A 71,736-nucleotide genomic window follows, 5' to 3' on the forward strand; every position below is an offset into this window, starting at 1 on the left:
CCCGCAATTGTGGCCGTGATAGGAAACAAGTACCTAAAAAAGTATTGGAGTAGGGAGCCTCTCTGCCAGATGATATAAGCATGTTGTAGCTGATGGGCTATATTTCACAAATTATCCAGAGAGGGATCAGGCATACACAACACAGAAGCAATCCTTTCATATTTTATTATTCAACAGTTTGGTCTATTAATGGGCCTTTTGCAATTGTAGAGTTGGACAATCTCACACATCGGGGCATATTTATCAATTACTGTATTTTAGACCGGATAACTCATTTTTCATCACCGCTGTTCGATGCAATAAGAAATGATCTACTGTCCAAAGGAATCAAAAGTCACACAAGGAGACAGTGGCATCAAAATAGTGATGGGCATCAGAAGCCCGTCATCAAATGATGGCTGGGCATCCACCATTGAATCGTTCGATGTGATGATAACTGACCGATGCATCAAAAGAATTTGATAGAAAAAAAATTCATATGATTTATGCATACCTCTGAACTTCTTTGGAGGCCAAGGTGGTACAGAGTGATGCGCGTCGAAAATTTCTGGGATGTGGCCTAAATAAAGTGGCCTATACTTGCAGCTCCCCGTGAGGCCACGCCCCGTTTTGACGCTATGGGGGCATGACCCAGAGGCTCTGTGAGCCTCTAGCCATGCCCCCTGGCTGCGGGAATAGATGCTGTGCGTGCGCAGCAGCCGACAGTGGGACTCCCAACAGCCCCCCTTCGCCGCGGGACACTGCCGGCCACAGGTGGGATGCAGGAACACTGCCGGCCACGGGAGGGACGCAGGAATGTCCCCCAAAAACCGGGACATTCGGGGGACAGGGGGTGCAGCTGCTAGGGGTGTGGTATAGGATGCCGACAGTCATTAGCCCGACGTCGGGAACCCGACTGGCCGAACTCAGACAGCATGGCGAGCGCAACAAAGCCCCTTCGGGCACTGTGGCTCGCTACGCTCACCACCTATTCTATTCTCCCTCTATGGGGGTCGTGGACCCCCACGAGGGGGCATAGCCGGTGGCCGTCGGGAACCCGTCTGTCTGTGTTTTAACATTCAGGATCCCGATGTCGGGTAAATGCTTGTCGGGATCCCGTCTGACACCCGTTGCTAGTTATATTGCAAATAGATCATCCCTGCCTGGTTCCAAAGAAGAGTAATAAATAAAGCATCATGCTGCTCTCTTTAAAATGTATCTGCTATTTCTATTTGTGTCCTATTTTTTACTGTCACGCCCTATGCAGAGTCAAGTCTCATAGAGATCACTGGAGGGCAAACTATGGTCATGTATTCAACAAGTAGTTACTAGTTACAGCAGTAAGCCCCAACCAACATGGCTGCGAAAAGCATCCATCAGGCAGTGACGTCATCGGTCTGCGCCAGCCCGGAAACTGCCAAGCAAGGCAGGGACGGAGTTCTCCACGTGAACTGAGCAGGAACGGGGTCTTGAGGTGAGCGCCGGGGTCCCCTATATGCTGGAATGGGAGCCGGCTCCGTTTGTCTGTATAGAGGGAGCAGGGACTGTGGCTGTACTATAGCGAGGTGCACTGACGGCACTCCTGGTGCCTGATCTGCAGCATGATGATGTAAAAAATAGGCTGACGTTTGCGTATAATCCTGAAGGGCTCCTATAGCTGTATAAATGCATTTAGCAATGTTTGTTTACACCACCCTGTTTTGTGCACATCGTGCTTTGTGTAGTCCCAAAAATTCAATTCCAATAAAAAATTCATGTCGACCAGATGTTGACCATAGCAATGTCGACCTTTTGACTGTCAGCCTAGACTGTGGGGTATATTCAATGTGGGTGGCAAACTATATGGCAAACAGTGCATATAGCTCGCCGTCAGAGTATTCAACGGGCTCACCATTGACTCCTTGCCTGTTCCCTAAGACGATCCTCGCCAAAAACGAGCCATACAAACCCCCTTACCGGTGGCATTGAACATACCCTATAATCAGCCATCTCATCTTAATACCAAGTTACATTACCTCTCTTGATTCAACAGCTCATAAACCCCAAGGACTGGTCACAAAACTGTATAAACCTTCAGCTCTTTCCCAGTGCCCATGTGTATTTTGTTTTCTGTCGGTATTGGTGCGGCACCAATTGAAGATATCAGTGGCTGGTGAACGATATTGATCATACACACTAAACAATATCATTCCGTGACATTACTGGGACCCCGCTTAACATACGGCCCATTGGCTACACACATATAGTGTGTGTGTGTATATATATATATATATATATATATATATATATATATATATATATATATATATATATATATATTATGTGGAAACCATCTGTTTTGGGGAGAAAAATGCTGGGTGTGCCGAGCTTGCTTAGGAGAGGGTTTGTGACTTCGGCTTTAGCCAGGATATTCATCACAGTGCCGAGTAATGGGCCCCATACATCAGGAAATTAATTGTGACAATCCTCCGTTCTGGAGATGATTGTCACAATTAATCTCTAATGTGTGAGCTGCCCCTTTTGGTGATCCCAATCAAAAATGAATAGGGATCGCCAATCGATTGCTGAATCAGGTTTTTACACATGTTTAAAAATCTGGTTTTATTGGAGTTTCATTTTTGTATGTGTGGGCATTCTAAGTCTCTGGCTACACAGCGCCTATGATGACTTGTGCCCTATGTAAAAATAATTTAATTGTGGGCCTGTTACAGGTTTTGGACATATCTGCACAGGTGTGAACAGATGTGCACCCGTGCACATGAATGCACAAGGCTGAATTTCACTGGAGTAGGTTGGTGGCATAACTGATGTCTGGCTGGCTGTGAGTTTGCAGCCAAGCAATCAGGTCTGAATTACCTCCCACAGTTCAGATCATACGCAGATCACCTGGCATCAGAGATGTATGTAACCCATAAGGTTTGTGTGCATCTCTGAATAAAGGCCCATACACAGTGGCGCAACTACAGAGGGTGCAGCTGCTATGGGGCACAAACCTTTGGGGGGCCCGAATGCCCAGCAGGCAGTCTCCTGCACCCTTTTTATTTGTTTTTCCATAGTGCGGTGCGGACAAAGGCTCCCGTGTCTCCCTTCATTGCTCACATGAGATTGGCGGCTGCCATAGCCGCTTGCAGTAGGCTTTAGCCCCTGAGCACAAGACACCCAGAGCGCATGAGATCAGTGGCTGCCTGAGCCGTTTGCAGGAGGCTGGAGCCCCTGGACTCAGGACACCTGACCCAGCACGCAGGAGATTGGTGGCTGCTTGCAGGAGGCTGGATCTCCAGCACACAGACAGTGACACGCAGCGTGCTGCACAGGAGGTCAGCAACTGCCTGTGCGTCTTGGAAGAGACTAAGGTTACCTATGTACAAAGAAGTACCACTGCCGTATTCCGTGAACGGTGAGCCCCAACTATCCATCCTCTCTACCTTCCCTCTTATCCCCTCTGCCTCGCCTCCCCCCTCTCTTTCTCCTCCTCACCTCACTTCCTCTTCACAGGAGCCCCTGCACACAGGAGACCCGGCACACCTCACCCCCAACACTCTCTTCTTTTTCTCCCCCACCCTGTCTCTTTCCATTTTTGCTCTCTTCCCTTTCTCTCTCCTTTTATCTCCCCTGCTCTCTTTCACCTGCTGTCTCTCTCTCTCTCCCCCCACCCCCTGCTCTTCTTTCTCTCAACTCTCTCTTACTCCCTCTCCGTCACCCCTCTCTCTCTTTATATCTCTATCTGCCTAGTCTCTTTTTCTTGTCTCTCTCCACCACTCCTCTCTTCCTTCACTTCCCCACTCTCTCTTTCCGCTCACTCTCTGACAGTCTCTTTCTCTACCTAAAACCTTCTCTCTCCCACTCCCTGTCTCTCTCCCTGTTTCCCTCTCTCCCTTTCTTGACAATGGAGGGGGGCCCTTACAAAAGTTTGCTATGGGGCCCACACAGTTGTAGTTACGCCCCTGCCCATACACCTTTTGAGCTGAAAGCAGATTGCTTTTACCGCCCAGTGTGTATAGCCCGAGGATGAGCGCTAATGCGTGCTCCTGCATCATCGCCGGCCACCGCTGCTCATCTGCTGGTACTACCAACAGAGGGGATGGCTTTTCATAGCGTCCTGCTATGGAAAACCATCCACACCTGCAAAAATCAACCAGTGTGTATGCACTGAGCGATTCTTCAGCCCAGCGATTTTCACCATCATCGCTGTGCATTCATGCTGTGCAAAAACACCCAGTGTGTATGCACCTTAAGGTCCAGTCACTGTGAAGCAATGCCCTGCTCTCCTACGGGCATCTCCAGGTTGGAATTCTACAGTTCACAGAATGTATATTCTACAAACGTGGTCATTTATTGGCATTAACTAGTTCTCACATGAAAGCAGTGCGTTGGGGATTTCATGTATGCTTACTCAGGGGTAAAGGATAATGCACTGTTGTCTCTACTGCTAACAATTACCTGTTGTGCATTCTAGGTACTGACATAGCGAAGACATCACCGACTTCAGTTTTCAACCATGGGTAAAAAAGGAAAAGTTGGGAAGAGCCGCAAGGATAAATTCTATCATCTGGCCAAAGAGACGGGTAAGCCAAGTATTTCCATAACGAATATAAATATTATATTGGTTGAGTATCCCTTATCCGAAACGCTCGGGACCACAAGTATTTTGGATAAGGGATTATCGGGGCTTTCAAAATATATATATTTTTTTCATACTTGCCTGGTCCCCTGGCGGTGCCTCTACGTCAACGGTATCCCCTGGTGTCCACAGCAGCCTTTGGATTCCTCCACATCCCCGGTCCCAAGGACACATTACACGGGTGTGCCAGTGACATCACCAGCACACCTGCATAGTGCAACCTTGGGAACGGGGATGCCAGACTGAAAACACAAATATTCTGAAAGTGTACGATTTTTGGATATGGGATATCCAGATAAGGGATGCTTAACCTGTACCAATATTACATTTTTCATACATTGATTTTCTTCCTCTATAACCAAAGGTGTTGATCACAAAAAATGATCTGACAGATGAATATTATGTAATTTTTAGATGTGCCAGGTGGAATTCTTCACTAGTTTGGCCCCTATATGGCGCAGTTGTCCTCTTGAATATGGCGTTTGCCTGCATATAGAGGAATCTGTTATATATACATACATACACTACTGGTCCGATGTTTTCCAGTGTTTATTGAATTGTACGCAAGATCATTTCTCTGGGTGATGTGGAATTAAAGCGTAGAAGTAATAAACAATTGGAGATAAACACAATGGGATTTATTTACTAAGACGGCAGTTTTGTTGAAGATGCGTTGTTGCCCATACCAACCAATCCGAATTTGGGAAGGTCCCGGGCAGCTCACGGGGGGTCGGGTATGACTTCTCCCCTCAGAGAAGTCGCATAGCGTATGGGGACATTAAGACTTACTTGATATTAGAATCCTTTGTTAGCACGCGGCTTTGCCTGTGCGTTTTATTTGACTTTATATCCAATTGATGTTCTCTATATTTGCAGGGTACCGCTCTCGTTCCGCTTTTAAGCTCATTCAACTTAACAGAAAATTTCAGTTCCTGCAGAGAGCTCGCGCACTGGTTGATCTCTGCGCTGCCCCTGGTGGGTGGTAAGTGGTTTGCATATTCTATAAATGGGTTATACCTCTGCCTATCTGGGGAGCGCTGCCAGGCTGTGGGGCTAAGAGGGGATTGCAAAGTGCAGGCCCTTAATGGCTAACAAACTAGAGCAGCCATAACATTAAGTCATAAGCTCTGTCATATTTGTATCTTCGTCCTGTACATTGTCCTTCAGCAGCACGCCTATGGGGGCAGGCAGCTCAAACGTCTTTAAGTAAAACAAAAATTTATATTCCAAGTTCATTATTAGGAAGCCATAATGAACATAACAGCCCATCTTACTTTGGGGGGGCCCCAGATATATCCATATATGGGGCCCCAAGACTTATGTTGCCAGCCCTGATTATAGTATCCCGTTTGCTGCCACGTGACTGGTAATGGACACTAATAGAAGAAGGAGGTGGTGGTGCTCCTGCTGGAGGAGAGAGTTCCCTCCCCTCATCTCCCTATTGGCTCCATCTCCCTGTGTTGGTGGTCCTGCTTTTACTGCTATAGATCTTCTGGTGTCCCGGAGGTAAAAACCAAGAGGGATTAGAGGAGACTTCCTGTCACTTCTGCCCTCATTGAAGCTGACGTGACATGATGTGAAAGCAGGTGGATTAGCGGCCATTTCGTCAATCCACCTGGATTTCGGCAGGTTGGAACATTTTGACCTGCCAAAAAAACCCAGCTTGAATAGATCGGAATACTTTCTGATCTATTCATGTCGAAAACTGATGTCTTTTCGGCAAGTCGGCAGTTTCGACATCAATTGAATATTTGCCTATGATTTGCATTGGATGCATTTGTGCAATTCTTCCACAGCAAAGTTTTCATAGATTTAATTACATATATAAAAAAATACGTTTGTATGCAAAGATCTTCCACAACTCTCAAGTTAAAGCTGTCTAATCTTCATTCTGTTGTATTGAAAAACGTAGCTATAAGACCACAAAATGACAAATACTAAAACCAAAATATTTTTGGTTGTGTATGATCTCGATGGGCGAGGAGCAATAAAGTAAAAAATCTAGTCCAAAATAGCGTAACACCGCCATGCGTGTTATGAGTAAAGAAGCCGGTAGCGCTGGAGAATTATCTAAATTCTAGAATGAATATTATTCCTGCGTTTTACATACTGACCTTTTTCCAAACCTTCCCACTTATAGAAGTCAGGACCCAGTATACAGCCCTCCATTACCTGGCTGTACCGAGCTTGACCAGAGCAAGTCAATTAATCTCTAGGATTTACCCAGAAGCCTCGTCAGACAAATAATAGCCACTTTTCTATGTAATAAAGATCATGATGCCATTGTTTATAGTATATGTGATTTCTTTACAACCATTACAGATCCCTGCTGTCTAAATCACAAGAGCTTGGCAACTGTAGGCAAGGGATTATCTACTATCTGGGTATTGTCACCTCAAATGTGACCGTGTCCGGATTTCTTTGATTCAGTCTAAACTGAAGTTACTGTGTCAGATAACTGGTCCGGGGGGTGCTGGGAGGTAATCTTCCAGCAGCCTCTGTGCTCAGCGCACCCAGTGTGTCCTTTGCTCATGAATCCAGAGGGGCCCAGCTTTGTATTACAGTGTTGTTAGGGTTAGGCTGGGTTAGTGCCTTGGTCATACGTGAAGTCTTCTCTCACATCTGCTTGGGAGGACAGAACACTGGGAAACTCCCCTATTCTCTTCTCTATTCCAGGCTCCAGGTCTCCTCCAAGTTTATGCCGGTCTCCAGTCTTATAATTGGTAAGTGGAAATATGGAGCAGATGTGTCCGTTGTGGTTTTTTTTTTTTTTTTTAGGTGATATTTCCTCCAGGGATCCAACAATGATTATTAGTGATATGATTGTATTGTCTTTCTCTCAGGGATTGATCTGGTGCCTATTAAACCCATTCCCAATGTCGTGACTATAGTGGAGGATATAACCAGCGATTCCTGCAAACAGGTGAGTACATGACACATTTTCAAGACCTAAAAAACACAGAGAATGTAAACACAAATCCCTATAGACCTCCTGCCACAGTGTGATGTCGTTTCTGTCAGTTTCACGTTTATTAACCCTTTTAATGCCAACATCTCTGTGAGAGATGCACAAAATATCTGCTAAAAATGCCGGCGTCGCTCACATTTGTCATATACATTCAAATAAAAAATGTTGTGTAAAAAAAGATTATATTTCCTATATAAGGTAAGATGAATACAAATGTTTGCTTTGACAATTTTCACACCTATTTTGACAAATTCACTTGGCACTCAAAGGGTTAATGGTGTTCCTGTTGTCACCTGTAAGCCATATTGTACTGTTATAGAAGTGTTCACAGTAAAATAGCTGCGGCTGTTAATGCAATCTGGCTGTCCCGTGATCTGTGCAAATCACATTAAAATGAACAAATACCACTTTGCGCTCTCCTACTGTGATGTAAGTGGTGTAAAGAATGAATGCGTATGCATAAGACAGTACCTTATGGCATCCTAGACAAAGGTCATTCACTGAGGAAACGCGATCCCTAGGAGAGTGGACATCTCATCCACTTCTGCAGCACGACGTCCGCTCTGGCACACTGAATTGAGCGCAGATACCTACATAAGTATCGGATCACATTAAAGACTTACAAACCTGAGGTGTAATATACGGTGGCTGCGTTCCCTGTGTTCTGTGCGAGGCCATGTTTTCCTATCTCCATTCATTTCCTTGTTATACCTCTTAATAGGCATTGAAGAGGCAGCTGCAGACCTGGAAGGCAGATGTGGTGTTGAATGACGGAGCCCCGAATGTGGGAGCCAACTGGTCGCATGATGCCTTCTCACAAGGTTGTACTCACGTCTAATATAAGCATTTGCTGTATTCCCATAACTGTTTTCTCTTGCAGCTGTATTTCTCTTGCAGCTGTATTTCTCTTGCAGCTGTATTTCTCTTGCAGCTGTATTTCTCTTGCAGCTGTATTTCTCTCGCAGCTGTATTTCTCTCGCAGCTGTATTTCTCTCGCAGCTGTGTTTCTCTCGCAGCTGTGTTTCTCTCGCAGCTGTGTTTCTCTCGCAGCTGTATTTCTCTCGCAGCTGTGTTTCTCTCGCAGCTGTGTTTCTAATACACTACATTGATTTTTATATCTTTTATGTTGCACGCCCTATGAAAAACTCCATATTATGGTGCATCTCTTTTTTTATTCTTCTTTCCCTGATCTATCTTTCTGTCCTTCTATTGGGTGTTCCACATGCCCCTATCCTGACCTTGTCTGTCTGTATTCCAGTGAGCCTGTCTCTTATGGCTCTCCGTCTGGCCTGTGACTGTCTCTCAAGAGGAGGTTGGTTCATTACAAAGATCTTCCGCTCTGCTGATTATCAATCCCTACTTTGGATCCTGAAGAACTTCTTTAAGAAAGTGAGCTCCACAAAGCCGCAGGCGTCTCGTAGCGAGAGTGCTGAGATCTTCGTGGTGTGTCAGGGTGAGTGGAGAATACGTTCAGTGTGTGTCATCTAGATTTCTCTGGGTAGTTACCTGGATTAGCACGAGTTAAACTGTTACTGACGTGATAATAAATGAATGCATCTTAACACTTGTTCCTTTATTAATAAAAATGTCACTTGTTCTGAGGAGACTGTTCACACCGCGCACAGGTGCAGTGTCTTCAATGCCGGCGCTTGAAGGTGACAACGTTTCCAAACGCTGGGAAATCTGCTTCAGGCTGAGGGCAAGGCCAGCACCCGAGAAAGCTGCTGAGCTCCCTCTGTCTGCATAGCAGGGCTACATGCACCCCCTCTCCCATCCTCTGGGTCTGGAGGTATGGGCTCACCCACATTGATGTAAACTGGTCCCACGTCAGACGACCGGGGTTACCCCGTTTTCCCTGCCCCGGAACACAGGTCTCCCCCATGTTCAACCGTAAATTTCCTTGGTTGGATTGGTGTCCACAATGCTGACTATTGTAGAACTGACACTTACATAACTCTCCACCTAGATATACATATTAGATCTGTTAAACACTCATTTATTTCTTTTTGCACTATTTTTGTAGGATATTTGGCTCCTGATAAGATAGACAGTCGGTTTTTCGATCCTAAATTTGCTTTCAAGAATGTAGATAGTCCTGTGCAAACCGTCTCCCAGCTAATATCGCATAAGAAGCCCAAGGTTGGTTACAAACGTTAATGCTTTCTCTTTAATTTGCCTTGTTCTGTATACGGGGATTGCTGGGATGCAGTCTCGGGATCCCCCGAATCATTTCTAGATTCGGATTAAGAGAGATGGGGCTTCTACTCTGTTTTCCCTGTTCTACCTAAATTACTTTTACCCATGCCTGCTGCCTCTCATCTGCTCTCCTGTGCTCGCTGCTGTCCCTCCCCTCGCTCTCCTCTGCTCTCGCTGCTGTCCCTCCCCTCGCCCTCCTCTGCTCATGCTGCTGTCCCTCCCCTCGACCTCCTCTGCTCTCGCTGCTGTCCCTCCCCTCGCTCTCCTCTGCTCTCGCTGCTGTCCCTCCCCTCGCTCTCCTCTGCTCTCGCTGCTGTCCCTCCCCTCGCCCTCCTCTGCTCTCGCTGCTGTCCCTCCCCTCGCTTCTCCTCTGCTCTCGCTGCTGTCCCTCCCCTCGCTTCTCCTGTGCTCTCGCTGCTGTCCCTCCCCTCGCCCTCCTCTGCTCTCGCTGCTGTCCCTCCCCTCGCCCTCCTCTGCTCTCGCTGCTGTCCCTCCCCTCGCCCTCCTCTGCTCTCGGTGCTGTCCCTCCCCTCGCTCTCCTCTGCTCTCGCTGCTGTCCCTCCTCTGCTCTCGCTGCTGTCCCTCCCCTCGCTTCTCCTGTGCTCTCGCTGCTGTCCCTCCCCTCGCTTCTCCTGTGCTCTCGCTGCTGTCCCTCCCCTCGCTTCTCTTGTGCTCTCGCTGCTGTCCCTCCCCTCGCTTCTCCTGTGCTCTCGCTGCTCTCCCTCCCCTCGCTCTCCTGTGCTCTTGCTGCTGTCCCTCCCCTCGCCCTCCTCTGCTCTCGCTGCTGTCCCTCCCCTCGCCCTCCTCTGCTCTAGCTGCTGTCCCTCCCCTCGCCCTCCTCTGCTCTCGGTGCTGTCCCTCCCCTCGCCCTCCTCTGCTCTCGGTGCTGTCCCTCCCCTCGCTCTCCTCTGCTCTCGCTGCTGTCCCTCCTCTGCTCTCGCTGCTGTCCCTCCCCTCGCTTCTCCTGTGCTCTCGCTGCTGTCCCTCCCCTCGCTTCTCCTGTGCTCTCGCTGCTGTCCCTCCCCTCGCCCTCCTCTGCTCTCGCTGCTGTCCCTCCCCTCGCTCTCCTCTGCTCTCGCTGCTGTCCCTCCTCTGCTCTCGCTGCTGTCCCTCCCCTCGCTTCTCCTCTGCTCTCGCTGCTGTCCCTCCCCTCGCTTCCCCTGTGCTCTCGCTGCTGTCCCTCACCTCGCTTCTCCTGTGCTCTCACTGCTGTCCCTCCCTTCTCCTGTGCTCTCGCTGCTCTCCCTCCCCTCGCTCTCCTGTGCTCTCGCTGCTGTCCCTCCCCTCGCTCTCCTGTGCTCTCGCTGCTGTCCCTCCCCTCGCTTCTCCTGTGCTCTCGCTGCTGTCCCTCCCCTCGCCCTCCTCTGCTCTCGCTGCTGTCCCTCCTCTGCTCTCGCTGCTGTCCCTCCCCTCGCTTCTCCTGTGCTCTCGCTGCTGTCCCTCCCCTCGCTTCTCCTGTGCTCTCGCTGCTGTCCCTCCCCTCGCCCTCCTCTGCTCTCGCTGCTGTCCCTCCCCTCGCTCTCCTCTGCTCTCGCTGCTGTCCCTCCTCTGCTCTCGCTGCTGTCCCTCCCCTCGCTTCTCCTCTGCTCTCGCTGCTGTCCCTCCCCTCGCTTCCCCTGTGCTCTCGCTGCTGTCCCTCCCCTCGCTTCTCCTGTGCTCTCGCTGCTGTCCCTCCCTTCTCCTGTGCTCTCGCTGCTCTCCCTCCCCTCGCTCTCCTGTGCTCTCGCTGCTGTCCCTCCCCTCGCTCTCCTGTGCTCTCGCTGCTGTCCCTCCCCTCGCTTCTCCTGTGCTCTCGCTGCTGTCCCTCCCCTCGCTTCTCCTGTGCTCTCGCTGCTGTCCCTCCTCTGCTCTCGCTGCTGTCCCTCCCCTCGCTTCTCCTGTGCTCTCGCTGCTGTCCCTCCCCTCGCTTCTCCTGTGCTCTCGCTGCTGTCCCTCCCCTTGCCCTCCTCTGCTCTCGCTGCTCTCCCTCCCCTCGCTCTCCTCTGCTCTCGCTGCTGTCCCTCCTCTGCTCTCGCTGCTGTCCCTCCCCTCGCTTCTCCTCTGCTCTCGCTGCTGTCCCTCCCCTCGCTTCCCCTGTGCTCTCGCTGCTGTCCCTCCCCTCGCTTCTCCTGTGCTCTCGCTGCTGTCCCTCCCTTCTCCTGTGCTCTCGCTGCTGTCCCTCCCCTCGCTCTCCTGTGCTCTCGCTGCTGTCCCTCCCCTCGCTTCTCCTGTGCTCTCGCTGCTGTCCCTCCCCTTGCCCTCCTCTGCTCTCGCTGCTGTCCCTCCCCTCGCTTCTCCTGTGCTCTCGCTGCTGTCCCTCCCCTCGCTTCTCCTGTGCTCTCGCTGCTGTCCCTCCCCTTGCCCTCCTCTGCTCTCGCTGCTCTCCCTCCCCTCGCTTCTCCTGTGCTCTCCTTCTATTGCAAAACATATTCAGGACTTCTTTTCCTAATTATTTCCTTGCCCTTCTTTGTATAAACTATCTTGCATACAGTTCTCCCTTGCAGTGATCTCCCCATATCCGCTCTCTTTCCTGTGACTACTGTTGCTTTTAATAGGAAACTAATTGTTTTGAATAAAGAACCTCTTTAACCGTTCTCCCTCAATATCACTGTCTCTTTCACAGGCGGAAGGATACACGGAGGGGTCTCTTTATCAGCGAGCCTCGGCGGTTGATTTCATAAAATCTCCAAACCCTGTGGACTTTCTCTCCAAGATCAGCGAGGTAGGAGAACGAGTTGTTAGTTGTAAATCCTGGCCACGGATACAGAGCATAGAATTACTGGCAGTGGACTGACATTGTCTTTGTTTTTGGGGGAGAATAACAATGGATTGCCTTTTAGCCCTGTCGTATGTTTCCAGATTGTCATAGATAATCCGGAATTTGAGAGACATTCAGCCACCACCGCTGATCTCAGAGAATGCTGCAAAGATATCAAGGTGTTGGGGCGTAAGGAGCTGAGGTACGTGTAGCCCGTTTCTCACCGTTGAGCGTACGGCCCTTTTAGCAACGGCTTCTGATAAACGCTCTTGCACATTGCAGGTCGCTCTTGAACTGGAGATCCAAATTACGGAGACATGTCGCGCGGAAACTGAAAGAAGAATCCAAAGCAACAGTGGGGGAGATAAAGTGAGGCCTTCCCGCCTTTTTCCTGTTTGTGTTCTTGTTACTGTATGGCTTGTCAGGCTCTGTCTCTTCAGTGGTGGCGGTCTTTTTTGAATATACTTGTGGCCATTGAAGGCTGTCACTTTTTAACCCGTCTGTCTGTTGTGTTTATTTCCAGCCTCAGCTCTGATGAAGAGAAGGAGGGTTCCGAGGCGGAAGAGCAGGCGGAGGAAGATGAGAATGAGACGCTGGACAGAAAGCTGACAGAAGTGAAGGCCGAAGAGCTGGCAACGCTCAAACGGTCAGCCAGGGATATAGAAGCATATTCCGTATGTTATAAGTAAAACCCGGCCTGGACTGGTCTCTGTCTAAACTACTAAATCTCACCGGCAGGAAGAAGAAGCAGTTGCTGAAAGCGCAGCGCAAACAGAGGTTAAGGATGGAGCTGAAGATGGATCTTCCAGGGGTTTCCATTGCTGATGACGGAGACACTGGCATGTTTTCCCTAAAAACAATTGGCAAAAATGATGTGAGCATTCCCTTCATGATTGTTCTCTGTTACCAGTGATCACCAGAGCAGAGCAACAGGTGTTCCCTGAGTAGATGCCATGCGCAGTGCAGGGAGCGAGCTAACAATTGGGAGGTATTGATTTAGGGGGCAATCTTGTAAAAAGCAAGTGTTGTACTTCTCAACCAATCAGATTCTCTCATTTTAATGAATGTACTAGTTTTTGTTTTTCCGGATTGCCTGAGGTTTTAGCCTCTGCCTTAGTGGAATGGTTCCTGTAACTGTTGTCTACCAGAATATGTACTTCATCCCCAAGTAGCACTGCTTGGAGTCTTGCATATAGTGTACTGGGTTTATAGCAGAGGTCTATCAGGGTTCTAGATCACTCCAGCACGGTGGTAGATACAAGCCAAGAGTGGTATATTGAATACATGGAACACTTAATCATCCAATCCATGATGGAGGAGGTGTCCAATGAGACCGCAGGGCTAGGCACAGATCATCAAAATGTCCACTGATTGATATTAAAGTCCTCTGAGAACACAGGGTCCCAGGTACATAACATCCCTAATAATCCAATATTAGGGGTTCCACAGCAGATCCCTTAGCCTAGGGTAAATGAAGCTCGCCCCTGCCCCCACAATAGCGCCTTTCCCCTCCCCATGGAAATGCCCTGCCCAGGGAAGCTACAAAATGTCCAGATTGTTGGGTTCTCTGCAAAATCCAATCCCCACTAACCCCTGTAAGGGTCATTTCTCAGGTGACCTTGTGCTCTCCTGGCTGTCTTGCATAGCACACTGTTAAGCCCCGTACACACTACACCAGTGACCAGTAACTGTTAAGCCCCGTACACACTACACCAGTGACCAGTAACTGTTAAGCCCCGTACAACACACACCAATTAAGATTTTAAAATTGCTAAGGCACACATAAGACCCCCCCACAGGAAAAAAACGAATCGGTTTGCCTCCATGTGAAGAAACGGTACTTGTGTAATAGCACGGCGCCCGTTCCGTAGTTAGCGTAGCGTCCCTGTCAGGGCCAGCGTAGTCAGTCAGAAGGAGCGTAGTGTTCCCATGGCCAGCGTAGTCAGCGTCCCTGTCAGATATGTGTTCCTGAAACACCCCCACTATCCACGGCAGCCTGAAGAGTGGCGAGCGGACGCGTTACGCCACCCCCCCCCCCGACCTGTTCATGCCACCACTATCCACGTCGGCTGCGCTCGCCACACTTTATAAGATCGACTCTACGCCGACATGGATATTGGGGGTATGCGCTCACCACGCTTCGGGCTGGCGTGGATAGTGGGGGTTTCAAAGCGAGGCTCTCCCTGAAGCGGAAACGGGCAGGGTTGCCGTACCCTGCCTCAATAATACTGAGGCGTAGGAGCACCTTCGTCTTAGACAGATGGAGCGCCTCTCCGCCGGCGCCCGCATGATCCCCTGTCCGCCAGTGCAGGGGATCTGGCGGTTACCGGCGCTGTGTGAGATGCGCTCACTAGGCTTGCCATGGACGCTGGGGACAGAGCCGGGCTGCCGCGGAGTCACTACGCTATGTACGATAGGCAGCCGTTGGGCTACGCTGACAGCATAGCTTATCCTACGCTGAAGACGTAGCGTAGCCGGGCGCCGTGCTATTACAGAAGTACCGAAGAATCAATCTCTCTGTTCCCCTTAGATAACAAAAATAAAATACCTTGGCTCTCACATGAAAACAAGAGTCCGGTGAATACGAGTTGAACTGGCGGTGGCTGTAAACTGGTGCGGACATCTCTAGCTCTGGTGGCACACTTGAACAGCGCAGGGCACATTAGTGTGCCACGGCACAGTGGTTGAAATGGGATGTGCTACTAGGCGATCTAATAATCGATATTGCTCATTTTGGTACTCCTGAGTAGGGATGCCAATCCCGGTATTGACATCTCTATGCGGCACACACACGCTGAGCAGGGGCACCCTCCCCCCCACTATGACCCCCCTGCTCATTTCCTTACATGAGCGGGCAGACAGCGGCGGTGGTTGCAGAGCGGGAGGGCGGGCGGCTGAAGCTGCAGGACTCAGAGGTGTGCGGTCATTGATGCTGGAGCGGATATGGGTGGTGCGGCCTGCGCAGCATGATGGTCAGAGGTCACGCTGTGTAGGCAGCACTGCCCATACCTGCTGCAGTCCAGGGATTGGGAACACCGTGGCAGCCCCGTCAGATGCTGCCCGGCAAAAGATGTGCGCATGCGCAGCTAATCCTGGGATTGAAAGGTCCAATCCCGGGATTCAAATCCCGATCCCGGGATTGTCCACCCTACTCCTGAGCCATTTTCATTCATTATACTGCCCACCTCCAACCACAAACAATGTGCACTCCCCTCCCGGCATCTATAAGTGTGTATGCACTAGCAGCCCGCTGGGTTCTACTGTGCGGTCTTTCTCTCCCTTCGGTGCTGTGGTGCGATATACATAAATGTGATGGTAAAAGCTGATTCTTCGTTTTTGTGATTTGTTATTTTTAATTTCCACTCTTTCAGCTGTTGCAGACGTTGGTCCAAGGGGACATGTCCATTGCAGACGCCCTTGTGTCAGACCATGGCCATGATGACGGAGATATCTTCCTCCCCGATGACGAGAGCATGGACGAGGATGAAATCTCGCTCGCCAGTGACCTCGATGACGAGGATATGTACGAGCTGAGAGAGCAGGAAAAGAAGTTGCAGCACAAAAGGCAAGCTGGGCCGCTAGCTTCTGAGACTTCTTATCCAGGGGGAGATCTACCGTAGATTAGCGAGAGATAAAGTGCCAATCAAACAGCCTATACAATGGCAGAAGCTGGGTGGTGGGTTCTTTATCTTGTCTCCGAGATTTGCTGCCCGCAGTCTGTATAACTTATTGGGTCTCTCTTCTTCAGGGATCCAGCTCCGGTTCCGAGTGCAGCCGCTGATGAGGAGGTGTCCAATCCTCTGATAATAACTCTGGAAAACAAATCAGAGCGTGAACAAATAGACAAAAACCTGTGGTTTGGAAAGGTGGGTCCGATATTGATCTTGTGATGGCGCGTGTGCCGCTGTGGAGGGGATCAGGGTGCCGCTCTAGCAGTGGTCCGACTAAAAACGCTTGTTCCTAAAGGCTGCTCCCCTAGGGTCCAGCTGCTGGATAATCTGATGGGTCCCGATAGCCCCCTTGCTGGGTAGATCGGGGGGGAATAAGGACGTCGGTGACATTGTATTGAGATTCGGTCTAATCTTTGTTTCAGGGCATCTTCTCCTCTGTGCTACATTCTGATGCAGATGAGGAGATGGAAATTAAGCAGACCAAGATTTTACAGGAGACCAAAATAGGTAAGCCGGAAAGGGATGGCACATGGGAAAATGTTAAGGCCCCCATACACTTAGGTGACTTCTACAATGGGGCAAATTAAGATTTTTTTTTTTCACGGCACCCCTAAGCCAAAAGTGTCATTTTATTTATACAGTTAAGTAATTTGTGTTTTTATATGTTATGTGCAATTATGTGGTGAGATAAAGGATTATCTGCTTTTTGTCCACGTAAATTCTGACTGGAAGTGACAAACGTTGGTTTTGCCTACCCCCTGGACCATAAATAATTTGAGTTGTTCATGGTTTAATACACCCCTGCAAGTATCCTAAAGGCACCCCAGGGTGCCACAGCTTGGGAATCACTGTATTAACACTTGTTTGTCACAGTTATTGATGTGACAGAGTCGGGGTCCTCCGGCTTGGCCACGACGCATGAGTCATGCGGCCTTATCACCCCCTGGACCCGGCATTGATGTGAAGGTCCCTGGTCCAATTAAAGCTTTTTGTGGGTCTGTTGCATGGTTAAGGGAGTTGGCTAGGAAATGTCAACATATAGGCCAGGCCTGGGGATGGCTCTCCAGCTGTGTGTGAAGTCCCAGGATGCCGTGCCACAGTTTTAGCACTGCTTCATAGCAATGTAGCAAGGCATGCTGGGACTTGTAATTTCACAACAGTTGGAGAGCCACAGGTTTCCTACTGTGGACATTGATAACATGGCAACATACCGTCTTGGTGGGTTTTGAACAGCTGATCTTTTTAGTTGAACCATTTCCACCATTTTGCCCCTACTGTCATTTTACAGGTCTAAAGCCAGGGGAGAAAAAGGGGAAGTCCAAGAAAAATGAGAAAACCGTCCAATCAGCCCAAAGCACAGATGAAACTATATCCGAAAATATCCCCAAACAATCATCAGCTGGTCCTGCAGGCACGGATGTGTCTAACCGGCCAGCAGCAGCCATGGACTCCAGCGACTCTGACAGTGACAGCAGCGAGGATGAGACGTAAGTCAGCCAGAGAATGTATGCGCTGAATAGTAAATGTTGTGGTCATGTTACAATGTCCGGCCTTTTTCTTCCAGGGATATTAAAGCTATGAAGCGAAAAAGAGGAAAAAAAACAGATGATGAGAAAGACGACTTTGAAGTGGTTCCAGTAGAACGGCCAGGTCTGTGGTCTTTTATGTATTCATATTATCCTAACCCAGGCAGTGATTGGTACTCAGGCTTTCCAGTGTAGTCCCGCAGCAAAGGCCGAGAAATCTGTATCAGAAGACGCAGACAGTACGGACCGGGGAGGTGGCGGCGGGGAGCTCCTTCGGAATGGGGCGCGCTAGCTACTCGTGCGCTCCCTTCAGACGGCTGCGGGGCCTGGTGATAGAACCTCCAACCCCTGCCACCATGCGAGTGGCTCCATCTGTAAATATCTGAATCAGGCCGTTGCTTCACTGTCAAATTCTTCATCGTACGTACATAGTCGCATTTTGTCGCAACTTATGTTCTGTCTTTGCAGTAAAGCGATCTCGTGTTTTGGACCCAGAAGGTCTTTGTCTCGGAACAATCATTGCAACATCTAAGAAAGCTACTCGGGATCTGATAGACAAGTCTTTTAACAAGTTAGTACTCTTGTGACTGAGCCCTCGGAATGTGCGATGTTGCCCGGTACAAGCTACTTCATCCTCATTTCCCATCCACTTTTATTAGGCGTGCCTTCAATGACAATGACGATGAGCTCCCAGACTGGTTTTCTTCAGAGGAACGGAAACACCGGAACGTGCAGATTCCTGTAGACAAACAAACGATGGACGAATATCGCAAGAGGCAGCAGGAGCTCAATGCTCGGCCCATCAAGAAAGTGGCAGAAGCAAAGGCCCGGAAACGTAGAAGGGTGAGGCCTTGTGTTGGGGGGGAGCGGGGGGGTTCTGGGAGTGAGGAGAATAGATAGAATCAGCGGTGTGAGAAGTGAAGAAAACATAAGCTTACGTTATAGGTTGGTTCTTCCTTTTCCCTATAGCATTCCTCATTCTTATTTTTCATTGTATGTCCTTGTTACTGTGCCTTATGTATTTTGGACACTTGCACCCATTCTGGACGGACACTGCGTGATGTGACTGTGGGGTGAGGGGCCGACAGGAGTGCAGGCACTAAAGGGTTAACCCTAGGTTTCAGAACAACACGAGTTTGAAATGTCATTGTATTTGCAGACATAGGGCCCGATTCGGATTCAATCGCTGTTGTACGAATTTGCACATCAAATGGTTATCGAATGACTGCGCACATGTACTATAAGTATTGCGCATGCATGCGGGGAAATAGCGACAGGAAAAGCATATGGAATGTAATCCCAAATCCCCCCCCCCTGCAGTTTGAATTATTTGGCGGCTATAACCGGCCATTTTCAGGGAGTGACAGGAAAAAACCAACACATGCGTGCCAAAGCATTTTAAGGGAGGTTCTATGACCCCAGGTGACTGGTAGGGTCAGCCTTACATTTGTAAAGACTGGGAAAACCAGTCATGGTTCGGGAATCAGCAAACATACGGAGAGACTTTTATAATATACCCTTGAACTCTGAGGGAAACCCAACTAACTGTCCCCCGCACCCCGTCCGCATCCATACACAGAACTATACAGCATATCAATGTGAGGTAAGGGATGCACCAGCTGCCATTTTCCTGTGGCTATGGTGTTTCCTGCAGACCTAGTTTAGCACCTGGTTTTCTCCTAGCAGGAAATACTCTGTATGTAATACACGGTCATTGTTGGAGTGTTCAGCAAGGGTTTAAGATGGTCAAAACAGAGCTGTAACTTGTGGCTTTTTTTTGTCTGTCTGTCCTGTAGGATCTTGTAGCCTTCTCTGTTACAGGTTCAGGTTATGTGTACTGTATATATGTGTCACTTTATCTGACTTTAATTGTATTTTAATTTGGTTTCTGCAGATGTTAAAAAAGATGGAACAAGCCAAGAAAAAGGCAGAAAACGTAGTCAACACCATTGATATCTCCGAGAGAGAGAAAACCGCTCAGCTGCGCGGGTAAGTGGCTCATCCGCAGTGTGGAGAGACCCAGAGATACGTTAGAGCGATGCATCGCATCTGCCATACGTTATAGGATGGCGCCGCGGTATTGTCCCATTGCACGTGCAGCACATTGAATAGGACAATTCAGTGTATGACGTCCGGGAACAGTGGATCCAGGGGTACATGTGGTGCAATATAGTCTGATCCGTATTGAAACCATGGGTAAAATGTAATAGGATGAGAGATTAAGAAAGTGAGAGAGAAATCCTGCTACTTTTTTCATTTGCTGGCCGCTGCTAATTCGCTCAGGTCTGAATTGCCCCCAATAATACAGTAAATAATGGCCTGAGCATCGGGGAGTAGTGTATGCGCCCCTGACCTCGTTCTTTCTCTCTCCCGGCAGTATATATAAGAAAGCCGGCCTGGGGAAAGAGAAGCGCCAAGTTACCATTGTGGTAGCCAAGAAAGGTGCCGGACGGAAAGTTCGTCGCCCAGCTGGAGTCAAAGGCCAGTTCAAGGTTGTGGACGGGAGGATGAAGAAGGACATCCGAGGACAGCGCAGGAAAAAGTAGTCCCGGGAAGCCTGTGTTACATAAACTCTCACTTCATGTGCCTAATGTACAGATACCAAATCCAGTTATGTATCCCATTCGGGCAGATCCCCCCCCCAGCGGCTGCATCTGCGGATTGCTGTGGTCTGTGCATAAAGAGGATCCTTCCAGCACCTCGGAGGACTTTGGTTTGTGTCACTGAGCTTGTCAATGAAGAGGGCCGAGTTGGACTGCTTCCATTTCTTACATTAATAATTAATTTTAAGAATAAATGTAAGAATATATTTGTGTGGCTTTTTCTCTGACATGAAGGCTTATACTGAGATTTGTCGGACCTAGAACCAGCCCTAACCAATTTGGTGACCTAGGAAAGTTGTCGTCCCCAGCAAGTAACGCCACCGCCCCTCTGCTTAACAGCACATGGTTGTAACAAGAGAAAAATGGGACCGGTTTAGAGGAAAAGCCCTTATACCCCCCCTCATTGTTTAGGCCAGTGGTGTAACCTGTGAGAGTGGGGCCCAGGTGTAAAAATATAATTTGGGCCCCCTACCCCAACCCAAGAAGTCATTGTTGGCCTGGCCAGCAATGAGCCCCGTATTCCTCAGGGGCCCCTGTGCAATGCACCAGTGGTTGTTCTGCCTCTGCTTTAGGGCACCGCACCCCAGGCCCCTCCCTTTCCTCACACTGCACAGTCAACACTTATCACTCAAAGTATAGGGTGACAGCTTACTGACCTAAGAGGAACAGGCAGCCGCGACCGCCCCGCTTTCCCTGGCTCCTTGTTGTGTATAGCAGGACTTGGTGGCTGCAGTCAGAACTGTGACTCACAAGATCTGCAAAGGCCCATGGGAGGAGCTGATGTGGCTGGGCATGCGTGACAGCCTTACCGTGGCCATTGTACCTGTAGTACTGAACAAAGCAGAAGCTCATTCTTACTGCTGACTGACAAGAGCTGAGCTCCGATGGCATAGAAGCCTTTGTATCTGTGTGCCAATCTGATGCCGGCCTTAGGCATTATAGGTACATGTCTAGAGGTATCCCAAGCCTATGCCTAGGGCTGAGTCTGGTTTAGGGATGGCCATCGATCATAGATGATTTGAATTCATCGATGGTTTATGGCCGATGTCGAATGCATTTGCCATCGATGGGGGAGAACCAGATGATTTACCATTGATGGCACAGCAAAACCAATGTTTTGTTTTTTTCAAGGTGCCGAAACACAGCATAGTTCTGCCTCCCAACAACCCTGAAGTCCCACCCCCATGATTTGATTGGCCAAAGAAAATGGATGATCATTGATAGGTAAAACCATCGATGGTCATCCATCACGTAGTTTGATACTATCGATGGCTGGTTGCAGTATCGCAATTGATGGCGACTGCACCTATAGCCATCCCTAGTCTGGTTAGACTAGCCTCCCTAAATGCGCTGTCATTCACCCATTGTAATTTGTCAGAATGTTATTATATACAGCATTCCCAAAACTATAACACAGGCCAATGACTTCCACACACACCCCAAAACACCCAATTTCACAGAAAGTCTGGTCCAGCCATGTTCCCTGACCCCGAATAGGCTTATGCTAAGGTACAAGAACTTGCATCTGCTCCTGCGCTGTATGTAAAAGTCATCATTTCCATCCATGCACAGAGATCTGACTCCGATCAGCCCCACACTGTGTCCACCTACTGGTGAGGTTAGGAAATGCATTGTCTTATTGTCATGCCCGTATGTATGGGCTGCATTGAGCAGCGTCCAACCACATATACTGGTCCTCCGTCGTATGGATGAGGAAAGACAGTGTTTGTGTAAGAAGAATATGGCAGCAGGTAAGTGGTTATTTACATAACTGTCATTCCAGCAACTACAATGAACCAAAGTTCATGGCCTAAGCCAGTGGTTCTCAACCTCGGTCCTCAAGTGCCTCCAACAGGTCCCATTTTCCAGGTTACCCCGACAGGTGCACTCATAACTCATTGACACACAGGTGGAGCTAATTATTTCGCTGGCGATTCTATGTGGAGACCTGGATGTACACTGTTGGGGCTACTTGAGGACCGAGGTTGAGAACAATAAGATTCAATCCAAGAACCCAATCATGCTGATGACTGACCAACACCTCGGCCCCCAAATGTAGACAAATGAGAAAAAGCTTATTAAAAAAAATCATAAAGAACCTATGTATTTGGAATAAAATATATAACACGTATTATAAAAAAAGATATTTTATTGTGGTGTGAACTTGCTCATGTCCACTTCACCCAGCATAAGACATGGAAGTGTCAGGAGATAAAGAATGACATTTTTTTTTTTGTAAAGTTTTTGCAATAAAAGGGCGGATGACAAACAAACACCCCATGTATACATAGAGGTAGTCAGAGCTGTAGTGATATGGAACGTTAGTAGATTCCGGAGCAAGAACATCAGATATGTCCTATATATATATATATATACTACTCCATAAATTGATGGCAGTATTCCAACAATCTTCCGGCATTGTCCAGATTAAGGACACCGATACGGGCCATACATTTCTGTTTGTGCTGCAGACACCTTAGTGCATGTGTCCAGTTAGAAGTCTTCCTCTGTAGAATCTGGTGAATGAGGAGGACGGGGCCATCTCTGGGGCGTTTATGTTACTGGACCCATCTGTAGGAAACAGCAGAGGACAGATTAGGGCCAGTCAATATAAAACGCATAGGCCAGTATGTAGCAAAGGAAAAGAGCGGTAATATCCTGTTTTCTGGGGTTTTACCGCATTTTTATATATATATAGTGGCCGGCAAATATTTATCACAGAGAGTAATGCCGGCTTTTTCTGGCTTCTCACCATGACTCCTGCAGCTGCCCAGCACCATCCGCGTTGCCCCCCCCCCTTTACATGCTGTACAGGCAGTCCCCTGTTGTGCTGCCTGGACCCAGTGACCTCCTCCCTAGCAACACCGCCTACCCCGTTCTGGGTACAGGGAGGAGGAGCCTGGGAGTCTCTTCAGCCACCTGAGCCTGGGTCCTGGGCGCAGGAGGTGAGTGGGACCCGCAGGAACTCTCTTACCCGACGCTGAGGTTTTCAGGGCATTTCTTTATTTGGAAGAGCTTCCCTTTGCAATGCTAATGGCATATGTTAATATATATGCGATTGGTGTCATTCCAATGCAGGGCCGGATGCATTTCGCATTGTTAATACATCTGGCCCATAAGAACATATATAAAAATGTAAGACAAGACAAGTAATCAAGCGCAACTGGACCGCAGGAACACATTTATACATATACACACATGTCAGTTAGGAGGATATATCAAACGCTAGATTGGAGCAATGGACAAGTTGTCCGTAGCCTCCAATCAGCATTTAGTTAGCATTTATCATGTACATTCTATAAAAGGTCTATAAATGATAGGTAGAGCTCCAGCCAATCAGCACCCAGCTGTCATTTTTTTCAAACACATGGCAGGAGCTGATTGGCTGGAGCAGCTTTTTCAGATTTATTTATTAACAGTTTCTTGTATAGCACAGCATATTCCACAGCGCTTTATAATAGGAGACCGTGATACAACAAACTGACACTCAAAAGGTATGAGGGCCCTGTCTGCAATCTATAGGGAAATAGGCATTGATAACTAGGATCGGTGTTCTTTATTGCATACATCGAGTTCTAACAAAGGTTGGACTCGTTGGATGCATGTCTTTATTCAGCCTTAACTACTATGTAACTATAGTCCACCAGAATGCAAGGGTTCCTGGCGTGCTGTAAGATACGGTGACCCAGCAGTTTGGCCAGGAGGATGGAAATTGTGAAAAAGAAAGAGAGGATGTGTGGCCTGTACAGCGAGGATGTGACTGGGTAGGAGAGGTTTATGTGTGGCCTGTACAGCGAGGATGTGACTGACAGGAGAGGTTTATGTGTGGCCTGTACAGTGAGGATGTGACTGGGTAGGAGAGGTTTATGTGTGGCCTGTACAGCGAGGATGTGACTGGGTAGGAGAGGTTTATGTGTGGCCTGTACAGTGAGGATGTGACTGACAGGAGAGGTTTATGTGTGGCCTATACAGCAAGGATGTGACTGACAGGAGAGGTTTATATGTGGCCTGGACAGGAGAGGTTTATGTGTGGCCTGTACAGCGAGGATGTGACTGACAGGAGAGGTTTATGTGTGGCCTGTACAGCGAGGATGTGACTGGGTAGGAGAGGTTTATGTGTGGCCTGTACAGTGAGGATGTGACTGGGTAGGAGAGGTTTATGTGTGGCCTATACAGCAAGGATGTGACTGACAGGAGAGGTTTATATGTGGCCTGGACAGGAGAGGTTTATGTGTGGCCTGTACAGCGAGGATGTGACTGGTTTGGAGAGGTTTATGTGTGGCCTGTACAGTGAGGATGTGACTGACAGGAGAGGTTTATGTGTGGCCTTTACAGCGAGAATGTGACTGGGTAGGAGAGGTTTATGTGTGGCCTATACAGCAAGGATGTGACTGACAGGAGAGGTTTATGTGTGGCCTGTACAGTGAGGATGTGACTGACAGGAGAGGTTTATGTGTGGCCTTTACAGCGAGAATGTGACTGGGTAGGAGAGGTTTATGTGTGGCCTATACAGCAAGGATGTGACTGACAGGAGAGGTTTATGTGTGGCCTGTACAGTGAGGATGTGACTGACAGGAGAGGTTTATGTGTGGCCAGTACATTGAGGATGTGACTGGTTAGGAGAGGTTTATGTGTGACAATGGAGGGAGCTGCCGTGCTCTGCTGCCTGTGTGACAATAGAGGTAGCTGCCGTACGCCATACCTCCCAACTTCTGTGCTGATGAAATAGGGACACTCGCGCGGCTTCGTCCGGAAAGGGGGCGGGGTGTATGTAAATGAGGGTGTGGCTTATGCTAATTAGCCGTGACCTCATTTTCATACGAGAATAGACGCTGTGCGCATGCGCACAGCGTCTATTCTATTAGACTGGGGGGTCTCCCAACTGCCACCCCCCGCAGCGGGACAATGCCTGCCGTGGGTGGGACAGCGGGACAGGACCCGAAAATCGGGACTGTCCCGCTGTAATCGTGACAGTTGGGAGGTATGCGTACGATGCTGCCTGTGTGACTATTGTCACACAGGCAGCAGAGCACAGCAAATCCCACTATTGTCACACAGGCAGCAGCTCCCAATATTGTCACACAGGCAGCAGAGCGCAGCAGCTCCCGTCGTCCTTGTCCCTTGCACAGTAGAATGGGGTGGAACTTCACAGTCAATGGCATGTGAGTCATGTCTGCTGCTGCTGCCTGTCTGGTGCTGCACATAGGCAGCTGACCTAGTAAAAAGAGGGGCGGGGCCACTGCAGCATACGGTATCCATGGTAAATAGTAATGCTGTGCAATAATGATGGCTGGGGTACTCACCCGCTGAGAACCCTTAATCCTGGCTCAGCTGCTCACAGAGGGTGCATTCTACAGGTAGGGCATCGGGGCCACGGACAATGAAGGGGGGCCTTCTGAATCTCCTCACTGCACCGCTATGATGTTTGGAGCGCTCCCGCTGCCAGATCTGGTGCCCCGGGGATGTCGCCATTATCTGCAGCATAACATAATAAAGAGGAATTGTTAGGAGCGAGTCTGGGAAGAACAGGACTAGATAAAAGAATACAACAATCATTTCCTTAGCTGACATGTTTGGGGAAGGTGTAGGCCACAAACCATGCAGAGCTCTAGGCTACGGATCTAGTAACAGAGTCACCACTAGAGAAGGAGTACCCGTATTGCTTCTATACAACAGTGGGCCTGATTCAGAGTCACACCTAATGCATACCCTCCAACTGTACCGATTTAGCAGGTACAGTACCGTTTTTTAACGGTCTGTACCTTCTAAATCAAAGTGTACGGAATGTACCGGTTTTTGGCTGTTCCCCCTCAGCTGTCACAGTTGAGGCAGCATGGAGGCAAACAGCCGAGTGATGGTGTCACTGAAGATGCACCGGGAGAAGAGGGGCTGGCCTGGCTTGGCTTGACTTGGATGCAGTTCGGAGCTAGGCTTAACACTGCAGCCAATGGTAGCTGCCTTCAATGCACTGCAGCCATTCACAATGCAGGCATCACGGCCAATCACTGCTCAGGGGGCGGAAGGGAATTTGAATCATGATTCATGTCCATGCATCAGTGTAAGTGTGCGATTGCGAGCAGCAGTAAGGGCTAAGGTAACGGGAGAACCGGGGAGCACAGGTAACCGCGGTCCATAGAGCCATGTGGGGGTGTAATAGCTAATGCAGTGCCACACCCACTTTTCCCATGACCACGCCCCCTTTCTGAATGCGTACTGATTTCTGCCCTTCAAATGTTGGAGGGTATGCTAATGGCAACTGAAGTCTGGGCACTGTCTTCAAACGGAATGCTTATTCACCTATATGCAGGGCTATTTTTCAGCAGGCTCCAGCAGGAACTGAGGCCCTTATTCTAGTTCACTCTTTCTGACAAAATATTTCTGATGCTGTGTACACACGGGGAGATATATTGCTCAGCCATATATTGCTGAGCAATATATGGCTGAGCCATATATTGCTCAGTTTCTACTTTACATCAGCGACCAGAGATGGTCGCTGATGAAAAAGAAACTGCCGGGGGGAGCTCGGCAGTGGTAATTAGATCACCACAGGGGCAAAAACGGGAGCGCGCACCCGGCGATATATCGCCGGTGCACACTCCCATTGCGGGCAATATGGTCGCTCAGCGACCATATTTCCTGCGATTCTGCACAAAATCGCCCCTGTGTGTACGCACCTTGAGATTGTCAAAACCATGTGCACTGCAGGTGAGACAGGTGTTACTTGTGCAGAGATAATTAGATTTGGGTGGGGTTTTACACCTGCCTCACCTGCAGTGCACATGGTTTTGTCCATCTAAGAAATATTTTGTCAGAAAGAGTGAACTAGAATAAGGGCCTCAGTTCCTGCTGGAGCCTGCTGAAAAATAGCCCTGCCTATATGCATTCCCGTAGTTGCACCAATCACTGCGATGGCATCCCCCATTCTTCCATCAGTAAGAACAGCCATCATTTGGGTGATTGAGATAATAAATGTATATCTTCAATTCCATGAACAATTGTGTCTTGCCATAAATCAATGTGACAAGCCATACCAATGTTAGTATTTCCCATTTTGGTTTGGTCTGGCTGCTTCTGCTGAATTATAAATCTGCAGTTTACACAATATCATATGACTACTATGGCAACCACAGTCACATAGGACATGATTTGTTGATCAGAGAAGCGTTGGAACGTCCCTCTGAGCTCTGTGTAATATCTCCCTCTCCTCTGTCTACATATGACATGCAGAAATTCTTGAGGCTGTAATGTTACATCTCTGCATTTCTGCTCTCCAGAGAGATATTGGAATAAAGGAAATTACATATAGATATATCATGATCTGCTTCCTAATCCTTGTAATACCACAGAGAGATATAGACCCTTCCTACTGGATTATTAGCAGCATCGGAGAAATGATGCTCTGCAGGATCCGCCCCACTGCCCAGTACAGCTGCAGATACATCACATGTGGCCGGGACTACTTCCTCTCAGCAATGGCAATGCCTCCCTGTGACCCAGCTGTAATGTCCCCAGCAGCAGGGCGGTATGTGCTGCTGTCAGGTTATAGGGCCTCTCGCTACCAGTTACTATATCTCTACTTGGAGCATATGCTACTGTATGCTATGTACACTGGTGTCTCATGTGAGTAGTAACTGACCTCCTCGCAGCGCTCCCTGCTGACGGAGGCTCTGTAGGCCATCTGTGCCCAGAGATTATCCTTCCTTTTAATAAATGTTGGTAAATTTCTTTTCCACCTGTCCCCCAGCGCCCACGGCAAGATCTCGAATTTCAAGGCCGTATTTTCCTCCTCCACGGCGTTAGCAAGGAATCTATGAGAGAAAAGACAGAGTAGAGGTTCCTGTATGACAGCTATAATATAGAACATGGAAGTAAATACATCTCCAGTGCAGACACTGTGTATGATCTGACCACTGTGGGACATGTGTGACGCTCCTAGAAACCGCTTACAATAGATTGCTGAGGGATGATCCTCTATAGAACATTTTCCAGATAAATAATGCATAGTTCTCTCCGGGAGAGGGCAGCCAGCTCTGTCAGGCAGGGGGGCGGGGCCATTTCCAGGACTGGAAAAAGAGGCGTGTGGGGCGTGGCCACACAGATGATGCCCTGTTGGGGGCATGTCTACAGCGTCACGGCATTTTAGCCCTGCCCCCCGTCGTGCAATGCCGGTATTTCAGTCATTGCACTGCGGGGGCGGGGCTAAAATGCAGCGATCGCGGCATTTTACCTGCGGACCCCCGCCGAGGGACACATCACGGGAGCTGGGGGGGATATGCGAGGAGGATTGCCACCCTTTCTGGGGGACCGGGAGGGGGACCCGATTTCCGGGACCCTCCCGGCCATTCCGGGAGGGTAGGCAACCCTGAAATAATGATAAAGGGATGTTTCCCCTTTAGGGGTAGTAACCAATTATCGTATTCGGATCTATGAATCTACTGGAACATGAGGAGTGGGCGCAAGTTGTTTAGGGAAAAGGAGGCTTGTGATTGGACGAGAGCTGCCCTTAGCCAATTGCGTGCTGCCTTTCCAACAAGCTGAGCTGTTACTTTCCTGCATCCCATTTACAGGTTAGGACATTAACCCTGTGATCTTACACATATACTGGGCTGCTGTATAGGTATAAACATATTCTCCTGACACAATCTCTACGCAGGCTGCACATACTGTACAGTATATAACGGGGCCAGAATGGGTGTGGATCATTAGGTCTATAGAAGTTAGGTCGACATGCAGCAAGGTCGACATGTCATTAGGTCGACACAAGCATTAGATCGACATGGGCAAGGTCGATAGTCAAAAGGTCGACATGTTTTTTTTTACCTGAATGACGACACAGTCGACATGGGCACTGAAATGTAGCACCGCGTCCCCTTGCATGGCTCACTGCACTCGGCACACTATTTTATTCTCCCACCTAGTAGGGCATGAAATGCCACCTGACAGCTCAAAAAACAGTGAAAAAACCCATGTTGACCTTGCCCATGTCGACCTAGTGCGTGTGTCGACCTAATGAAATGTCGAACTACACCCATGTCGACCTTGCTGCATGTCGAGCTAATGGTGTCGACCCAATGCTTGCCGACCTAATGACCGTATCCTCCATCCATACCAACACTAGCATCTATGTGGAGACTGCCGCCAGAAGGCCGGTGCCGGAACACATTCAGCAGCAGCAGCTCCTGTTACGTCTCACTCTCCTTCCATACCTTACACTAGCATCTATGTGGAGACTGCCGCCAGAAGGCCGGTGCCGGAACACATTCAGCAGCAGCAGCAGCTCCTGTTACGTCTCACTCTCCTTCCATACCTTACACTAGCATCTATGTGGAGACTGCCGCCAGAAGACCGGTGCCGGAACACATTCAGCAGCAGCAGTAGCTCCTGTTACGTCTCACTCTCCTTCCATACCAACAGTAGCATCTATGTGGAGACTGCCGCCAGAAGGCCGGTGCCGGAACACATTCAGCAGCAGCAGCAGCTCCTGTTACGTCTCACTCTCCTTCCATACCAACACTAGCATCTATGTGGAGACTGCCGCCAGAAGGCCGGTGCCGGAACACATTCAGCAGCAGCAGTAGCTCCTGTTACGTCTCACTCTCCTTCCATACCAACACTAGCATCTATGTGGAGACTGCCGCCAGAAGGCCGGTGCCGGAACACATTCAGCAGCAGCTCCTGTTACGTCTCGCTCTCCTTCCATACCTTACACTAGCATCTATGTGGAGACTGCCGCCAGAAGGCCGGTGCCGGAACACATTCAGCAGCAGCAGCTCCTGTTACGTCTCACTCTCCTTCCATACCAACACTAGCATCTATGGGGAGACTGCCGCCAGAAGGCCGGTGCCGGAACACATTCAGCAGCAGCAGCAGCTCCTGTTACGTCTCACTCTCCTTCCATACCAACACTAGCATCTATGTGGAGACTGCCGCCAGAAGGCCGGTGCCGGAACACATTCAGCAGCAGCAGCAGCTCCTGTTACGTCTCACTCTCCTTCCATACCAACACAAGTATCTATGTGGAGACTGCCGCCAGAAGGCCGGTGCCGGAACACATTCAGCAGCAGCAGCAGCTCCTGTTACGTCTCACTCTCCTTCCATACCAACAGTAGCATCTATGTGGAGACTGCCGCCAGAAGGCCGGTGCCAGAACACATTCAGCAGCAGCAGCTCCTGTTACGTCTCACTCTCCTTCCATACCAACACTAGCATCTATGTGGAGACTGCCGCCAGAAGGCCGGTGCCGGAACACATTCAGCAGCAGCAGCTCCTGTTACGTCTCACTCTCCTTCCATACCAACACTAGCATCTATGTGGAGACTGCCGCCAGAAGGCCGGTGCCGGAACACATTCAGCAGCAGCAGCTCCTGTTACGTCTCACTCTCCTTCCATACCAACACTAGCATCTATGTGGAGACTGCCGCCAGAAGGCCGGTGCCAGAACACATTCAGCAGCAGCAGTAGCTCCTGTTACGTCTCACTCTCCTTCCATACCAACACTAGCATCTATGTGGAGACTGCCGCCAGAAGGCCGGTGCCGGAACACATTCAGCAGCAGCTCCTGTTACGTCTCGCTCTCCTTCCATACCTTACACTAGCATCTATGTGGAGACTGCCGCCAGAAGGCCGGTGCCGGAACACATTCAGCAGCAGCAGCTCCTGTTACGTCTCACTCTCCTTCCATACCAACACTAGCATCTATGGGGAGACTGCCGCCAGAAGGCCGGTGCCGGAACACATTCAGCAGCAGCAGCAGCTCCTGTTACGTCTCACTCTCCTTCCATACCAACACTAGCATCTATGTGGAGACTGCCGCCAGAAGGCCGGTGCCGGAACACATTCAGCAGCAGCAGCAGCTCCTGTTACGTCTCACTCTCCTTCCATACCAACACAAGTATCTATGTGGAGACTGCCGCCAGAAGGCCGGTGCCGGAACACATTCAGCAGCAGCAGCAGCTCCTGTTACGTCTCACTCTCCTTCCATACCAACAGTAGCATCTATGTGGAGACTGCCGCCAGAAGGCCGGTGCCAGAACACATTCAGCAGCAGCAGCTCCTGTTACGTCTCACTCTCCTTCCATACCAACACTAGCATCTATGTGGAGACTGCCGCCAGAAGGCCGGTGCCGGAACACATTCAGCAGCAGCAGCTCCTGTTACGTCTCACTCTCCTTCCATACCAACACTAGCATCTATGTGGAGACTGCCGCCAGAAGGCCGGTGCCGGAACACATTCAGCAGCAGCAGCTCCTGTTACGTCTCACTCTCCTTCCATACCAACACTAGCATCTATGTGGAGACTGCCGCCAGAAGGCCGGTGCCGGAACACATTCAGCAGCAGCAGTAGCTCCTGTTACGTCTCACTCTCCTTCCATACCAACACTAGCATCTATGTGGAGACTGCCGCCAGAAGGCCGGTGCCGGAACACATTCAGCAGCAGCTCCTGTTACGTCTCGCTCTCCTTCCATACCTTACACTAGCATCTATGTGGAGACTGCCGCCAGAAGGCCGGTGCCGGAACACATTCAGCAGCAGCAGCTCCTGTTACGTCTCGCTCTCCTTCCATACCTTACACTAGCATCTATGTGGAGACTGCCGCCAGAAGGCCGGTGCCGGAACACATTCAGCAGCAGCAGCAGCTCCTGTTACGTCTCACTCTCCTTCCATACCAACACAAGTATCTATGTGGAGACTGCCGCCAGAAGGCCGGTGCCGGAACACATTCAGCAGCAGCAGCAGCTCCTGTTACGTCTCACTCTCCTTCCATACCAACAGTAGCATCTATGTGGAGACTGCCGCCAGAAGGCCGGTGCCAGAACACATTCAGCAGCAGCAGCTCCTGTTACGTCTCACTCTCCTTCCATACCAACACTAGCATCTATGTGGAGACTGCCGCCAGAAGGCCGGTGCCGGAACACATTCAGCAGCAGCAGCTCCTGTTACGTCTCACTCTCCTTCCATACCAACACTAGCATCTATGTGGAGACTGCCGCCAGAAGGCCGGTGCCGGAACACATTCAGCAGCAGCAGCTCCTGTTACGTCTCACTCTCCTTCCATACCAACACTAGCATCTATGTGGAGACTGCCGCCAGAAGGCCGGTGCCGGAACACATTCAGCAGCAGCAGCAGCTCCTGTTACATCTCACTCTCCTTCCATACCAACACAAGCATCTATGTGGAGACTGCCGCCAGAAGGCCGGTGCCGGAACACATTCAGCAGCAGCAGCTCCTGTTACGTCTCACTCTCCTTCCATACCTTACACTACCTCCAACTCTGACACATCTGTATAGCTGCCATTAAGAACATGACCTAAGCTGAATAAATGGCATTATAGACCCAGTGACTTCACGTTCCATCTACCAGGGTAAGGAGCGACATGTGCACATTAATAAGTAATACTCACAGGGCCAGGAAGAAGTTAGTCCGGGTGTAGCCTTTAGGTGACAATCCAGCTCGCTGGAAATAGGCAAATGTCATCGCCAAGAGGTACTGTGCAAAAGAAACATGTATTCATTACAGTGTCACCTGATGGTACTTCATAACCTAGATGTAATAACACATCAACGCAGACGTGCATCGTGTCACCTATACCTGTAACATACATCCTGCTGTAATATAACACATACTGCTCAGCAGACCCTGCTGGGGGACTTGAACACCAAACCTCATTCACCACAGTCAGACTCCTAAAACATTATTTGCTCTTGTGTAGGGAGTCTTATCATTTTGACTTTATGAAGCTAGTTGTAGTTGTCAGTACGAACAATTAGATTAAGCGAGGGCTGTATAGGCATGAGGGCATTTAAGAGCCTGAGAATTTTGTGATTGTCCCGATAAAGTTATGTTGAATAGTTCTTACCCATAGAAGTCAGTGATGGTAGGTGTAGCCAATCAGGTGTAGAATGGGTGGTAGCTTATGCAGGGGTATATAAAGGGTAGTCAGGTGATTCCGATTCCTCTTTGAGTCTGGATTCCCACCCTCCCTCCCTTGCTTTTTTCAATTTCCACCTGGCCTTTCGGCCTTCACCTAATTTGGCTTCACAAAAATGAATTAATAATTGGCGGGAAGGCGCTCTCGCCCAGCGGTTAGTTTTGAGGTACAGGTGGTCACTGTGCGGTATTACCCCCCTCTGCCAGGACGGCTGGTGAGTCCTGCCCCCAAGGGGGGATGTTGGCCACTTCCTTGAAGTGTCCTCGCCATGCAATAGGAGGGGCGGTAAGACCGTCACAGTGCGGGCTGTGCCTTAAATTCAATGGGGGCGGTTCATCGCCCTGGTTATAAGTCGGGGCGTTGTAGTCGCCGCCAGTACTAACATTTTGTGACTTAGCTGGTCTCCAAGCACTTCCCTGGCCATCCCTTTCAATAGGGCCATACCATTAATATATACTGTTGACCTTTTAACTTATGCAGTTGTGGTCCGTGTGATTATTTTAGGATAAGGTGTCCGTGTGATTTATTTCTAGGGGTGATTAGGAGTTAAGTTAAGGTAAATGTCAATCACGATAATTCAATAGGCTCCTTATAGATACATATGTTGTTGTGTTGTATACAGTGTAAAGTGCAATACAGTAATTCATGTTTAGAATACAAAAGAGGAAAACCCCAGTGTAACATAGACCGAAGGCTCGGTGTAACATAGACAGAAGGCTCAGTGTAACGTAGACAGAAGGCTCAGTGTAACGTAGACAGAAGGCTCAGTGTAACGTAGACAGAAGGCTCAGTGTAACGTAGACAGACGGCTCAGTGTAACGTAGACAGAAGGCTCAGTGTAACGTAGACAGAAGGCTCAGTGTAACGTAGACAGAAGGCTCAGTGTAACGTAGACAGAAGGCTCAGTGTAACGTAGACAGAAGGCTCAGTGTAACGTAGACAGACGGCTCAGTGTAACGTAGACAGAAGGCTCGGTGTAACATAGACAGAAGGCTCAGTGTAACGTAGACAGAAGGCTCAGTGTAACGTAGACAGAAGGCTCAGTGTAACGTAGACAGAAGGCTCAGTGTAACGTAGACAGAAGGCTCAGTGTAACGTAGACAGAAGGCTCAGTGTAACGTAGACAGAAGGCTCAGTGTAACGTAGACAGAAGGCTCAGTGTAACGTAGACAGATGGCTCAGTGTAACGTAGACAGAAGGCTCAGTGTAACATAGACAGATGGCTCAGTGTAACGCAGACAGAGGGCTCAGTGTAACGTAGACAGAAGGCTCAGTGTAACGTAGACAGAAGGCTCAGTGTAACGTAGACAGAAGGCTCAGTGTAACGTAGACAGATGGCTCAGTGTAACATAGACAGATGGCTCAGTGTAACGTAGACAGAAGGCTCAGTGTAACGCAGACAGAAAGCTCAATGTAATGTAGACAGGTCAGTGTGACAGACGGAAATCCCAGCATAGTGGATATGAAAGGTGCAGTGTAATGGAGGTGGAAGGCGATGAAAGGTGCAGTGTAATGGAGGTGGAAGGAGATGAAAGGTGCAGTGTAATGGAGGTGGAAGGCGATGAAAGGTGCAGTGTAATGGAGGTGGAAGGCGATGAAAGGTGCAGTGTAATGGAGGTGGAAGGCGATGAAAGGTGCAGTGTAATGGAGGTGGAAGGAGATAAAGGTGCAGTGTAATGGAGGCGTAAGTAGATGAAAGGTGCAGTGTAATGGAGGTTGAAAAAGTTGAAAGGTGCAGTGTAATGGAGGTAGAAGGAGATTAATGGTGCAGTGTAATAGAGGTGGAAGGAGATGAAAGGTGCAGTGTAATGGAGGTGGAAGGAGATGAAAGGTGCAGTGTAATGGAGGTGGAAGGAGATGAAAGGTGCAGCGTAATGGAGGTGGAAGGAGATGAAAGGTGCAGTGTAATGGAGGTGGAAGGAGATGAAAGGTTCAGTGTAATGGAGGTGGAAGGAGATGAATGGTGCAGTGTAAGGGAGGTGGAAGGAGATGAAAGGTGCAGTGTAATGGAGGTGGAAGGAGATGAAAGGTGCAGTGTAATGGAGGTGGAAGGAGATGAAAGGTGCAGTGTAATGGAGGTGGAAGGAGATGAAAGGTGCAGTGTAATGGAGGTGGAAGGAGATGAAAGGTGCAGTGTAATGGAGGTGGAAGGAGATGAAAGGTGCAGTGTAATGGAGGTGGAAGGAGATGAAAGGTGCAGTGTAATGAAGGTTGAAGGAGATGAAAGGTTCAGTGTAATGGAGGTGGAAGGAGATGAATGGTACAGTGTAATGGAGGTGGAAGGAGATGAAAGGTGCAGCGTAATGGAGGTGGAAGGAGATGAAAGGTGCAGTGTAATGGAGGTGGAAGGAGATGAAAGGTTCAGTGTAATGGAGGTGGAAGGAGATGAATGGTGCAGTGTAAGGGAGGTGGAAGGAGATGAAAGGTGCAGTGTAATGGAGGTTGAAGGAGATGAAAGGTGCAGTGTAATGGAGGTGGAAGGAGATGAAAGGTGCAGCGTAATGGAGGTGGAAGGAGATGAAAGGTGCAGTGTAATGGAGGTGGAAGGAGATGAAAGGTGCAGCGTAATGGAGGTGGAAGGAGATGAAAGGTGCAGCGTAATGGAGGTGGAAGGAGATGAAAGGTTCAGTGTAATGGAGGTGGAAGGAGATGAATGGTGCAGTGTAAGGGAGGTGGAAGGAGATGAAAGGTGCAGTGTAATGGAGGTGGAAGGAGATGAAAGGTGCAGTGTAATGGAGGTGGAAGGAGATGAAAGGTGCAGTGTAATGGAGGTGGAAGGAGATGATTGGTGCAGTGTAATGGAGGTGGAAGGAGATGAAAGGTGCAGTGTAATGGAGGTGGAAGGAAATGATTGGTGCAGTGTAATGGAGGTGGAAGGAGATGAAAGGTGCAGTGTAATGGAGGTGGAAGGAGATGAAAGGTGCAGTGTAATGGAGGTGGAAGGCGATGAAAGGTGCAGTGTACTGGAGGTGGAAGGAGATGAGAGGTGCAGTGTAATGGAGGTGGAAGGAGATGAAAGGTGCAGTGTAAGGGAGGTGGAAGGAGATGAGAGGTGCAGTGTAATGGAGGTGGAAGGAGATGAAAGGTGCAGTGTAATGGAGGTGGAAGGAGATGAGAGGTGCAGTGTAATGGAGGTGGAAGGAGATGAAAGGTGCAGTGTAATGGAGGTGGAAGGCGATGAAAGGTGCAGTGTAATGGAGGTGGAAGGAGATGAAAGGTGCAGTGTAATGGAGGTGGAAGGCGATGAAAGGTGCAGTGTAATGGAGGTGGAAGGAGATGAAAGGTGCAGCGTAATGGAGGTGGAAGGAGATGAAAGGTGCAGTGTAATGGAGGTGGAAGGCGATGAAAGGTGCAGTGTAATGGAGGTGGAAGGAGATGAAAGGTGCAGTGTAATGGAGGTGGAAGGCTCAGTGTAACTTTCATTTAGTTGTTCATTAAAGACATTCCTCAGCCATGTACAGTAATTCCTGTTTTTTTCTACTACTGTACATTGGAAGTAGAAATGACAGTTGTGGGAGTGAGTTATACAACGTTACAGTATTATATCCATATAAACTACATAACATTCATTCTCTATTTATATAACCGAAGGCCAATATATCAGACTCAAAAGAAACTGCTCCATGCAAAGAGATTTCATGGAGCAGAGTACAGAACTGACGACAAGGTTTAGAGAAAAAGAATATGACAATGACCAACTTGTGACAGCACTAGAAACTGTACAAAAAATCGACAGGGCAGACCTCTTAAAATACAAAAACAAAACAGATACCCCCTATCGACAAATTCCGTTCATTACCCAATTTTCCCAACAATCAGGCACAATACACAGGATCCTTAAGAAACACTGGCCCCTTCTTTTAGAGGACGAGACCCTGGCAGACATCTTGCCCGATCAACCGAAAATTGTGTACAGAAAAGCCCCAGACATAAGACAAAAGTTAGTAAACAACCACATCCCACCCAAGAAACAAATTCAGACCACCCTGACAACACGACCAGGGAATGGTTTTTACCATTGTGGGACATGTGCAGGCTGTAAAAATCAAAATGTCAAATCTACCAAACCAACCAAAACATTCATGTCAAATCAAACTAAAGAAACATTCAATATCAGAAACATGATAACATGCAATAGTAAGGGGGTAATCTACCTGCTAGAATGCAGTTGTAAAAAACAATATGTAGGGAGGACCACCAGACTATTAAAAACTAGGATTAATGAACACCTACGCAATATTAAAAAGAGAAATGATGAACACAATTTATCTAAACATTTCAATGACTACCATGACGGGGACCCAAGCTCACTAAAATTCACGGGTATCCAAATAGTAGAGCAAAATTGGCGGGGTGGAGACTTCCAAATAAAAATAAACAGACTTGAACTGAAATGGATGTATACTCTGAAAACATTGAAACCCAGAGGTCTCAACCTGGACAACGAGGTCAAAGCAATAGTTGGAAAGAAGTAACAAAATAATGAATTAAAACTGTGTCCAATATAGCAAAACCCAGTATAGAAAACCTAATCACCCCCGTTTAAAAACGCAACCATGTATCCTATTCTTATTAGAACAAGGACTGCAAGACTATACTGAAACTAATATCACTGCCTAAATAGCAACAAACACTTTGTTTAATAGAGCAATATTACCTCCAATTCAGAAACTATGACAAATGTACTGCAAACGGTTCTCACACTAGTATACAGAATTAGCAGTTTTTTTCAAAGATGGGCGGATAGAGAAAACGTCATTTAGAGACACCCAATCACCAACTTAGGAAACAACCAATGGTGAGACAGCAAAGGGAATGAGAGGGTTATTTAAACCCCCTATGGACATATGAACAGCATGAATCTCCCTAGAAGAAGGCTACAAGGTAGCTGAAACGCGTTGGAGGACACTTACTGACCCATCCATACGTAAGCAGCTACCCCGACAGGCTGAGACTCCAGGACCTCCGTAACAGAAGACGCTGACAGCAGGCGGGTGCACGCGCCAGACTGTGCGCTTCAGTGACAGCGTGGGACCGAAGCCGTTAACAACAGAGGTGAGTACGGGGAGAGGAAAACCAGCTACTGCAGGAAACCCGTTAGAGAGGTGAAGCAGACACAACCGCGGACCATAACGGCACCCGTGGTAGTGTTCTGTAAGCCTCCAAGACAGGGAGACGGAACAGCGCGCGCACCGCAGCACAGGGAGCAGTGTTAACACACAGCCCCGAGTGCAAGCGGTCCCGCTGCACAAGTCTCCTGAAGTCCGGGTAACCTGCGGCGGATAAGTGAGTACGTTCCCCCGAAAACCAGGCGCCACTGACCACCAATGTTAAAGAGGTACCAGAAGAATCAACACTGAAAGGACTGTGTACACACTATAAAACCTTGTCATTTAACGGGACGCCGTGGTGACAGACAGATCTTTTCCTTTACAGGACACCAAATCACCTTTACCAGACTTAAAAACCAGCACTCTGGTGACGCTTTTATATGTTTCTTTCCAGTTTATTAACCATGAGTATTAATTGAACCTAACGAGACAATCAGTATCTGTACTTGTGAAGTGAACAAGCAGAACTGCAACTACAAAGCACTTCAGGAAACGTAACTCTGAAATTACAGAGTTCCTGATTCTCATTTCATTTATTAAGTATTTCATTGTAATATTGTAATTTTGTAAGTTTGTTATTGCATGCACGCATCAGAGTATTGAACTAATTGAATCATTGTTTGATCTTTAGCATCATCTCTGTGAATTACCAGTAAACATTTGTTTTATTTAAAGGAGAAACACACCCTTTTTCATTCATTTATTCAAACACAATTCTTTCAAAGCCATAAGCGAGGGCAGAGCGCAGCACTAAAACCGAATTGTTCTATAATCTAAACCCAACGGATCAGTCATCCGTAAGTGCGGCAGCTAGCCCGACAAGATTCAGTGCGCAGGTACCACCCCCCGACAATTACTATAACAGTATTACGATTATTGCACAGAATTGTGAAGAAATATTTATATTATATACTGTACAAGCTTAAAAAGAAGAATTTACTTTATCTGCGATCAGACAGCAGACATCCTTCTGCAGGAAATTCTGAATTAATTCATCATCTGCAACAGAATAAATAGTTCATTAAAATTCTTCGTTACAACAAAACTAAATGAACTGATTAGGATAAGTGAGCAGAACTGAAATCCCACCTACTATTCATGATTAGCCCAATCACATATTGTATATTCCCTTGTAATCAGCCCAAATTGTCTGCTGGTCTCCACCCACCTAATTACACCATCAGTGTAATACAATAGGGTGTGAGAATCAGAAAGTGAGATATTTTTCCAGGATCAATTCACATATTCTAAGGTGAAAATAATAATAATAAAAAAAAAGCAGTGCCACCATCTTGGCCACCCTCAATAGAGAACAAGTGGGTGGTCCAGGTGACACTGAATCATTGCAGCCCCTCCCCTGCTAGACTGTGCCTGGTTTCCAGCATTGTAAAAGTGGGGGCGGGGCCACAATGAGCAAATCATGGTGCCACACCCCTGGCCAGCCCACTTTCTCACTTGGGCACGCCCTATAATCTATGCGCTATGGAAGTATTTACAGAAACCATCCTACAAACCCCTTATAGCCGTATCAGCACCGACACCAGCGGTATCTGGATGATGGATCAACTGTCAATAGGTCAACACCATATGGCCAACATGCATTAGGTTGACAGATTAAAGCTTGACAGTGTTACAAGTTGACAGGTGCAAAAGTACAACATGACATTGATCAACACAAGTGTTTTTTTACCTTTTTCACCATCTACATCCACGTGGACCACAATTGGGAATAGTAACTGGTGCTGAGCGCTGTGGTGGAGGAGTGAGGCCCCTTGCCCACAGCAAGACCACAAGGATAATTTGGCTTAGACAGGGGGGGGGGGGGGGGGTTTGGGTTAGGTCAATCGCACAAGACTACAGTATATTAGTAGAGGACCCCTTGATCTAAATGCTTGGATGTGAGTATTCTCAAGACAGGGGTGTGCTACCTTCGGACATGGATTGGAGACAATATTAGAGAAAGAAGAAAGATATGTCCTTGAAATGGTGCACCAAAAAAAAGGGGGGAGAATAAAATTTAACTTTTATTAAGTATTGATAAAAGACTGCGAAAATATATTTAAAAAACACAATACTAACATACACAGGTGGGGTTCACACATTTAAAACCAAGGTGGCAGGCAGATGTTGCTAACAATAATTATAATGTAAGTTGAACGTGTTTGGGTGTGTCACTTGTTAACAGTTTATGGCTACACCGATTCTGTGCTGTGTAGCCATAAACTGTTAACAAGTGACACACCCAAACACGTTCAACTTACATTATAATTATTGTTAGCAACATCTGCCTGCCACCTTGGTTTTAAATGTGTGAACCCCACCTGTGTATGTTAGTATTGTGTTTTTTAAATATATTTTCGCAGTCTTTTATCAATACTTAATAAAAGTTAAATTTTATTCTCCCCCCTTTTTTTTGGTGCACCATTTCAAGGACATATCTTTCTTCTTTCTCTAATTTGGCTTACATATGGTGAACCATACTTCCCAAAGGGCTGGCATTACTGGGGCAGAGCTACATAAAAGTCGGGTGTGGTCTGTGGTAGGGGGTGTGGCCTAGCACCATGACCCAATTTCCATCATTTTTGGTGTGTGCCCAGCGCTCCCTTCTATAAATCCACCCCAGACACCAGCCAGGGTGTATACAGCTATAGTGGGGGATTATTCTCTATATAACACACTATATACCTGACAGAGTCACCTACCAATCAGCTTATAGAAAGCATTCAGCTCCTCATTCTCCTCATTCTCAGAGAGTGATGGCTTCTTTATTATGGGAGCTGAACTCTCCTCAAGGCAGCTCTGATGCCTCTTTCTGTAACACAGAGATCAGCAGAAACCATGTTATACTCATGCAGAAGACTAAATAAAGTCACTTATAGTCGGTCCTATTAAAGGGCTGCAGCCCCCCCCCCATGTAAAACCCGCCACTGTAGTGAAGCCAGATGCAGTCTGAGACTGCACTGGCTTCACTGTGACTGGCAGTGACTTCCTATTGGAAGCCCGACCTGCCAGTCACCAAGGCAGTCCCATTGGGAGGTGTTCCCTCCCTCCTGGACACCTCTTTACGAGCTGCCAAGCTCAAGCCTCTAAAACCAGGGAATTGCGCATGTGGCATCCCCCCTCTTCCAAGAAGGTACGAGCCACCACTGGTCCTATATCTGTAACTGTTTTCTGTTATATGTATGTTGCAGCTCTGATGCCTCTTTCTGTAACACAGAGATCAGCAGAAACCATGTTATACTCATGCAGAAGACTAAATAAAGTCCCTTATAGTCAGTCCTATATCTATAACTGCTTTCTGTTATATATATGTCGCAGATCACAGATGTCCGGCCAGGTCTCAGTTTTATAACTGTAACCCCTTGGGAACTTTGGGTCTGATTCCGATCTGTACACAGCAGTCCATACAGTACCTCCCAACTGAGGTGATATTCGTGGAACAGACATGATTTTTGACTGTCCCGCATCCCGCCTCTGGGCAGAAGTATACTGTGTTGGGGGATGGCAGTTGGGAGCATGGCAGTTGGGAGACCACCTGTCACTTGCTGTTTTGCATAGCAGAGTATTAGTGAATAGATGCTGTGCGCATGTAAACAGCATTTATTCACTTAGGCAGAGGGACAGGGGGTATGGCCAGAGTGCTGACCATGCCCCCATAAAGATGTCAGCGAGAGGCTGGGCTTAGAGGAATTGGTTGGGACTAATGGGGGCATCTCTGACAGGGAACTGTAGAAATGTCACCTACCTCTTACTCCCCATTCTTCCTCCTATTAGGCTCCTCTGCTCCTAGTAATGACACAAGGAGACACCTCCCCTGCTCAGAAGCAGATTACAGCAAACGCTGCACCCGAATCAGTACAGGAATCTAATACAAAATCGCAAATCCACAACAGAAAATCCAACCACTCTATCTCCAATCCTCTACTCTCACTACTCTAAAGACTCCTCAAAATTCCAATGCCATTATGACATCACAAAGGTAGAGAGGTCAGAGCTCCACCAATCACAGCTAACTCTGAAAAAGAACAGCCAATCAGCCTATGAGCTGACTGTTGACCAATCAGAAATGAGCAGCGCTCTGTGGTCCCACCCACTAGCTGCAGGAGATGACTCATCTTCAATTTCAAACTGATGGCGGCATTATACAGGGTCACACGCAGTGGCGGCTCCAGAGGAGAGGCTGCAGCATAGTCCAAAATAGACCATAGACCAACACCAACTGCCATTGTCGGGTTGATACCTGTACTAATATGGCTGCAGTGTGCATTGGCTGCTGCTTATCTAGCAAACAGAAAGGGCAGGGGTATATGTCATGGGTCATGCTGGTAATAATGTTCTGTCAGTGGTATAACTACTGAATGTTGAGAAGTGGGAAGCCTTGGAATGTGTGCTAGGAAGAGCTCTGTATGTTTGTGCCTGTATATCGGGGGTCAAAATGCTCCGTTCCTCTTATGCTGCGTTCTCATTGCCGACCGTGCAAAAACCTGGGTTTTTCTTGCCGGATTTTTGGCGGACACGGGCTCTACAGGGTAAATTTGCTAAGATGTGAGTTCTATTGAAGATCAGATGTTGCCCATAGCAACCAATATTCCACTTTTTATTTATTTAGCACTTTCTAGAAGATGCTATGGTTTCTATGGGCGATATCTCATCCTTATCAGAGCTGCCATCTTAGTATATTTACCCCTACATCCATCTAATACGGACTTCCTCAAACAACTATGGTAACCATGGTTACAAAAGAGGAGTCCCCAACAGACATGAATGTACCATGTTTATGGAGGATCTCTTCAGACATCAGTAAACATTACCTGAGGAAGTAGACAAATTGGCGCAGTGAAATACTTGAAGTTTTACGTTCAGACTCCTCCTTTTACAAGGCGGAAGTTTCTCTCAAACGGGTATTGGTTACCAGGCCGTGATGATTTATGAAAGAAAAAAATGAATAAACAATAATTAAAATACAAATACTGTGTATGTGTCTCTTAATATAAACCCCCTAATGGGTGGTATTTCAAATGTGCAGATGAAATTAGGCTCCACGAGGCGTAGCGAAACTCACGTTGTATTTAGGTGGTATTCCTCTTATAAAGGTTTCTTTGGTATCTCAATGAACTGAGATTTCGCACAATCGGAACAAGAAAATGGCTTCACCCGCGCGGCTTCTGTTATGCTCGAGAAGAGTTGATTTCTGCGTAAAACATTTCCCATACTGAGGACAGAGAAATTACTTCTCCCCTGTGTGAGTTCTCCGATGTTCCACAAGAATTGATTTCTTTGCAAAACGTTTCCCACATTCGGTATATAACATTTGGCCTCTCATCTGGGTGCTTTTTCCGATGTTCAACAGATTGTGCCACATGTTTAAAACATTTGTCATCTTCCACATGAGCAAAAACTTCACCTAGCCCACATTAAACTGTTACATTTTTGGGGTAAAAAGGAATGAGAGACAGTTACATTTACATTGAATCATCAGCGCCATTTCCCAGCACTTTACCAAGTATAGTAGCTCTTACTAACTGCTTTGGGGCTCATCTACATTTGGATATAAGTAATTTTAAAAGATTCCCCTCAGATGTAGCAGTACACACCCACGCTTCTAGGTGCCACATTCACAATCTCTTTTCACAATCTCTCCATACAGTATATGGAACTAGACACGCCCTTTGGGCAGCACAGAGGAGAGGAGAGGGAAGCAGCAGGTGAGGGGATCCTGCTGCTGGTGCTGCTGCCTGTCATACAGTATGACAGGCGCAGGCTAAGGCACACAGCATTATTACTAGAGCGCACCTGACCTTCCGCTGCGCCTCTGCTGTATTCCTCCTGTGGTGTCCACTGTCCGGTCCTCGGCCAATTGTGTGGGTGGCGCTACACCCGCGAGTGGGTGGAGCCATGTTCAGCTATCGGCCTCACATGCGGCCGGCCTCCCGGGAAAGTTCCCGGTGACTTAAATGGCCAATCCGCCCCTGTTGGCAGCCACCAGCACTGGTTTTGCCTGTTACCTTGTCCATTAATAATAGGAATTGATCCTAGCCCACCAACCCAAGGCACCCCTGCAAGTGTCCTGAGGCACCCCAGGGTGCCTAGGCACACAGTTTGGGAACCACTGGTCTAAGTGATAAAATCATAGCAATTATCGGTGATGAATTCATTGGGGTGTATTCAATGCCGTGGGCGAGTGGTGACAGCGAGCAGGGCTGTCTGCTTGTTGTCACCGCTCGCCTGGTCAGTATTCAACTGACACCCCCCGCGCGCATACGCTGATGTACTACTAGAAAAACACATTTATCTATTACCATCTGTGTAATTCCTCAGGTACACGCACAGTATGTATACAGCGATATGATCTAACACTAACACCAGTGACAGAAATGACCAACCTAAAAGGTAGATATTGCCGCATTTATACAGCTTCATAATCAAGTAAGAATACTCTTTAATGTCGTCACCATGGATGTGGGCCCCGAAGACTCGCAGCCCAGTGGTCTGGTCTGAATTAGGCCATATGTTACATGCTGTTTTGAAAAATGACAGGCGCTGATTGGTTGGTGCTTTATCACTCTCCATTTTATCATTTTTCAAACTAAAGGTGCGTACACACTGGGAGATATATTGCTCAGTGTCTCCTTTTCATCAGCGACCAGAGATGGTCGCTGATGAAAATGAACCTCTGCCGGGGGAGCCGCAGAGGTAATCAACTGGTCGCAGCAGCAAACTCCTGCGACCAGCGATTAGAATGGGGCTGAAAACGGGAGCGATTTATAGCAGGGGCACACTCCCATCACTGGCAATATGGTCACCAGCGACCATATTTCCAGCGATTATAGCCCATATCGCTACCGTGTGTACACGGCTTTAGTACATCCCCTTAGTACTTGCCCATTACCTCGTTAGCTGCTATATTGCATGCAGAGAACCATGTCACCAGCCTCACCACTGCGTCGCCCAGACTGAAGGGCCATAGGTTAACCCTAGGAGTTGATGTTCCTCAATAGTGACTTGAGATGGCTCCGCAGGTGTCTGTCTTCTTTCTTGGATGGCAGCTTCTCCTGTGATGATTGGTGGTTACATAAACTAGATAATCACAGCTGTGTGTGCATTTGCATGCCAACCTGATTTATACTCTATGTGCAAATGCCCCGTTGCCATCCAGTGTCCCCCATGTAGCCACACGAGGAGATGAAGTTCAGTTGTGCACAGCCCATATTGGCCACAGATCCATAGAGAGGTACAGATGGAGCGGGCCTCGCTCTTGCAGGGGATGGCGCACGCACGAGATGCGCGTGCGCCGCCTTACAACGGGACTCCCCCCAGGTCCCCGCCGCCTCGTCGCCCCCCCCTAACCCTGTCCATTTCCCGGACAGACTTCCCGTCCCCACGCCGATGGGAAACTGAGACGCGCGTGCGTGTGAGACGCACGCGCGTCTCAGTCAGATGGGGCGCCTCTTCGCCAGATTCTGGTGCTGGCGCCAGCAAAGAAGAGACCAGCTCCATCTGTATATGTCTGACTTGGACAACATGCGCAGGGTGGTACATATGAGATGCCGCTGCTTCAGACCAGCAATGTTACCTTATATAGGAAATATAATGTTTTTACACTTTTGTTATTTGAATTGATATAACAAACCTGGCAATTTTAGCAGATATTTTGAACATCTCTCACAGAGATGTTGGTCTCAAAGGGTTAAAAAAATAACAAAACACATATGCCATTACGCTGACTTGGTAAAATGATGGTAATCTCCATTGTTATAGTGTTGGATGTCAGTACGGTCACTTTGCACAGAGGGGTTTTACACAGACACGATTTATAAACATGTTGGTTTAACTACCTGACATTACTGAAGGAAGAGATGTAAGTAGAGGTGGCCAACACATCCCCTGGCCCAAGCTCTCCAAGCATGTGTCTGCACCAGGTGACGGGTAGTCATGTCCATCCAGGGGCACTGACGGGGTGCATGGGCCCCGCTATGGTTACCGGACCTTGTTAAAAAAATGTTTTTGCACAGGCAGTGGGCACTACAGGTGGGTGGCAGGGAGGGATCACGCCTGTATCAGGGCTGCAGCATCTGCCTCTCTCCCCAGCTCCGCACACAGCACTGAGCAGCATGTCCTGAGCAGAAGAGAGAGGCTGTGCTGTGGCAGCCTTTCATTTCTCCCGACTGCCCGGCTCCCTGCAACAGGGGAGGAGGAACCTCCAGCAGACCTGGGCCTGGGTAATAAGTACTGGCTCCCCCCTCTGAATGCCACTGCACCCACCTACAGCTGGTCACACCAGAGGCGGATTTAAACCTCACGGGGCCCAAGGCAAGATACCGGTTTGAGGCCCTCCTCAAACAATCCATAGCACTATAATCTTGCTGCTGATTGCAGGCGCCATAGATAAAGGGAATCGGGACATCTGTCAGAATGAACTTAGGTCTACAGTCATTAGGTCGACCCCACTAGGTCGACTGGCAGGAAGGTCGACATGACTAAAGGTCGACATAGGCCAATGTCGACATGACTTAAGGTCGAATTTGCATAAAGGTCGACATGAGGAAGGTCGACTGGCCATAAGGTCGACATGGGTTTTTCACTGTTTTTTTATTCTAATGTCGACACAGTCGACATGGACACAGTTGGCAATGAGAATCGGACCCTCGCATCGCTCGCTTCGCTCGCGATGCTTCGGGCACGGTGCCTCGCTGCGCTCGGCACACTATTTTATTCTCCCACCATGCCCTAGTGGATGGTAGGGCATGAAATACCGCCTGTCGGCACATGTCGGCTCAAAAAACAGTGAAAGACCCCATGTCGACCTTATGACCAGTCGACCTTCCTCATGTCGACCTTTATGCAAATTCGACTTTAAGTCATGTCGACCTTGGCCCATGTCGACCTTAAGTCAGGTCGACCTTCCTGCCAGTCGACCTAGTGGGGTCGACCTAATGACTGTAGACCTAAGTTCATTCTAATAGATGACCGCTTCCCAGATAAAGTACCTTGGCGCATGCAGGGTTTACCTATAAATGCTCAGCTGCATGAACATCGGCATTGAGTACAAATCTGAATCAGGCTCTAGGCTCTTATGGAAGTAGCTGACTACCTGGGTCACATGTACAGTAACCTGGTTTCCCACATACAGTGGATGACACCATATGTTTTATATCCTATTAAAGGGACTTTGGGAGTGTGCGCTGGTCCATGTGATGCCATGACATCAGGCAGTAGTCATGCAGTGCTCCTCTGGGAATGTTTTAGATGGCCAGGATATCTTTATAGGGCCCCTTGGGACGTGCTGGGCCCTAGGCAGGTGCAGTGGTTACTTGTGGTAAATATGCCTCTGGGCCACACCCATTTGCATGGTATATTTACAAAGGACGCAGGCCCTTACCTGACCGTCCAGGCAGAAAGAGAATACACCCGTTGCTAAATTGTGAGAGAATTGTGTATGAATCGCTAATTGCTATTATAATATGCAATTCCCCAACCCTCAAGAGGTTTTTGCTGTCTGTGCAAATGTGAGTAATTGTGACCCTTAGCAACATAGAATGTGAAGGCAGATAAGAATCACTTGGCCCATCTAGTCTGCCCCTTTTTTAGACATGTTGGAGCCGAGAAAGTCTTGGGGTTTATTGGGGGGGTCCCCACTCCCCCAGGGCCCCTGGCCAGGCTGACTGGTCAATAGGGATGAATGTTTTGGCCGCGGGACCTTATATAATAAGTGTACCCCGGCTGTGACATTACCCTGCTGGCTGGTTTGGTCTGGGGCTGGTTCTTAAAATACAGGAGACCCCTACTCATTTTGTCCCCCGTATTTTGGTAACCAGCCCTGGACCTGGAGCCTGGGGCTGGTTTTAAAAAATTGGTGAACCTCTATTTGTCGGGTTTCCGGATTTTTTATTACCAGCCCCGGCTCTTTCAGCCTGGTGCTGGTTACGGCTGTGGGGGGGACCCCACGCCGTTTAAAAAAAAAAATGTAATTCTTATTTTTTGTAACGCTGAAGGCTGCAAATACGACCGGAAAATAAAGTGTGTTTTCCTGCCGTTTTTGCCCGGCAATTCGTGGCCGTTTTACGCTAATTAGCGCTTATTAAATCAGGAACCACCATTCTTTTGAATGGTGATTTCTGTCGTATTCTATCGATGGTGTAGACATTCGTATTTGTAAATACAAATACGAATGTCCCATCAATACGAATACGAACATTTTTAGTTTTGGCATAGTAAATGCCAAAAATACGAATAAGCCCCCCAAAAAATCGATTTTTCTCCACTAATTTTTCTTAGTATATTTCCCGTTACCTCAAACCATATTTGATCCTTATTTTTTTGTAAGGATATCAATATGCCTATCCCAAGCATGTTTACATTGTACTACTGTATTTGCCGCTACCACCTCTGATGGGAGGCTATTCCACTTATCTACTACTCTTTCTGTGAAGTAATTCTTCCTCAAATTTCCCCCCTTCCATTAATCTAGGACTGTGACAGTGGTCATTGCTGACATCACAGACCCTCCTCTTAAATACCTGGGCACGACTGCATTTTTCAGAAACACCTGGAATATGGCAGGTTTCCACCCCCCCCCCCCCCATAAAGCCGGTTTCCTGTCAGTCACATGGCCAGATGCACTAAGCTTCAAAAGTGATAAAATGGAGAGTGATGAACAGCCAGCCAATCAGCTCCTACCTCACATGTCACAGACTGTGTTTGAAAAATGTCAGGCAGGTGCTGATTGGTTGGTATTTTAACACTCTCCATTTTATCACTTTTGAAGCTCAGTGCATCTGGCCCAGAGTCTGGACAGTTTGTGTTTATGATCCATTTGCATTTTCTGACGCTAATCACCCTTGCACATGCATTATGCGACATAGGATTAACATCTTCTATCTGACCCCCACGCCAGCCACAAAATAATAATATAACCATAAAATACCATTAATAAAATTATATAACAGAAAGACTCAGACACAGTGATTGCCATTCATTGGTTATTTATTTATTTATTAGAACTAAATCAATTAGGAAATGTATGGTGCCCATTACCTTCCACCATCTGAGGGGTGTCCCATGTATATACCATATAATCACACAATCATAAGTAACCATAATATAAATAAAGACTCAGAGACATGTATTTGGCAGAATAAAAGGTGGAATTTATTTGAAACACATTAAAAATATTTAAATATGGTTAAACTAAGATTGGTGGCAAAGGGGTCTATTGGGGAAGCAGTGAGAAGAGTGGAGGGAGGAGCCAGTAGAGATGTTACCAATAGCAACCAATCACAATTCTCCCCTCTTTCCACTGCTTTGTGGATAGCTCCCAAAGCATTAAAATTTAGTAAAATGGATGATCTGCCAAAAAAAAAAAAAAATGTTTAATTGAATGCCAATTAGCTGAATAATGACAAGCTTCAGGGCCAATCAGAAGCAACATAAAGACACATGAGGGAATAGGGGGTTGGGGGAGAGCAAGGATAACACAAGTAGAACTCGGCAAGAGGTGAAACCAAAATCCTGCTGAGGGACTGAAGAATTTGAAATTGAAAGCCAAATTTTAATGTGCCAAATTAAGTCCGTCAGTTCAGGTAAAAAAGGTAAAATCCCTCAAGACTTCTGCTGACAACAGCAGCAAGTAGCTAATCCCCGAGTAGGGTAGACAGGGGGAGACAAGACAACAAGGACATGACCAGTTAGAATAGTACTTACGTCCTTGGATTGCACCCCTGGATATTTGGGGGCAATGATGTTCTTGATTTCCTCTAAAGATGGCGCTGGGGAAATCTGCTCAGGTCAAAGCATCGGGCGCGGCACAGGGGGCAGATGCTGTTGACGTCCAGCCACTGTGTCAGGCATGAGATGTGGAAAACATGCCTGCAGGATGTGACCGCCACTTCCTCACAAACCCGAAACTGGGAGATGCAGATGGTGCAGGACTCTACAGCGCCGCCTCCTGTAAAGGTGCATCTCCTGTAGGATGGAAGGCGGGCAAGGATGACTGCTGGTCTCCGTGCTACCAAGGATGGTGCTGCCGCTGCTGGTGCTCCTGAGGACGGTGCCGCTGCTGGTTGGGCTGCTGCAGATGGTACGCCTGAAGATGGTCTGCGGCGTCCAGATCGTAGCCAGGAGGTGTTCGGATATGGCCCAGTTCCAAATAACTGGGCCAGTTCCCTCCGGCTCATTGTTGATGGTAAATTGCACCAAAGGTGCACAGAAAAAAAAGAAAAAAAGAAAAGAAAACACAGATGTTAATGTGCGCTGATCTCTCTGATCACTGATAATACCTGGAGGAAACGCGCTGTAAAAGCTGGATCTCTCTAGGGGGGTATTTTTTTCTTGTGCTCACCTCTGCTCCTGCTCAAGAAATGCCAGTGAGAGGCCAGCACACTGAGGTTTTACACCTGGCATGTGGCATGCGGGCGGCAGTTGGAAATGGCAGTTGGTCTCTCTGTCCCATGCCTCACATCATCTTCCCACTGATATTACACAGTAACACATTTGGGAAATCAGTGAAAAGTGACAGATTAGTGCTCAGGGGTCACCACACCAAGGGCAGGGTGGTTTTTGGGCATGGGGACCCAGTTTTTTTAATCTGTCATTGCCTCTGCCATCTCTCCACTGTTGTGACAGCTACCATTTATGAGGAGCAAACATATCTATCTATATTTCTACACATATCTACTGTATCTATATCTATTGTCCTTCCTTTTCTGCAGATATATATATATATATATATATATATAGATATAGATATATTTATTAAGGATGGCCATCGATGGTTGCCATCGATGGCAATTCTGCAACTGGCCATCGATAGTGCTTAACTATGCAATGGATGACCATCGATATTACATTTACATTTTGATGGTCATCCATTATGTTTGATTGATTGGCCTGTGGGCCATTTAAAATATAGGGGGCGGGGCTTGGCGGGTGTCGGAGCTATGCTTCGTGTCCCGGCGCATTGACAAAAAACAGCAGAACATTGTTTTGCTGTTCCATTTATGGAGGGAAACCATCTGGTTCTCCCCCATCGATGGCAAAAGTAATCGACATCGGCCATGTACCATCGATGATTTCGAATCATCGATGGGCGATGGCCATCCCTAATTATGTGTATATATATATATATATATATATATATATAGTGTTGCTTCAGGTGGCACTCCTGGATGTCCACACCACGATTTTCGTATATAAACTCCGGTGCCCTCCTAGGAGATGGTCACTGCTGACCACTCGATATAGCATATTGCAGCATATACAGCCATAAGTCGGAGTGCCACTACATCCAATTGCTATATATATATATATATATATATATATATATATATATATATATATATATATATATATATATGGAATAAAGAGGGTACCCCTTCAATGCGCTGATTTCAGATAAGTTATCTGGGCAGCAACTCTGTTAAGTCCCCTCTGTTAGTAGGGGAAGAGTGGGAAAGGATAGATACAGAGTGCGCCAATATCTTAACTTTCCACCACCAATGTACAGACAATGTACAAAAAATGTAATGACACTTATCACAATTTTCAGTGATTTAATACATAATAAAAAAAGATTAAAAAAAATTTGTTTGAAGTTTGAGTCATTATCACACGGTACATTGAAACACCCAATGCGTTTCGTCACACTGACTTCATCAGGGGTGACTGTCTAGGTGGTGAAGGAGAATGGAGGTATAAGTTAGCTTCTATCTATAGAATATGGATAGTGCCAAGATATTGAGAAAACGTACATACCAATGAATAATGTGATTTTAACACATGGATCGACTTCCACTTGGTAAAAAAAGGACCTCAGACGTGTCCTACTAGAGCAGTGGTGGGGAACCTCAGGCCCGGGGGCCGTATGCGGCCCCCATAGCCGGTCTGAGTGGCCCTCCTACCCACCCTGCAGCTCTGCCATGAGTCAAGTACAGGGGACTTCTTGCGAGAGGTTGGTAGTTCTTGCGAGATTCCTCTTAATTAACAGCAACCAAAGACTATCAGTCCTATTCAGCGGCAGCTGCCGGAGCGTGGGACGGCTGCAGCAGGACAATTTGTAAGATTCATTTTTATATATGGCCCCCTAAGGATTTCTCCACCATAAAAATTGGCCCTTGGCACAAAAAAGGTTCCCCACCCCTGTACTAGAGTGTGCAAATTATGCCGCATCTAAAATAAATTTGCATAATGACATGAGACAAGGAGCAGGGTGGGGGGAGGACTAATTTAGCACAGAACATTTGGCGGATGGTTCTACATACCAGTTTTTTCATAAAAGTTTGTAAAATCGTTGGTTGAATTTGATTATGGATTCACTTACCAGGGGAAACGCCAAAGGCAATATCACACAATAGTGAATATAAGAATGTAGTTTATACATTTCATTAACTTGTGCTCTGGTGGTCAGCATAGTATGGCATCTTATGGGCATCTTATGCCCAGGATGCACACACCGGACCCCTCCTCATCAGCTGACACCAAGGCAGGACTAGCAATCTGACAAATGTCATAAGGACCAATGGCCTGATGCACCGTTCAGACAGTCTTGAGGCCTTTTCCCAGCAGTTCCGCTAGACTGGTATGCGCATATTGGGCCGTGGCATGTGACCACACCCCCTGTTTGTGTGCATACACAGACAGAAGGAATGCCAGGGCTTAAGTTTAGCCCCAGTTTATCCCTGACAGCAACAGTAAGGCCGGCTACATCTGTAGTTCTAAAATTCCTGGCATAATACAGAGACCTGGGTATCAGTGACTTACACCAGGAGCATAGTCTGCAGCAGTGGCACCTATGACGCTGCTTTGTCCTCATACGATGGAAGATGTTTTTCTCCTCCTCTAGAAGGGAATGCCGGTCTGTGGTACAATTTGACCCCAGTCGACCTAATGGCAGTCAACATAGTCGGAAGTTCGACATAAACCCATGTCGACCTTTTTACACATTCGACCTAGTGGGGTCGACCAAATGACATTCGACCTAATGTCATTCGATAAAACGAACCACATCCTGTGTATGTGTGTATGTATATATGCTGTGTGTGTGTGTATGTATATATGCTGTGTATGTGTGTATGTGTGTGTATGTATATATGCTGTGTGTGTGTGTGTGTGTATGTATATATGCTGTGTGTATGTGTGTATGTATACATGCTGTGTGTATGTGTGTGTATGTATATATGCTGTGTGTGTGTGTGTATGTATACATGCTGTGTGTATGTGTATGTGTGTGTATGTATATATGCTGTGTGTGTGTGTATGTATATATGCTGTGTGTGTGTGTATGTATATATATATATATGCTGTGTGTATGTGTGTGTATGTATATATGCTGTGTGTATGTGTGTGTATGTATATATGCTGTGTGTGTTGTGTGTATGTATACATGCTGTGTGTGTATGTATATATGCTGTGTGTATGGTGTGTGTATGTATATATGCTGTGTGTATGGTGTGTGTGTGTGTGTATGTATATATGCTGTGTGTGTATGTATATATGCTGTGTATGTGTGTTGTGTGTATGTATATATGCTGTGTGTGTATGTATATATGCTGTGTGTGTATGTATATATGCTGTGTGTATGTGTATATGTATATATGCTGTGTGTGTATGTGTGTGTATGTATATATGCTGTGTGTGTATGTATATATGCTGTGTGTATGTGTATGTGTGTATGTATATATGCTGTGTGTGTATGTATATATGCTGTGTGTATGGTGTGTGTGTTTTTATCCTTAGTGGGTCTCCCCTTATCTTAAGTACCCCAAGCTCCCTGGATACTTAGGGCCGGATTCAGAGTTGATCACAAAAGCAAAATCTTTCTCAAAAGGGTAAAACCATGCTGCGCTGCAGGTGGGGCAGATGTAACATGTGCAGAGAGACCTGGGTAAAACCATGCTGCGCTGCAGGTGGGGCAGATGTAACATGTGCAGAGAGAGATTTGGGCGAGTTATTTGTTTCTGTACAGGGTAAATATTGGATGCTTTATATTTACACTGCACATTAGAATTCAGTTTGAACACACCCCACCCAAATGTATCTCTCTTTGCATGTTACATCTGCCCCACCTGCAGTGCAGCAGGGTTCTTCCCAATTGAGAAAGATTTTGCGTTTGGGAACAACTCTGAATCAGGCCCTTAATCAGGCTCTATCCCCAGTGACAACTTGTGTCTGCAGACACCCCCTGTCCCCACTGTAGGTCTCCAGCCTGGTATTTAGGGGAGATCACTAGTTTCCTGTGACTTGGAGATGGCATCTTATCTCGGGTCAGCCCACCGTGTGAACAAGGTAAGTTCCAGATCTGACCCGGGACTTTGGTGGGAAGGGGTAGACGTTATAAGTTACACTGCACATAAGGCGCATTGTCGGGTGCAGTAAGAGTGGAGGAGATAAATAATAAGCAGCAAAGAGAAGGTTCATGTTTATAATACCCCTTTCACATCGCACCTAATTACCGGGTACAAGCCGGTTTCTTGCCGGTTCGACCCGGTAATTAGTGCGATGTGAAAGGGGTTTCCGGGTCCCGCAATCGGGTTGCAACACGGCAATACGAACTGGTAAAAAAGAAGGGTTCTTACCATTTCATTGCCGTGTTGCTGTGCAGTATGAATGGGTTAAACGGGTCGAGCGACCCTTTTCCCGTTCACACTATGGAGGAGACAGAGCTTGGAGCAGCGCCAGCTCTCTCTCTGATGACGCGCTGACACTGTTGCAGTGTGAACATGCACATGCAGGGTCGCACTGGGACTGAACCAGTTAAAAGTCCCGGTGCGACCCTGGATTTGCGATTTGAAAGCGGCATTAGAGACAAGTTACATAAGAAGGGATACAATTAGCTAACAGCTAATCCTGATTTTGTTACCCTGACCAACACTGATCACTGATTGGTCACTTCCACAGGCAGCCTCATTTAAAGGAGGTTTAGAAGGGTTGTGGATTTTAATATCCTTATCTTTTATCTTCGTTGCTTATTGTGTTCTACGGTGGAGTGCGTGGTAGTATACCTGCGCACCCAGTGATTAGCTGCAAAGCACTAGGCACGGTCTGACTTCACCGTCCTGATAAATAGACAGTCATAAAAAGTAGGTTTTTGTGCTGAGCTCTATTGTGTTCTACGGACAGACAGCCACTTACCCGGTCATACATGCCCTCCTCTGGCCAGTCTGTGCCATCCCACGAGGTGACACGCACTCTGTCCTCTGTACGCAACTCTTGTGGGATGTAGGCCTGTGGGACCCTGCGCGGGATGCAGTTAAGATCCCGGCGGTCGGGATCCCGGCGTTCAGAATCCCGACGCCGGAATCCCGACCGCCGAAATGCCGACACTTTCTCCCTCCTGGGGTGTCCACGACACCCCTGGAGGGAGAATAAATTAGTGTGCCGAGCGTAGCGAGGCACCGGGCCCGCTGCGTGGCGAGCGCAGCGAGCCCGCAAGGGGGGGCGATCCACGTCCCCCCCTTGTCGGCATTTCGGCTGTCGGGATTCCGGCGTCGGGATTCTGAACGCCGGGATTCAATACTGAATCCCCCTGCGCAGGCGGTTGCAGCGGGAAATAGAGGAGTCGTTGGCTGCAAGGTATGCCTGAGGGGGACTAAAGAGAGAGTAGGGCAGGGGGAGCAGAGGCGGTCCTGCAGCGATGCATAACCCACAGCAGAGAGAGCCGGCACCAGGAAGGGTGATCCCTGGAGAGGACAAGGGCCTGTGAGCTGCTGACCTGTAAGGAGCGGGGGCTGCGCAGCTGTGTGACCAGGAATGGCGCCAGGAGAGCCAGGCTCCTCCAAGTCCCCTACTGCTGCCACCTGCCAGAGGGAAGGGAACCGCGCTGCCCCCACTAGCTGCCAACCACAGGAGGAGCCCCAAACCCGGAGAGAACAGAATGATGTGTGCTGCCGAGGTGTCCTACATAGTGCCTGCCCGTGGAGGAGCCGAGAGGGTGAAGACTAGAACCTCGAGGAAGAAGGTGCTGAGGGGGTAAATTACCTGGGAGCACACCCAGCCGGAGGATTCTCCCGGGGTTGCTCCGAAGAAAATAGAGGACGCAGCAAGTGGAGACCAAGGACTGCAGGCACCGCGGAGGACACCCGCTTTTGAGGAAGGACACGCAAAGGACCCCTAGCTGGAGACCTGTAGAAGTCCCCTCAGTGGTGTGGAGCTGCCCCTAGAGTTGCCTGTCCGAAAGTGTGTTATGAACACTAGGCAACATCAAGGACAAGAGCCGCGCAGAGGACTGGTGACAGCCCAGCGGAGGAGAGGACAGAGGAAGATCCCCAGCCTGATAGGAGCCGGGGGCGGAAGCAGAGGCAGACCCAGAACAGGACGACAGGCGGAGCCAAGGACGACCCAGCACCTCCTGCTGCAGGAGCCGATGACACAGGACACAAGACAGAGATCCTCTGGGAGCAGCCACAGCCATTACACCGCAACTGCGGAGCGCAGCATCCCGGGCGTGCTGTGTAGCGAATGCAGAGGGACTTGTGATGCAGTGGCGCTGAGTACCCCCTAATCCCGGGTGCTTGTGGCCCTCCTTCCTTATATTTCCCCATATATTAATAGGTACGTGTGTCATATTGCAGGTTGTTTTATTAGTGATCTATCTAAAGTGCAAGAGTAATGCAGGTATTTCACAATTATATATATATATATATATTATGTACACAATTACACACTTTGGATGAGATGTTTTTGGCATTTTGGACTGGCTCCCATCGACCAATCGGGTTCTTCCTGAACTTACCCACCTCCTTTTGGCAGACTATGGTTTGATCTTGGTGTCTCGCAATAATTGGGTCTTCCTAGTTTGTGGTATCTTATCCGCAGTAATGAAGGTGGTGATCCCTTATCTATTATTACATTGGCATACGTGTGGGAGGGTGACTATAGCGGGACTTAAACTTGAGTGGAATTGAAGGTGTTAATATAAGCATGCAAAGGTCCTAATTTATCAAGGAGTGATAAAATTCACTGTGAATGATAACACATGTTGCGTATGATAAATAGTGCTCCAACCAATCCGCCCCAACCGCCATGTTTTCAGCCCCTGTCATTTGTTTTAAAAAATGACTGTTAGGGGCGGATTGGCTGGTGTACCAATTATCATACGCAACAAGTGTTATCAGTCACGACGATTGTTATCACTCGTTGAAAAATGAGTAACTCTGTAGCGCTTTTAGAGGCTCCTACCCCTCGGCCTGCATGAAGAAGGGCTGAGTGTGCGTCCATGTTGCTTTTACTGCAACGTCACCAGGACCCAGTGAACGTGCAGGTCATTGGTTATGTAGCCAAAATTGGACTGCATGTTCAGCCTATGGGGGTGGTCGATAACGATATTGAGTGTACACAAGCCCTTGTGAGCGATATTATTATTATTTTTTAAATCCTAACGTGTGCATGGGACGTCACATTTATCCAGCACTGTCCATAATGTGACAATATGCAGCTCATTGGTTGCTGAGGCCAACTTCTCTTTTGCATTACTGGCCAGATCTCCTCCTCTCTGCATTCCACAGCATTGATCTTGCTAACGATGTCCTCAAGCATGGCCGACAGAGGATGTTGCTGACTATGTTTGGGAGTGCGCATAGTCAGCGATGTAGGGGGTAATTCACTCCTGATTGCAAGACTAAAAATGTGGAGGCCGGGCGATTAAGGAATGTCTGCGCATGCATATAGGTCCTAGTGCTCAGGCCATCCACTGATGAAATACAGCGTTTTTTTATTTATTTGTATAATCAGTGGCCATAAACAAGATGATTGACAGGAACCCAGTGTTTGGGGGTATGACCCGTCCGTTTTCTAAACGTCTCTGGGAATGCGTGTGACATCCCCTCTGGCCTCGATAGCAGCCACCGAGTAAGTTCTGGGCTTGGCACAGGCTGCACACACTGGGAAAATCATTCAGTTGTGAGTGAGTTGCGAATGGATTTAGCTATTCGCAGGTAGAGTGGCCAATTTTAGGAACAGCGGGATCCTGGGATTTGGCCCCAACATTGGCCGGATTTCTAGATTGGGCTGTGCACCCACTCAAATGCTGCCCGGCTTCTCCCGTCCCTGGCTCTGCGCAGCGTGATGTAGTCAGAGGTCAGGCTGCGCAGGGCCGCAGCGCCCACCCGCCCGGCATTTGTTATATTAAGTAAACCAATCCTGGGATTGAGCATTTTACAATCCCATATCTCCAGATTTAAAAAATGCCCAGGGATTGTCATCCCTAAGCGCCAACCATTCGCAGGCTGGCACGGGGTGGGATTACACTCTGTCGCTATAACTAATAGCAGTATAGTCATAAGGTGCTGCTAAAACTGACCGGAGCGATCAGGTCTGAATAACCCCCATCGGGCGTAGCAACCCTTCTAATAACCGGGTCGAATGGGTGAGTTGGTCGACCTGGGTTATTTGGTTGGGAGCTTTCACACCGCACCTCAAGCAGGGTCGCTCTAACATCAACCCAGCAATAATTTGGGTTTAAGGTGCGATGCGAAAGGGGTATGGTTTTGTTTGTTTTTGGTGTCAATGCCAGCTGGATATCTGTATATATGTTAAGGGTTGATACCCAGGGTTGGCACTGTCCTGGGTTACACCCATAACAGACATATAAGAGAGCCCATATCCAGCCGCACGCGCAGTCTCTATCCCTGTGCAAAGTGGGGATTCGGGATGATTTGCGATTCCATCGTAGACTCTGATGTTCTGTGCACTGTGTCTCGGACTAATCTGATGGCAAGGAATCACAGTGTGAGCTCTGCACTAAGTCATTAGCCACTATTAATGTCATCGTTTCATTCATAGATGAAAACTGTACCTGCTAGAATCGTTTCCTAACCAGAAGCCGCATAACTGCGATACTTACACATAGGAGAAGACTTCCATCTAGATTATCTGATTTACTGAGAATGGAGAACGGAATGGAGGAGAAGAATCACATCGCTAATAAGCTATTGAATATAACCTTGGAGATCATCTGCCTGCTGACTGGGGAGGTAAAGTCACAGTGACATCACTCTTATCTCTATTACTGACACAGGGACCTGACTGGGGAGGTGAGGGGGACTGGGAGCGTCACAATGCTATCACTCTTATCTCCATTACTGACACAGGGACCTTACTATGGAGGTGAGGGGGTCTGAGAGCGTCACAGTGACATCACTCTCACCTCTATTACTATCAGAGGGACCTGACTGGGGAGGTGAGGGGGTCTGGGAGCATCACAGTGACATCACTCTCACCTCTATTACTATCAGAGGGACCTGACTGGGGAGATGAGGGGGTCTGGGAGCGTCACAGTGACACCACTTGTATCTCTATCGCTAACACAGGGACCTGACTGGGGAGGTGAGTGAGGGGACGTTATATTTTAACACTGGAGGATGTGACCGCGGAGGTGTCTGCTGGGAATAAGAAGTTCTACAGTAACACTGAGGGATGTGACCAAATAGGTGACTGCTGGGAATGGGACATTATACAGTAACACCGTGGGATGTGACCGGAGAGGTGACTGCTGGGAATGGGGCAATATACAGTAACACCATGGGATGTGACCGGAGAGGTGACTGCTGGGAATGGGACATTATACAGTAACACTGGTGGATGTGACCGGAGAGGTGACTGCTGGGAATGGGACATTATACTGTAACACCGGGGGATGTGACCGGAGAGGTGACTGTTGGGAATGTGACGTTATACTGTAACACCGGGGGATGTGACCGGAGAGGTGACTGCTGGGAATGGGACGTTATACTGTAACACCGGGGGATGTGACCAGAGAGGTGACTGCTGGGAATGGGACATTATACAGTAACACAGGGGGAGGTGACTGGGGAAGTGACTGCTAGGAATGGGATGTTATACAGTAACACCGAGGGATGTGACCAGAGAGGTGACTGCTGGGAATGGGACAATATACAGTAACACCGGGGGATGTGACCGGAGAGGTGATTGCTGGGAATGAGACAATATACAGTAACACCGGGGGATGTGACCGGAGAGGTGATTGCTGGGAATGAGGCAATATACAGTAACACAGGGGGATGTGACCTGAGAGGAGATCGCTGGGAATGGGACATTATACAGTAACACTGTTTGATGTGACCGGAGAGGTGACTGCTGGGAATGGGACATTATACAGTAACACAGGGGGATGTGACCGGAGAGGCGACTGCTGGGAATGGGACATTAAAGAATAACACCAGGTATGTGATCAGAGAGGTGACTGCTGGGAATGGGAGATTATACAGTAACACCAGGGGATGTGACTGGAGAGGTGACTGCTGGGAATGGGACATTTTACAGTAACACCGGGGGATGTGACCAGAGGGGTGCCTGCTGGGAATGGGGCGTTATACAGTAACACCGGGGAATGTGACCGGAGAGGTGACTGCTGGGAATGGGACATTATACAGTAACAACGGTGGATGTGACCGTAGAGGTGACTGCTGGGAATGGGACATTATACAGTAACACAGGGGGATGTGACCAGAGAGGTGACTGCTGGGAATGGGACTTTATACAGTAACACTGGGGATGTGACCGGAAAGGTGACTGCTGGGAATGGGACGTTATACTGTAACACCGGGGGATGTGACCGGAGAGGTGACTACTGGGAATGGGACATTATACAGTAACACTGGGGATGTGACCGGAGAGGCGACTGCTGGGAATGGGACATTATACAGTAACACAGGGGGATGTGACCAGAGAGGTGACTCCTGGGAATGGGACGTTAAAGAATAACACCGGGTATGTGACCAAAGAGATGACTGCTGGGAATGGGATATTATACAGTAACACCAGGGAATGTGACTGGAGAGGTGACTGCTGGGTATGGGGATATTATACAGTAACATTGGGGAATGTGACAGGAGAGGTGCCTGCTGGGAATGGGACATTATACCGTAACACCGGGGGATGTGACCAGAGAGGTGCCTGCTGGGAATGGGACATTATACAGTAACACCGGGGAGTGTGACCAGAGAGGTGCCTGCTGGGAATGGGACATTATACAGTAACACCGGGGGATGTGACCGGAGAGGTGACTGTTGGGAATGGGACGATATACAGTAACACCGGGGGATGTGACCGGAGAGGTGCCTGCTGGGAATGGGACATTATACAGTAACACCGGGGGATGTGACCGGAGAGGTGACTGCTGGGAATGGGACATTATACAGTAACACCGGGGAATGTGACCAGAGAGGTGACTGCTGGGAATGGGACATTTTACAGTAACACCGGGGGATGTGACCAGAGAGGTGCCTGCTGGGAATGGGACATTATACAGTAACACCGGGGGATGTGACCGGAGAGGTGACTGTTGGGAATGGGACGATATACAGTAACACCGGGGGATGTGACCGGAGAGGTGCCTGCTGGGAATGGGACATTATACAGTAACACCGGGGGATGTGACCGGAGAGGTGACTGCTGGGAATGGGATATTATACAGTAACACCGGGGGATGTGACCAGAGAGGTGACTGCTGGGAATGGGACATTTTACAGTAACACCGGGGGATGTGACCAGAGAGGTGCCTGCTGGGAATGGGACATTATACAGTAACACCGGGGAATGTGACCGGAGAGGTGACTGCTGGGAATGGGACGATATACAGTAACACCCGGGATGTGACCAGTAAGGTGACTGCTTGGATTGGGACGTTGTTCAGTAATAATTACATGTAATTTTCTCTTTCAATGGTCCTGGTGACACAGCTCAACATTGGGATGTAGGAGGGTCCGTAGGAGCCAGGCACCTATCCTAAAGCTTTTGGAGGGTAGGCTCCTCCCTTCTGCATCCCAGACTCTTCAGTTCGTGTTAGGTGCCCACTGGAGTGGGTGCTATTCTAAAGGGCTGCCGGAGCAGCCGAAGGATTAGAGTTAGTTAGGGTTTTTATTATTTTATTAACTTTTACACTAGCTAGGTAGGCACAGTGTGAGGATTCTCATTAGTGAATCCTCACACTGCTAGCGCAGCAGGAGCTGACAGAAGCGCGTCCTGTCAGCTCGCTGTGCACAGGGGAGACGCTGTCTGGCCTCCCTGTGCAGTGCTTACAGCTTCTTTTAAGAAGCTGCCTGGGCTCCGGAGCGCTCTGAAACCGGCTTCACGCTAGGTGGGGATCATGGAGGACAGGCGGCCATTTTCTGCGGAGCTTACACACTGAGCTCCTATATAAGAGGACAGCAGTGTGTTACAGGCATGTTCCAAGTGGTCCCCAGCTGAGGGGGAGATACTGGAACTAGGAGATCCTGCAATGGGAGCGGCTGTCTGGGGGTGGTTGGCGCCAAAAGTCACGGACCCTGCAGCAGCAGGGACTTGGTCTCTTCCCTCACTCTGTTTTAGCGCCATTCGGAACGCTTGCAGCGGAGCTGAGCTGGCTGACAGATCCTGGCAGAGTGTTTGGATTTCCTGGGCATCTTTTTCCCCACATCTGAAACCAACAGACAGATAAGTGGCTGGGTGCATTGACTCTGTATAAACGCTTGTACATTGAATGCACTGTGACTGTTACTTTACATCATGTCTGAGCAACAGGCTGTGGTTTTGGGGGAGGGAGCCCTTAATACATTGAGCGCTTGCAGTGTCTGTGCACTGAAATTTGTCCCTGAGAAGATGGCCAAGGGGGGCTTGTGTATCACGGCTGTGAGACCCATGGGGAGTGAACCCCAGAGGGTAGAGCAATTGGAACCTGCGTGGGCCAGTGCCCTGTGCAGGTTTGTAAATGCTTTAGTGCAATTGCTGGACAGACAGAGTGATGTCTTGGTAGATTCTCAGAGACCTATGTCATCATCTCAGCAGTCCTCTGGCTCCTTGCCTCTGACCCAGGCAGATCCTGGTTTTCTTCAGGTAATGCAGGATACTGCTAAGGGGATTAACAGGTTTAGTGAATTGCTAGACAAGATTGATGTTGATGCTGTGGGGACCCCTAAAAGGTCTTACTCAGTGCCTTTAATTGTTGATGAAGAGGATGGAGCATATGCAGACATTCCCTGGGAGCAGGGTGATGATTCTGAGGATTCCTCAGCCGCAGGGGTGGAGGATTTGATTACTGCTGTAAAACAGGCTTTGAATTTGTCTGTGGAAGATAAAACTCCTGCAAAAGGTGTGTTTAAACGGCAGCGTAAGGAAGCTGTTAGCTTCCCTGCAGATGAAGGTTTACAGGATTTATTGGAAGGGGCTTGGAAAACGCCAGATAAAAGGCTGCAGATGCCAAAGAGATTTTTAAGTTTATACCCCATGCCTGAGGCTCATGCAGATCTCTGGGAGAAAGTTCCAGTGGTAGATGCTTCTGTGGCACGGTTGTCAAAAGCCACTGTACTACTAGTGCAAGGGGGAGCAGCCTTTAAGGACCCAGTAGACAAGAAGCTGGAGGGTAACCTCAAGGCAATCTTTGAAGGGGTGGGATACACCCTATGTCCTCTGATTGCTTCAGCCTGGGTCTCTAAGGCCATGATTGTGTGGGCCTATGATTTGTGCACTATTTTACACGCTGACCCTTGTGTGTTATAGCTTGCGGAGAAGCTTAAAGCAGCTGCAGAGTATGTGCTGGAGGCTGAGGAGGAAGCTCTCAAAATGGCTGCCAGAGTTTCCACAGTGTCTGTCAATGCCAGGAGAGTGCTCTGGCTTAAGGCTTGGGAGGCAGATAATGAGTCTAAGAAGGCCTTAGAGGCAATAGCTTTTAAAGGAAAGCTGTTATTTGGTTCAGAACTGGAAGAGATTATTAAGCAGGCCACAGGTGGCAAAAGTACTTTCCTGCCAGCCCCTGCAGCCAGGCAGACATCAAGGTTTTCTGCTTTCAGGCCGTCCTTTCGGCCCTCCCCTAGAGGAGGTGCGTCCTTTCGAGGACAGTCTTTTAGGGGAAAGTTTCAGGCCTCCAGGGGCAAGGCCCCAAAGTCTAACTTTGGTTCCTTTCATAAGAAACCAAACACCAAAGGAGAGGACAAACCCTCCGCATGACTGCCAGGGGTTTTGCCCGGCGCATGGGCACTGTTAGACCGGGATTCTTGGGTGTTAGAAATTATATCCCAGGGTTAAAGAATTCCCTTCAAGGGTCTTCCTCCGAAAAGATTCATTCCCACACCACTACCAAAGGAGGCTCGGCTCCGTACGGCTCTCTTGGGAGCGGCTCACTCTCTTTTGAAGAAGGGTGTGGTGATCCCGGTCCCCAGAGCGGAGTGGAAGAAAGGGTTTTATTCCACTCTGTTTTTGGTGCCCAAACCAGACGGGTCTTTCAGACCGATCCTAAACTTAAAGTCATTAAATATCCATTTGTGGGTAGACCATTTCAAAATGGAGTCTCTACGGTCTGTGCTGCTAAGCCTGGACCAGGGAGAATTTTTGGCGTCCATGGATGTCCAGGACGCATACCTTCATGTTCCTATCCACCCAGAACATCAGGCTCTATTGAGGTTTGCGATAAGAGACCTGCATTTGCAATTCCAGGCGTTGCCCTTCGGTCTGGCTACAGCGCCAAGGGTATTCACCAAGATAATGTCAGTAATGGCGGCAGTGCTTCGATTGAGGGGAATCACAGTGATTCCATATTTGGACGACCTGCTGTTCAAAGCAGAGTCAGCAGAAAAGTTGAAGAGTCACTTGGCAGAAGCCATCGGGTTTTTGCAGGCTCACGGCTGTCTTTTAAATTTACAAAAGTCTCAGTTGGTGCCGTCACAGAGACTCCAATTCCTGGGAGTTGTTCTGGATACCCACCTACATCGGGTATTTCTACCAGAGGCAAAGGCCAGGGATCTGGCTGCCTTGGTCCAAGAGATCCTCGGGTCTCAGAGCACATCAGTATGGAGGTGCCTCAAACTGCTGGGGAAGATGGTGGCGTCTTTCGAGACGTTACAGTTCGCCAGGTTCCACTCGCGAATGTTCCAGTGGAACATTCTGACAGCCTGGTCAGGGAATACTCAGACCATGAAGTCAGAACAAATAGTGTTGTCTCCAGAAGCTCGGTCCTCCCTGAAATGGTGGACGGAGGTGGATTCCCTTCAGTGAGGTCGGTCTCTGCAGTCCTGGAGCTGGCTGGTAGTCACTACCGACGCCAGTCTCGGAGGCGGGGGGGGGGCAGTAGTAGTGAACCTGTGTCTGCAGGGCTTGTGGACTTCGGAGGAGTCTGCCTTACCGATCAACATCCTGGAACTGAGGGCTGTGTGGAAGGTGATTTCTCTGGCGGGAGAAAGATTACAGGGGCTCCCTTTAAGGATTCAGACCGACAACGCCACAGCTGTGGCGTATCTGAATCACCAGGGAGGCACACGCAGCAAACTGGCTATGTGGGAGGTGTCCCGGATCTTCTTGTGGGCGGAACAGAATGTTCCAGCGTTATCAGCGATATTCATACCAGGAGTGGAGAATATAGAGGCCGACTTCCTGAGCAGGGAGGAGCTGATGGAAGGAGAATGGAGCCTGAACCCACAAGTATTTCATCAAATTACTCTGAAATGGGGAACTCCGGATGTGGACCTGATGGCATCCAGGTTCAACCATCAGGTACCCAGGTTCTATGCCAGGACGAGGGATCCACTGGCAGATGCTATGACCATCCCCTGGGAGGGGAATCTACTTTATGTTTTTCCGCCAGTTCCAATGCTGGCAAGAGTTTTGAAAAAGATACAGGCCCAGGCAATCCCGGTGATTTTAGTGGCCCCAGATTGGCCAAGGAGGTCCTGTACTCGAGGCTTCAGAGATTGTCTGTGGACTCGTGGCGTCTACCTCTGAGGTCAGACCTTCTAAACCAAGGACTGTTCAACCATCTGGATTCAGCTCGGTTAAATTTGACGGCTTGGCTGTTGAAACCGCCATCTTGAAGAACAAAGGGTTCTCAGAGGCTGTGGTTAACACTATGATTAAAGCTAGAAAGTCAGTGTCTTCTGCAAATTATTATAGGGTCTGGAAGACCTATATTCGGTGGTGTGAAAGGCAGAAGTCATACACATCGCAATTTAGATTGGCGAAATTGCTGGAGTTTTTGCAGGATGGCCTTTCCTCTGGGTTAAGCCTTCAGTCACTCAAAGTACAGATCTCGGCCTTGTCAATTTATTTCCAAAAAAGGATAGCATTGTTACCGGAAGTACAGACCTTCCTACAGGGGGTTTCTCGATTGAAACCTCCTTACAAGCAACCAGTAGCGCCATGGGATTTATCTCTGGTTCTGGAGTGCCTTCAAAAGGCGCCTTTTGAGCCGTTAAGGTCGGCTGACCTTAAATTCCTTACATGGAAATTGGTATTTTTGTTGGCGGTGGCGTCAGCAAAAAGAGTATCGGAGTTGGGAGCATTGTCCTGCAAGTCTCCCTTCCTTATATTTCATGATGATAGGGCTGTCCTTCGGACAGTACCCCAATTTTTACCAAAAGTAGTCTCTGCTTTTCATCTAAATCAGGAGATAGTTCTGCCTGTGTTTTAACCCCCAGAGGGTTCAAGTAAAAGGGACAAATTGAGGAATTTGGATGTTGTGCGCGCCTTGCGCATTTATGTGGACAGAGTAAAGAGTGTCAGGAAGACTGATACTTTGCTAGTTTTGTATGATTTACACAAAATTGGTTGGCCTGCTTCTAAGCAGACCATTGCTAGGTGGTTGCGTTCTGTAATTGCTTTTGCATATACTAAAGTTGGTAGGCCTGTGCCGGCCAGGATTAATGCGCATACCACCAGGTCGGTCGCCACCTCTTGGGCGGTTCAACATGGGGCAACAGCCGAGCAGCTTTTGCATATACTAAAGTTGGTAGGCCTGTGCCGGCCAGGATTAATGCGCATACCACCAGGTCGGTCGCCACCTCTTGGGCGGTTCAACATGGGGCAACAGCCGAGCAGGTTTGCAGGGCTGCCACTTGGTCATCTGTTCATACTTTTGCCAAATTCTATAGGTTCCATGAGTTCGCATCGGAGGACGCATCATTCGGGCGAGCAGTGATGAGAGCTGCAGACCTGAGCGTACCCTCCCAAAGGACCGGCTCTGGAACGTCCCAATGTTGAGCTGTGTCACCAGGACCATTGAAAGAGAAAAAGGGATTTTTGTAAGAACTTAACGTTCGAATCCCTTTATCTGATATGGTCCTGGTGACACAGCGATCCCTCCCTTACGCTCAGTAAGTATGCCAGGTTCATGATGTTTCATGTTATATATGGTTAAAAGTTATTTTGAAAATGTGCATATAATATGTGCATGCGTTTGTACTGAGTTTATGTATTCCAGTGGCTTTGAAAGATTGAACTGAGGAGTCTGGGATGCAGAAGGGAGGAGCCTACTCTCCAAAAGCTTTAGGATAGGTGCCTGGCTCCTACGGACCCTCCTACATCCCAATGTTGAGCTGTGTCACCAGGACCATTGAAAGAGAAAGGGATTTGCAGTAGCGCACGCAGGGGGGGTTTCTGAGTACCCAGAAACCCCCCCAGGAGTCTAAGGACCCTAGGCTGAAAGCTGAGGGTCCCCTCTTTCCATGGGTACAAGAATTGTAAAAATCGGCCTTTAGGAACCGGAGATATCTGACTTCAAAGCAGTGGTCCCCATCCAAGCCTGTCAATTGCTTTTCCCAGTCAGATATTTCAGGTTCTGTCTGACTTAGAGTTTTTCTGAGGGTATATTCCAAAAGCTAGGACTCTCCCCCTTAATGGACACTGGTAGCTTGTCTCTTCCTTTCCCAGAACCAGAGATATCAGCCTTCCAGCAGCTGGTTACTGCTCCAGCTCCACGCACCTGGTATGTAGTTTTATATCCTCGTTGGCAGATTTCTCTGCATCCTGAACTCTGATCACCTAGTCCCCAGTATCATTTGGTAGGTGGGATTATCTTGTTTTTAATTCCATTAAAATCTAAGAAATCTATTTCCGGGAACTGGAGATATCTGCAGTCAAGCAAGCTGTCCTCCCACCAGAAAATTATGAATAATAAGCCCACTCCACAATACACCTCTCCTCTGCATATTAAACATCCTCTACCACCCTGGAAGTTATGTATCAGGGCCCCTTCATTCAGCCCAATGCCCCCTTCTCCCACCCCATCTCCCACCATCTGTGCAGTAGGGGTACTTAGTGGAAATGACTGATCCAGGCCCTACATGCTGAGCGGTTGATATAATACCCCCTACCACCTGTGGGACATCAAAGCTTCCCCCACCCCTACCGCTGGAGGATCAGTAAGGACCCCAATACAATGCTATTCCCAGGGGTCTACACTGCTGTTGGTGCCCCTGTATGTGTATATATATTTTTATTTTATTATTATTTATATACATTTGGTCTATCTATAATACTTTAACTGACCCGGCATATACTGGGTCACCTAAGTGTCCATCTCTGTGCTTTGCTCCGCCCCTCTGGAAACCCCCTTCTGAAAATCCTGCGTTTGCCCCTGATTTGAACGGTAAGTTCTTACAAAAATCCCTTTTTTAACCTGCAAAGGGTGTCAAGTGTGCCATATAAGTCCAGCTGACCTGTTCAGTGTCCCGTATCAGTCCAGCAGTGGTGCACAGTGTCCCGTATCAGTCCTGCTCCCCTCCCATTTTTTATTAAAATAAAAAATGTGTTGATCTTTTTTTTTTACCTGCAAGGGGTGTCAAGTGTGTCCAGCTGTCCTGTTCAGTGTCCCGTATAAGGCCAGCTGTGCTGCCCATTGTCCCGTATCAATCCAGGGGAGCTACCCCCTACTTTTTAATTAAAATATTTTTTTTTTTTTTATACCTGCAAGGGGTGTTAAGTGTCCCATATCAATCCATCTGTGCTGCCCAGTGTCCTGTATAAGTCCAGCTGTGCTGCCCAGTATCTCATTAGTCCAGGGGAGCTACCACACATTTTTTAATTAAAATAAAATAGTTAAGGGCTGCTAAGTGTGCCATATCATACCAGAAGTGTTGTATTAGTCCAGGGGTCAGTCAAGTGTGCTGTATATTTCTTGGGGTCAGCCAAGTGTGTCATATAATTTCTGGGGTGAGCGAAGTGTGTACTATAATTTCTGGGTTGCTGATAAACCTGGGGAGCTGTCATTTTTATTAAAAGAATAAAAGGTACTTGTGTATTATCACGGCGCGCGATTTTTCATCGCATCGCATGCCATACACCCGATGCACTGCGATGTGATTTTAGCCCCCTATGCGATGATAATTTGTATAAGGACCCTAATGGGTGCTTACAATGTTAAATGCACCCCCACGCCACCCCCCAGTATAAACGTGAACCCAAAGCATAGCGAGCCCGCGAGGGGCGGCGGTACGTGTCCTCCGACCTTTTCATTCCCCCACTATCCACGTTGGCGTGGAGTTGATTTTATAAAGTGTGGCGAGCCCGAAGCGCGGCGAGCCCCGCGAGGGGACGCGTATACCTCGCGGGACTCGCTGCGCTCGCCACGCTTCGGTCTCGGTGGCTCGCTGCGCTCGCCACACTCTATAAAATCAACTCCACGCCGACGTGGATAGTGGGGGTATGAAAAGGTCGGAGGACGCGTACCGCCGCCCCGCGCGGGCTCGCAGGGCTCGCCACGCTTCGGGTTCACGTTTATACTGTGGGGGTTGCGTGGGGGTGCATTTAACATTGTAAGCACCCATTAGGGTGATTATACAAGTTATAATCGCATCCCATCGCATTGTATGGCATTGTATGCCATATATACAATGCCATACAATTTTAAAACTGCATGACATTGGGGAACATTGTGCGATATCACATCGCATACCATCGCATGCCTTATGGTCTGCGATGCGATGGGCGACGTGATACTACACAAGTACCGAATAAAACCCTTTTTCTCTTTCTGTTTTAATTGCAGGATTGCTGTCATGTGTGCCGTATAATTCCATATGTGCTGCCAAGTGTGCCGTATCAGTTCAGGGGTGCCGCCATCTGTGCTGAATAATTCCTGGGGTGAGCCCAGTCTGCCGTGTCAGTCCAAGGGTGATGCTAAATGTGCCGTATCAGTCTAGGGGTGATGCTACCTGTGCTGTATCAGTCCAGAGGTGATGCTACCTGTGCCGTATCAGTCCAGAGGTGATGCTACCTGTGCCGTATCAGTCCAGAGGTGATGCTACCTGTGCCGTATCAGTCCAGAGGTGATGCTACCTGTGCCATAACAGTCCAGAGTTGATGCTAAATGTGCCGTATCAGTCTAGGGGTGATGCTACCTGTGCCGTATCAGTCCAGGGGTGATGCTACCTGTGCCGTATCAGTCCAGGGGTGATGCTAAATGTGCCGTATCAGTCCAGGGGTGATGCTAAATGTGCCGTATCAGTCCAGGGGTGATGCTACCTGTGCCGTATCAGTCCAGGGGTGATGCTACCTGTGCCATATCAGTCCAGGGGTGATGCTCCCTGTGCCGTATCAGTCCAGGGGTGATGCTACTTGTGCCGTATCAGTCTAGAGGTGATGCTACCTGTGCCGTATCAGTCCAGGGGTGATGCTTCCTGTGCCATATCAGTCTAGCAGTGATGCTAAGTGTGTCATGCCAGTCCAGGGGTGATGCTACCTCATACCTCCCAACTTTTGTATGTGCCGGGTCAGGACAGGGTGGGATTTTTCGGGGGGCGTGGCCTATCAGGAAGGGGGCGTGTTTTTTGCCGCAATGGGGGCATGCCCGGCAGCTCTATGACTCCCAACTCCCCCCCGCCGCGGGACACTGCCAGCGGCGGGAGGGACGTGGAAATGTCCCAAAATATCGAGACGTTCCCGCGATAAGCGGGACAGTTGGGAGGTATGCTACCTGCGCCATATCAGTCCAGGGGTGATGCTACCTGCACCATATCAGTCCAGGGGTGATGCTACCTATGCTGTATCAGTCTAGCAGTGATGCTAAGTGTGTAATGTCAGTCCAGGGGTGATGCTAAATGTGCTGTATCAGTCCAGGGGTGATGCTAAATGTGCTGTATCAGTCCAGGGGTGATGCTAAATGTGCTGTATCAGTCCAGGGGTGATGCTAAGTGTGTCATGTCAGTCCAGGGGTGATGCTAAGTGTGTCATGTCAGTCTAGGGGTGATGCTACCTGTGCCGTATCAGTCCAGGGGTGATGCTACCTGTGCCATATCAGTCCAGGGGTGATGCTACCTGTGCCTTATCAGTCCAGTTTTTGTGCCGCCCACTTGTGTCGCTTTGCATAGTCATCCAGCTACCTCGGTGCAAACTTTTGGCATAAAAACATTATTGTGAGGTGTTCAGGATTTATTGTGAGGTGTTCAGGATAGACTGGAAATGGATGGAAATTAATGATATAGAGGTTAATAATAGCATAGGAGGCAAAAAAAACAAATCTGTGATTTTAGTGATTTTTATGGTTTTTGGCAAATAAATACAGATCCAAAACACAAAGGGGTGGCTGCTGCTGCTGCTGCTGCTGCTCTTCTCCTCACTAGTGACTGGGCTGAGCCTCGAGGCTGGGCAGGGCTCCTCCAGTGCACACAGTGTGCAACATGTGACTTCCTGTTAGATCAGGAA

The 71,736-nt window shown here is 48.4% G+C and overlaps 2 protein-coding genes across 2 annotated transcripts; one reads left to right on the top strand and one right to left on the bottom strand.

Annotated features, from left to right (window-relative positions):
- The first annotated feature begins 1,329 nt into the window (after positions 1–1,329).
- FTSJ3 (FtsJ RNA 2'-O-methyltransferase 3) lies at positions 1,330–20,507 on the top strand. Its single transcript, XM_083146061.1, has 22 exons — positions 1,330–1,453; positions 4,436–4,544; positions 5,477–5,582; positions 7,277–7,323; positions 7,444–7,523; positions 8,290–8,389; positions 8,827–9,021; positions 9,592–9,707; positions 12,367–12,465; positions 12,603–12,703; positions 12,784–12,870; positions 13,025–13,147; positions 13,240–13,375; positions 15,873–16,066; positions 16,250–16,367; positions 16,595–16,679; positions 17,461–17,659; positions 17,737–17,822; positions 18,167–18,269; positions 18,358–18,541; positions 19,593–19,687; positions 20,076–20,507. Exons 2-22 carry the CDS (start codon positions 4,478–4,480, stop codon positions 20,242–20,244), a joined length of 2,490 nt encoding a protein of 829 aa, XP_083002187.1. The 5' UTR covers positions 1,330–1,453; positions 4,436–4,477; the 3' UTR covers positions 20,245–20,507.
- A 1,925-nt stretch (positions 20,508–22,432) lies between these two features.
- Positions 22,433–43,362, bottom strand: LOC146006928 (speedy protein A-like). Its single transcript, XM_083145365.1, has 7 exons — positions 43,155–43,362; positions 41,046–41,155; positions 39,284–39,342; positions 32,705–32,790; positions 27,938–28,109; positions 25,605–25,776; positions 22,433–22,872 (listed from the first exon to the last, which is right to left on the bottom strand). The coding sequence occupies exons 4-6, from the start codon at positions 32,776–32,778 to the stop codon at positions 25,618–25,620; spliced, it is 405 nt and encodes a 134-aa protein (XP_083001491.1). The 5' UTR covers positions 32,779–32,790; positions 39,284–39,342; positions 41,046–41,155; positions 43,155–43,362; the 3' UTR covers positions 22,433–22,872; positions 25,605–25,617.
- Between the last annotated feature and the right edge of the window lie 28,374 nt (positions 43,363–71,736).

The sequence above is a fragment of the Crinia signifera genome, chromosome 6 (genome assembly GCF_055691185.1).
Source record: "Crinia signifera chromosome 6, ASM5569118v1, whole genome shotgun sequence".
Taxonomy (NCBI): domain Eukaryota; kingdom Metazoa; phylum Chordata; class Amphibia; order Anura; family Myobatrachidae; genus Crinia; species Crinia signifera.

Excerpts from the sequence above, each read along its gene's own strand:
- LOC146006928 (XM_083145365.1), bottom strand. The coding sequence starts at position 32,778 with ATGACATTTGCCTATTTCCAGCGAGCTGGATTGTCACCTAAAGGCTAC. Across the intron at positions 28,110-32,704 it reads ACTAACTTCTTCCTGGCCCT|ATTCCTTGCTAACGCCGTGG; the intron begins GTGAGTATTACT and ends TTTCTCTCATAG. Across the intron at positions 25,777-27,937 it reads GCAGGGAGCGCTGCGAGGAG|ATAATGGCGACATCCCCGGG; the intron begins GTCAGTTACTAC and ends GTTATGCTGCAG.
- FTSJ3 (XM_083146061.1), top strand. The coding sequence starts at position 4,478 with ATGGGTAAAAAAGGAAAAGTTGGGAAGAGCCGCAAGGATAAATTCTAT. Across the intron at positions 12,466-12,602 it reads TTCTCTCCAAGATCAGCGAG|ATTGTCATAGATAATCCGGA; the intron begins GTAGGAGAACGA and ends GTATGTTTCCAG. Across the intron at positions 16,368-16,594 it reads AAAACCTGTGGTTTGGAAAG|GGCATCTTCTCCTCTGTGCT; the intron begins GTGGGTCCGATA and ends TCTTTGTTTCAG.